This window comes from Beta vulgaris, chromosome 2 (assembly GCF_026745355.1).
Source record: "Beta vulgaris subsp. vulgaris cultivar EL10 chromosome 2, EL10.2, whole genome shotgun sequence".
NCBI lineage: Eukaryota > Viridiplantae > Streptophyta > Magnoliopsida > Caryophyllales > Amaranthaceae > Beta > Beta vulgaris.
Genome location: NC_079203.1, coordinates 32917474 through 32989562, shown reverse-complemented (window position 1 = coordinate 32989562; position 72089 = coordinate 32917474). Strand labels below are relative to the sequence as shown.

Here is a 72089-nt window from a genome sequence, read left to right as displayed (position 1 = left end):
ATTGAATGTTTATGTTTTAATGTTGACAATGTTAACATCTGTTAAATTGGGTTAATCTCCAATTCTTTATACAGCTTAGAGATTTGTTTCGAAGTTCGAGTTTTCTGCGGTGGTGGTGGTTTGTAGTGATGTTTCGAAGGTATAAGAGCGGAGTAAGGTTGTTCAGGGTTGCTGGTGCTGCTTGTACGGTCTGGTGGGGATTCAAAGATCTGGGTGGCGCTATGGCAGCGCTTGTTGTTCCGAAGTTTTGGTCTATAGTCTTTTTGTTGGCCTTCTTTTTGAATGCTTTAGTTGCTTTTTTATCTATTATACTACCTCCGTTTCTTTTTAATTGTTACACTTACACTTTTCACGCATGCCGATGCACTACTTTGAGCTTTTATATCTCTAATTTTGTATTTGTAAAAAATATAAAAACTACATATTAATAAAATACATACTAATACGAATCTAACAAGATCCCACATGACTATGTTTTTATTCACGCATAAATCACAAACGAGAGTCAAAGTGCAATTTGTAAATAGTGTAAAATGTCAAAGTGTAACAATTAAAAAGAAACGGAGGTAGTATAAGGGAAGGGGGAGCTATGGTGTCCCCGAATGAAGAGACTATGTTACCCCATTCCCATTCTAAATTACGCATTCACTTACAAATCAAAGGGGCTTTCAAACAAAAATACCAAAAATATAATTATAACAATCACTCACAAGTCAATTAAATTCATAAAATTGATAATTTACGTTATCCAAATCACTAAAATGAAGAAACTTTACAAAAACTTGAAAATTCACTTACAAACTACAACATATCAAAAAATTGACTTGAAATCAAAGTGTCCAATTTCTTTATAATTTATGAAGTATTGTACTTAATTCAAGAATTAACTAAAAAATTATAATATCAGAAATCATAAATAAATTCAATGAAATTTCTTTTTTGTTCATATAATTTAACTATGAAAAGTAAAAAAAAAAACAATAAAAATGGTGAGAGACTTAAGTGACAGAAACTAAACCAATCAAGTTTCGAAAAAAATTCAAGCACGCATCACGTGCAAAAAATTCTAGTATGTAAATATTTGATGGCAGATATGATTTTGTTACTTTCGGTTGATGAAATGCTTCCCCTTCTACATTATGAAAAGTTTCTCTCTTTTTGTTTTTCTTTCTTTTCTTCTTTTGGTGGTTGAAGGTTTGGCTATTGTAATCTTTTTAGCTCAATTTCTTTTTGTTGATTTCAAGTTTAAGTTTCTTTTTTGCGGTCGTTGTCGTCAAGGTAGTTATTGCTTATAACTAAAATAAAGTTATATCTCATACTTTTGTAAAGTTTGATCGATTTGACATTGTCAACTTATCACGAAATCAAGCTATAATGTCATAAATTCATATAGTAATAATAGAATTATCATGATAAATTTTTAAAGTGAGTATATCATAAAGTTGGGTAAAATTAGAGGTAAAAAACTGAGCCGACCCACGGGTGAACCCGCATACGACCCAGACCCAACTAGTTCCGAGTCGAGAGTGGTCGGTTGGAAAGCCGACCCATTCCGATCCAGCCTCCAGGTCCTCCACCTGTGTCCAGTTTAACCCGTGAAGATGGTTATCCAACCTGAATTGGGTCGACCTAGGTTGACTCGTGCCTAGTTGCACCCGTGAACAATGACCTAGACACAACCTGTTTCCAACCCAATGTGACTTAACCCAGTTAGCGGTGATCCAGTTGTGACCCAACCCAGCTATCACAGACCTAGTTGTGACCTAACCCAATTATGATCCAACCCAATTATGACCCAACCAGCTGTAACCTAACCCAATTACCATCCAACCCAACTAAACTCAACCTAACAACATTCCGACCCAATATAACCTGATCCAAAACCATTTTGACGTAACTTCACTAATGAGTAGTTCAACATATATTGTTTAATTTGTCATTTATATTTTTTGAATAGAAAATATTTGTCACTTTTTTTGGTCTTAGTAATTAATAAATATTATTTGTCAGGACATAATTAAGATCTCTATCATCTGTTAGGATGTAATTCATTCAACCACCTCATTCAAATTTGAAACCCTCAAAATTCAACCCCATACGCGTTTGTTAACAGTGGCGTCCACGGTCCACCGTACGATATTGTAACAATAATAACTTATGTCTTATACAATATGCAAGTGGTACTCTTTTTATACCCACCCATTCTGCCATTCATCATCATAAGTACAAAAACCAAGTGGTATTATTAAGTTTTGTTATTTTGGTATATATGACATAAAAAGTATGAAAGAATTTACCCAAAAAAAGTAAGTTTTAATGTCTATAAAAGAAATATCAAATATGTAATAAGTATTGGACATGTACTCTTTTTATCCCTCCAAATCTTCAGTTGCTTACTTAGACAATATAAATAAAATATCAATTGGACAAAAAAAAAGATAAAATAAAATCAGAATTGGACAAAAGAAGATAAACTAAAATCAGAATTGGACAAAAAATCCCAAAAAAATTCATTACATTCCAAGTTTCCAACATTCATTACATTATACTAAGTTAAATAAAAAGTCAAACTATTAATTAGATAGTTAGATTACCATAAACAAAAAATTCCATCAGTTTATTGTTTATATAGTTTAGCAAGCAAAAACTTAAATCTTTCACTTTCCACAAGCAGCAATTATGAACCCTACTCGAATCCTTTGTGGATGATCATACAACAGTGCTTTTCAGGGTCCAACTCCCCATTGATGTAAGTACTTATGGATATGTCATGATCATCCTCAATCAGATTGTAATCACATTCTTCTGCAAGCCCAAAACGAGTGAAAATCCCATCCTCACCCTCCACAAAAATCTCCTTAGTAATCCCATCATGTTCAACCATGTGAATGTCACCACCAACCTTCATTTCACCACCACCAGCAGCCTTTAACCGGACCTTCTGTTGACCACCACCCTTCCACTGACTCAGCACATGAGGACCCACACACAATCACCTTCTTAAACACACAAACATCCTTCTTTTTTCCCCCATTCTTCACTAACTTTATCAATAATCTTAACACCACCTCCTCTACATCTAAGTGATTTCCTACAACCAACTCCCTCATAAATCACCTTACTCTTTTCTTTATCCATTTTTGCAGTTGACGAACCTGAAATTACCAACTCAAAAGATCTAAATAAACAGAAACATTGAAACCAAAGAAACATTTTCAAATGAAACAAGGCAACCAACAAATAAATTATTTAAAACAATCTATAAATAAGGGTAAATGGTAGAAAACACCAAAAGAAAAAACTCCCAAAAATAAAACATAAAGTAGTTTATAACTGTCAACATTAAATTTACTTTAAAAATCAGTAATAGCTCTTAGGTTCACAAGTTAACCTCATCATGGAGCACTCGACTGTAATTGACAACACAACTTCACAACACAAGAAAGCTATCAAAAGTGACACGAGCATCCACAATTCTTTGTCTTTTGAACAATACCAAAACCAATGTTACCCATGAAGTGCATATCATGTCCAATACTCCAATAAAGGCAAAAGAAAGGTAGCTCCACATCGTGACACTTAGGGTAAAACATGTGTGTAAAGTAAAATGTAGCCAAAAACAAGTAAAATGTAGCCAAAAACAGTCGCAAACAACCAATCATCCTTTGCGCAAGAGAAATTTTATAAACCAAACCAAACAACCACATTTAGCCATCCCACCCTTTTCTTCCAGCCTCTACTCCCAACCAAATTTCATCATTACAAAGCATAATGAAATCAATTAAGTCGAGGGATAAGGTGGAAGACAAGAGAAAGAACAACTATGCCTCTCAGGTAAAAACTTCACCTCATCATCGAGCACTCGACTCTAATTCACAACACAACTTAACAACACAAAAAGCCAGCAAAAGTGACACTAGCATCAACAATACCAAAGCTAATCTTACCAATCAAGTACATATCATGTCAATCAAGCCATCAAAAGAAATGTAGAGATGCACCGTGACACTAAGGGCAAAACATGTGTGTAAAGTAAAATGTAGCCAAAAACAGCCGCAAACAAGTCAATAACCAATGATCTTTGCACAAGGGACATTTATTTATCAAGCAAAAGGATATAGAACAACTAAACTAAACCCAACAATTCTGTTTAGGGTTTGGATCTAGGGTTTGGGTATAGGGTTTGGGTCTAGGGTCTGGGTCTAGAGTTAGGGTTTGGGTCTACGTAGGGTTACGGTTTAGGGATAGGGATAGTATTTTAGGCTTTGGGTTAGGGTTTAGGGTTAAACCCTTATCTATGATGATTGATCCTAAACAGTAAACCCTAAACAAATCAAACCCAACCTAGAACACAAACAAACTCGACCCAAAACACAAACAAACCCCGAACACAAACAAACCCCAAAACACAACCAACCCAAAACAAAAAGAAACCCAGAAACAAACACAAATCCAGAAACAAATACAAACCAAAAACACAACACAAACCCAAAACACACCCATCAACCATTTTCAATAGGCCATAACAAAAACTATCAAACAACAATTGTATAGTTTAAGGAAGTGAATCATAATCAATATCAGTAGGCTCGGTATCTTTAACAACTTCAAGAGACTCCTCATCCTCAATCTTAGAATAACCAAAGATCCAATTTTGGCAAGTCACAAGAGCCTCAACATTTTTGGGCAGCAAACGCGTGTGATACTTTGTTAAAATCCCCCCCCCCATACTAAATGAATACTCGAAAGCCACAGATGTAAGGGATAGCCAACAGATCTCTAGCCATCCCATACAAAATAAGATAAACGCCCACATGAATTTTCCAATAGGCCAAAACATCAAAGTGGCCATCTTGATTAGCAGGAGCATGAGGGGCATTGAAATATGATTCAATATCATTTTCAATACCCCTACTAGCAGCAACATTGGCACCAAAACTCTAAAGACAGCAAATAAAATTGTATCACTAAACTATTAACAATCAGTAACTATAAAGTAATCAAATGAGTCAAATCTTACACAAAGTATCCAACCTTTCCAAGACTGGCCTTCTTATACGGACGGGCAGCGACCTTGCAAAACTTGGAGTGGATGAATAAGAACCCATAGTCATAAAAGATGTAGTGGTACATAGTTGGAGTTGTAAGTGAGAATAAAAAACTAGCATAGTGCATATACAACTCAGTAAAGGCATCAACAACCTCTTTAACCTTACGATTAAGATCTTGGGCCAAATAAACAGTAGCATACAACTCATGAACAAAGTTTTTTTTTTTGTAATGGGGATCAAGATAGCAATAGTAAGAATCAAAGAATAATTATCCCAATACTGGTTAAATTTTGCATACATAGGAGCAGCTATAAGATGAATAGAATCAGTCGGGTTTTCTTTAGCATAAAACAGAAGGCTTTCAATCAAAACTAAGTTCTCAACATATAGGTTGGCAGTGGGGTAATCAAAACTAGAAAAAAGATAAGTGATATCATAAAAAGGTCAAAAAAATCACAAACATTTTGGATAGTTTCTCATTCAGAATCAGTTTGAGAAACATCTAAACCATGCTCAAGTAAACAATATCTATCTACAACCTCTGTGACTTCCAACACCTACGGAGCATAATAAAAGTATAATTTCAACGAGTAACTATAACACCAATCAATGAACTAGAAAAACCAGTATTCACATGCTTAACACAATCATCAAACCTCTCTTTCCTAGTGTTTGAATAAGAAACACATGAAACAACTTGTTGCAACTTCAAAACATTTTTATCCATAACTTAAAACCAACTTGGACAATTAGATTCAATATATGGGCAGAACATCTAATATGAAAAAACTTAGCAGAACAAGCAGAACAAGACAACAAATATGTTCTATTCAAGTCCCTAACCATCTCTTGAATCATAACATCATTGGCAGTAGCATTACCACAAGTTAAAGAAAACACTTTATCTCTAATATTCCACTCATCAAACAAATCAAGAGTAAACTTACCCAACTCCTTACCATTGTGGGACCAGGAAAATGTCTAAAAAAAGAATTTTAGAACGCACACCCAAGAGTTATCAACATAATGAGCAGTCAAAACAGTAAAACTAACATATTAAGTGAAGACCACAAATCACAAGTACACCACATTTTTCCTTCTAAATTACCTATAGTGGTCTTTAATTGAGCTTTAAGAGCAACAAACTGATTAGTGCAATGCTTAAGCATAATATTCCTAGAAATATGATTCACATTAGGATTCAAGTAAGAAAGAAATTCCCTATGCTTATAATACTCAACCATCAACAATGGATATCCATGACACATAATAGCTTCAGCAAATATACGAAATAAATTTTTTTGATCATAATGCCCCCCAGGTTGAGCAACTTTTACTTTTAAGTAAGCGTCGCACTTCTCTAGATGTTTATTTTTGTTACTAGTACCTTGTGTTCCTTCAGCATGATAGGTCTTAGCATTACAATGCTTACATGTACAAAATATCTTACCATCTTCCATTTTAAACAAGGTAAAGTGCTACTAAACCTTGGTCGTACGCCTCCCAAACAGGACAGGGTCATGGGTTTGGGGAAAAGTGGTTTCCTACTCAACAGAAAGGGAATTGGACCCAATAATGGAGTCCAGTGTCAATTGATTAACTGAAAAAAAAATTACACACACTTAAAGTTTAAACAAGGAAGAGTAGGGCCTCTAGGGTTAGGGTTAGGGTTAGGGCAAGGTAGGGTAAGGGTCAAGGTCGGGTTTAGGGCGAATGTCATGTTTAGGGTTAGGTTGTTAGGGTTTAAGGTAATGGGTTTAGGGTTTATGGTTTAGTATTAGGGTTAGGGTTATGGTTAGGGTTAGGATTAGGACTAAGGTTAGGGTTAAGGGTTCGGTTTAAGGGTTAGGGTTGAACCCCTAACGCTAATCCTAAATGGTAACCCCTAAACATAAACCAAAACACAAATCCAGAAACATAAACCCTAGCTAAACACAAACCTAGAAACATAAACCCTAAACACAAACCCAAAACACAAAGCCAGAAACACAAACCCAGAACACAAACACAGAACATGTGCCTAGAACACAAACCCCGAAAACAAACCCATATAAAAACCATAAACACAAACCAAGATACAAATTTAAATACAACAAATGAAACCCTAAACCCAAGCCCAGACATAAAATCCTAACAGGAACCCAACCACAAAACCCCAACATAAACCTAGAAACTTAAACACAAATCACAAACATATAAACAAACAGCAACATGAACCTAAATAATTAAGATACATGACAAAAAGTCAAAAACTAATATAATACATTATACATGATAATTATATACAAGATAATAAAAGCGAACACATAATTGACTAATTTCAATCTTCAGATCGCAAAATAAAGATAATTACATAATTTCAGATCGCAAAATAAACATATATTAAAATCAGAAAAGTAGATAATTCATGCATAAAATTTTAAGCACAAACCGTAAAATTCCAGATCTCACATATGACAAAAAAAAAAAAAACAAAAAAAATGATAATCCAGCAGATATGCAAATTTGGACTAGCACATATATATCCCACAATCGCAATCAAGCAGATGGTCACCTAATTCTAGAAAAATGAAAATTAGAAGACTTACCTAGTTGTGACATAGCATTTTTAAATATTAAATCTAGGCTTTTTTGTTTTTTTCCCAGATCATCAATTTGTTTCCTTTTTTCTTTAGACCAACGCCTTTTTTGTTCGAATCCTTGCCTTTTTCCTCAGATCTTCACCACAAACCTTACATGTAGTGTTTTCTAACACTACAACTCGTAAATAAGATAAATCTGAAAAATAGCCTTTTCTTTAGATCTTAAGTTTTTTGAGAGAGAGTGCAAGAATTTCATGGAGAAAATGAGTGAGAAACTGAAATTTTTAGGGTTTTGATCGGAATAAAGGAGAGAAGGGTTGAGAATTTTAGGGTTTTTTTAGGGTTTGGATGGGAAAGATCGAGGACTAAGGACTGAGGACTGAGGACTGAGTGAGAATGAGAGGAGAGTAAAATCAGGAAGAGGCGAAGAAATGAGGGGGAGGGGGTTTTAAAAAGGGGTTTATATAGTAGGGAATTTAGAGGCGAAGACATTGAGAGTGAATAGCTGAGATTTTAGATTTATGATTTAAGAGATTAAAGAAATGAAGGGCTCAGATTTAATATTGGCTAATCAATAGTCTTAAACCATAATCCTTGATTTATTTTTTTGACCAATGAACATCACGAGTGACCAAGCACATGGATTTCAAAATATCAATTGTTGGATTTACTCTTTCTCAAATCAAATGATTAAGGTTAAGACAAGTTTAAGTATTATATTTTCTAATTTTTATATTTATAATTCTAGAATCTAGACAAGTAAGACAACTAATCCAGACTTCTAGTATTGATTTGTAAATTTGTTTAGTACTTAGTAATATTATAAATTAATAAAAAATATAAACTTTAGAAGTTTAATTAGTATTTTTAGTTGTAAACAAGTTGATTAGTGTAAAGATGATTATGAATGATGTGAAACTGTCATGCCAAAGTTGTAGTAGCGTAATGTCGTAATTACTGTAATACCGATACAACGATACGTATAGCAACTTAGCAAGTCATTGAGACAGATAATCAAATAGACTCGAGATTCCTAAGTCCTCTATTACTATCTTAGTAGTTACTAGTTAGTATCTTAGTATTTTTTAAGAACCACAACTGAAACATCAAGGATGAAAGTCGATCAATCTATTCTAATGATGCTTCTATTATTGTTAAAAATCGTGTAATAATATCGATGATCGAGCCCTATCTTGTATGATGATCAATCTTTTGATGGTTTTGATTAATGTCAAAGATAATCAATCTTATGATTATTTAATTTATGTGAACCTTAACATAATGAATGTCGATCAATGTTTCATCCTCTACTGATATACTGACATGATAACTTGGTATTAACTATGATCTAAGTACTTTCGTAGTTTCAATGTTTCATCCTCTATTGATATATTGATATGATTATGTATCATCTTCATATTCGATTAAGTGATTAACGATGATCATTGTTACTTGTTTAGTTGTTCCATGAACGATGAAAGTCGTACAATTTTATAATTACGAACTACGATGCTTTCATTGATGATTTAATGTCAACCTAATTCTTTAATTCTAACTCTTTTTGTTGCTATATAGTGACTCAATGAGACTTAAAAGTGAGTAAGTCACTAATTAACAATATGTTTAAGTTTAGCAGTCTATTGACTCTAATCAATAATCATTATGGGCTTATGCCTTAACGGCTTAATCCTTATGGTTGTTACTTGAATACTTATGCAATCATGAATAAGCATAAGTGAATAACTTGATGGACAATAGCCAATGGTGAATGGCCCAATAATATAACTATATAAAGTATAAGTCTTAGTTCAGTAACTTTTTAAATTAGTAATATAAGTATCAATGATTCAATGTATTATTACAAAAATCACAAAGACTCAATCACAATTCACAATTCACAATATCAATATATACCAGTATATCACAATATCACATGTTATAACTTATAAGCTATAACAATCTCGACCCAAGTCATTCCGAGAGTTGATTTCTTCCAACCCAAGTCATTCCGCCGCCGGTTTGAGACATTAGCTGACCCAAGGCCCAAGTCTTGTCGAGAGCCGATTTATTTCAACTCAATTCATTCCGAAAGCCAATTTCTTCTGACCTAAGTCATTCCGAAAGTCGATTTATTCCAACGGCCAAGTCATTTCGATATCGATTTCTTCGGACCCAAGTAATTCCGAAAGCCGATTTCTTCCCACCCAAGTAATTTCAAAAGTCGATTTCTTCCAACCCAAATAATTCCGAAAGCCGATTTTTTCGACTCAAGTCATTTCGAAAGCCGATTTCTTCTGACCTAAGTCATTATGAATCCCGATTTCATCCGAACCAAGATATTCCGAATATCGATTTATTTCGACCCAAGTTATTCGAAAGCCGATTTGGGCCAACTACATCTTATTCATTCAGACCCAAATTCACCCAACCCATATACCGGCCGACCCAATCTCAGCTGACCTAGTTCTGACCCAGTTTGGAGAGCCCCTCACACAGTTGAACCCGACCCAAGTTCACTCGACCCACCCAGTTCCGACCCATGGCACACTCTCACCCAGATTATTCCGACCCAGGTTGGGTCAACCCGAACCCACCCCGTGACTCATATTGATACCTCTAGGTAAAATATAAGTATGTTTTGGAATGTAAAATCAGTGAACTTGGCATATTTGAAAAATATCAAGAAATTAAGTTATATATGTCATAAATTCAAGTACTAATAAAAAATTATCATAATAAGATTTATATGTGAATTGGAGTACTATCATGATTTTAGATAATATGTGAATTCGGTTAGGGTACAGTTAATATAGTTTCACTTTAAATTTGTTTCAGTTCAGTTTCTGTTTGAATCAGTCCAGTTAAGTCAGTCAAATATTCGGTTCAGTTCAGTTCACTTGATCGATCAACTTTTCGATTTTTCACAGTTATTTTCAGTTCAAGTTTGTTTCAATTGAGTTGGAGTTCAGTTTTGGTATTTCATTTACAGTTAATTTCAATTTCAGTTGAGCATTTTTCAGTTGATTTTAGTTACAATTACTCCCAGTTCAGTTTAATTCAGTTCAAATTTCAAATTATTCAGTTGAATGAGCAGTTCATTAACCAAACTGACAGTTCTATTAAACACGTTTTTTCAATATATTTGTATAGATGTGATTTTACAAACGACCTACCTCTTAATTAGTTAATTCCAACTCCCACCTACCACCTTATGGATATATTAGGTAATGAGATGCCGGCCTAAAGCAAGCAAAAAATCAGTTTTTCCAAATTGCCTTTTGGGTAGCGTTTTGTAGTTTTGACATGGGTGAATCAGCTTCTACAAAGAATTTTCCTCATATAGCTATATGTCCAAGTGCAGGAATTGGACACTTAGTCCCATTCCTTCGTTTAGCTTCAATGCTATCGTCTTCCAAATGTAAAGTAACTCTTGTCACAATTCAACCAACACTTTCTATTGCAGAAACCAACCAAATCTCTACTTTCTTATCCTCTCACCCTCACGTTAACTCCCTTGATATTCCTCTTCAATGTCAACCACCTCTGATCTCCACCAATGCCAATAATGCCTCCACTACCACCTCCAAGGGTAGTGGTCCTGACCCATTTATGCTACGCTACGATGCCGTTTCTCGCTCCGCTCACCTCCTCACTCACCACCTCTCCACCCTATCTCCTCCCCCTTCCGCTGTCTTCTCAGACATCATGCTTGTTTCAGGCTTCAACCAAGCTCTCGCCGATCTCGGTATTCCTAACTATGTTCTTATCACCACCTCAACAAGGTTTTTCTCTCTCACTACCTACCTTCTTCTCGAAGGAGCAACTCAAGATAGCACTATGCCGAAACTCGAGCTTAATAATAGCTTAGATGAGGAAGTTGAAATTCCTCCTGGTTTAGCTACTGTCCCGAAATCGAGTATACCTCCGCCTTTCTTCAATCCAAACCACATTTTCACCAAGATGCTTGCATCCAACTCCCTGGCGCTTTATAAGGTGAACGGCATTGTCTTCAATAGCTTCAATTCTTTCGAACTCGAAACAATCTCCGCTCTTCAAGAACGCAAAGTCTTAAGCAATCTCCCCCCGATCTTCCCCATCGGGCCATTGAAGCCCTTTGTTAATGAAAAACAAGGTGTTTACCCTTACACAAAGTGGTTAGACGAGCAGCCGAATAAATCGGTGCTCTACATTTCGTTTGGGAGCAGGACTGCTATGAACCAGGAACAGATACAGGAGCTCGGAGTTGGATTGGAGAAAAGCGGGGTGCGATTCTTGTGGGTGATTAAGACTACTACAGTTGACAAAGACGAGAAGGTGGATAGTGTAGATGAATTGCTAGGAGAGGGTTTCCTTGACAGGACAAAAGAGAGAGGGCTCGTTGTTAAAGAGTGGGTTGATCAAGAAGTAATTCTTGACCATCCCGCGGTAGGAGGGTTCGTGACTCAGTGTGGGTGGAACTCGGTGATGGAGGCCGCGCAACGAGGAATGCCGGTTTTGGCATGGCCTCAGCACGGCGATCAGAAGGTGAATGCTTGGGTGATACAGAAAGCGGGGCTAGGAGTTTGGGAGAAGGAGTGGGGGTGGGTTGGACAAAAATTAGTTAAAGCTGAAGTGATTGCTGATAAGATTAAGGAGGTGATGAATAGTGAAGAGTTAAGAAGAACTGCTAGTAAAGTTGGCGAAGAAGCTGGTAAGACGTGGGATGCAAATAATGGTGGAAGCTCTAATCGTATGTTGAACAATTTGATTTCTAGTATTGAGTCCGCGACAAATTTGAAAAGTTAGTGAAACGTACTTTGTGAGTTGGTAACATGAAACATACTATTGTATTACTCTTTTCGTCCATTAAGCTTATGATTGTCGCTTGTTCATTGTCCCGCCAAAAACTTGATTTTATTAATAAAAGTGGGGTTCGTCTGCGGTTTGCCTGTTTGGTTTGATTTTTACATTTATATATATATTTTTAATTATGAATATCTCTATTTATGGTTTTGTAAAAATTATAAAAAGTCAATATTATGAACGTGTTAATGATGAATGACCAATGAGTAAAAAAATAGCATACCTCCCTTTCACTTTATATCTTGCCATGCTCAATATCTGATTTTTTTTATTCGGTAATTTACTGACCCAAGCAGGCTCAACTCTCATGAGTTAGCGGGGTAAGAAGGAGATCCCAATTTCCAACCTATAAGGAAACTTCCAGAGATTGGAAAATGGAGATTTATACCCAAAAGCATAAAACTACACAAACTGCCCAAATATGGGGTTGATGAGAATCGAACTCCCGACCATGAGGTTGGGAGGTGGAAGCTCCAACCATTGGGCACCCACATAATTCTCTATGAAACTCTATATATTATGTGATTATAGACATTTAGAGGTTTTCAATGATGAATGACCAATGAGTAAAAAAATAGCCTAAGATATAACATGTTCATGATACACTCGTGTATGATAAAATTCGTCAATAACTCCATCTTCAAGGTTCTTTTCTGGTGGTATTTTTACCCCGTGTTCCATTTTTCTCTCTCCTAAAACAAAAAATGCCAGCAAAAATCAGATCACTGAGCCAAAATTTTATTGAGGGGAGCAAAGAGAAATTCCTCTTGCGAAAAGGGTATTTTGAATTAGGGTTTTCGGTTTCCGACGGTAAAATGGAGCTCAATCATGGGAATAAAAAAATCCAGTTGTTATAGATAAATTTGCAATATAATCTAGCTAACGTTGGGTTTTATAGATGGATTTGTGATGGGATTTCGAGGTTATTTGAAGGCTTTAATGATTTTGGGATTAATTTATATGAAATGTGGCAATCAGACCTTTGGAAAGTCTTTGCAAATATTGTAGTTCGTTTCGGAAATGGGGGAAAGGGGTAGGGCGGTGGGTGGTTTTTTTGGGGGGATTGGTAGAGAGAAAGAGATTTAAATTTTTAAAAGAAATTTCAAAAAAATTTACACGTTTTAGAGGTTTTAAGTAAGGTTAATCTACTCTCGGAAGAGTTGGTTTAACTTTGTATTACTCCCTCCGTTCCAAAATATATCATCTTCATTTTGGGTATTCCAAAATATAGTTCCCATTTTCATATATACTTTCACTTCTTTTTTTTATAATTTGTCAAAAAAAATCGTTTCCAATCATTTATTTGCTTCTTCAACCAAAATGTTACAATTAATGTTTTTTTACCAATTATTCTTCATTCTCTCTCCTAAAATCATTTTTTTCATACAATATTTATTTAAGTAAAAAAAATCTTTATTATCCCTCTTGATTCTACTTGCATAAAATTTCATGAAAAAAGGGAAATACCGAACGGATAAATTGATTCTAGGACAAAGTCGACCAACGTATACTAAGGTGCGGGTTAGGTATGGGTCAGATCATTCGGCTCGGCCCCAATCGATTTTGGGTAAATATAAGTTGGGTTCTAAATAGGTTCGTGGAAAATCAAGTTGGATTCAGATGGACTTGGGTCGACTCAGGTCGTGTTCAGATGGACTTAGGTCCGCTCAAGGTGGATTCAGATGGAGTTGAATGATCCATTATATGTTTGAATCAGTTAGTTTTTATTCATTATCGATATCGATCGAAGTTTAGGTGGCACACGCATATTTGTGTGCGCGACAACACGAGAAATATAGAAATGAACAACTAAATAAAATTGACCAATGTTAACTATAATCATACTATTAAATATGTTCAGAGATATTATTATTAATAATTTTCTAATATCTTATATAAAATTATTTATAAGAACATGAACTAAAGTTATGAGTAAAACATACTTGATTCATAATGTCGGGTTACAATGGATGAGGTCTAAATAGGTTTTCTCAGGTCTACTTGTATTCGGGTTCACTTTCAAGTCACATGCAGATTGGATTGAGCTCTGCTATATTCGGATATAACTGGGTTAATTTCGAATCATAATGTATCAATTGGGCAACCTGATTATGTCGGATCGGGATCGCATGCGAATCGAATGTCGGTGGACCTGTGTGGATCGGGTCTGTTCACACCCCTCCGGGTTAAAGCAAAACAAGACCCACTACAGCGAATAGCGGTTTCATTAATTTTGAGATCGTGAACTTTGGACTGATCTGAAGCATCTTGTGGAGGTATTTCCCTTGCTCTTCTATCGACAGCTGTAGATTTCTTTAAATCTGCAAAATGAGTTGGCACAATCACACATCTATATGCCATTATACCAGCACCAACTTGTGTTTCATATGATTTTAAAAGTGCATTTATGCAAGCAGAGAGAAGGTAAATGAAAGTGGAGAGGGGTGAACATGGTAAGAACTAAGAAAACCACAAGTTCACCGCTACTTTAAGTGACGGTTTATGTTAGTAAACTGTTAGTTTTACTTCTTTAAGCAGAGTTATTAGATTTCGGGATTTGTAAGCAAAGTTTATTTTGATGGAGATGGGTAATTAGGTGATGTGCAAGAGCATAGAGGTCTGAAAACTCCATATATTCATTGCAAGATACAAAGTATCTTATTTGCAGTGGCGGATCCAGGAATTGAGCCACGTGGGTTCGGAATTGTTGGAACATAAATTCTAAATTACATTTTATTATCTAGAGTTATAGTTTTTAAAGAAAAGGAAACTTTCAACAATTGTACTTAACGAAACTTCCATTCTTGATTAGCAACTACTGCATATTGAAATCTAAATGACTAATAATGAACAACTAATCAACACGGCGACAACACTAAAAATCTCTTTGCATTTTGGGTGATATTGAGCTCTGTCATGAATTTTGTTTAGAAGTAATGTATAAAAATGTAGAAAATTAATATATGCACTTTTAGTTTAAAATGTACAGTTAAAAAATTATAAAAATATATAACATTAATTTTTTACATTTTAACACACTTCTCATTACATATCATATAAACATATAAGTAGCAAATCAAGTAATGAGCAAAATGAATTTTTGACTAACTTTACTTAGGGCCTCTCCCCGGCTTATTTTTAGTTCAGTTCAATTCAATTCAGCTCTGGACAATACTTTTACTCTCACATATCAGTATTCATTTCAGTTTTTATGTCGAAGAGAACAGATCCTTAGTGCATAATTAATTAAATTGCTTAAGCTAGAGAAAGAGGAAAAGATTTAAACCAAATTAAATTCATTATCTTCTCAAAACTCAATGTATTTCATCAAGTCTATACACATTATAATAGTTGTTTGTGAATAGGAAACTATCTTCAAATAACATTTTTAAACAATAGCAATTTTTTTTTTTTTTGATTGAGAAATTAAGTCAGCCCAAGGGCTAACCCCTACTAGGCTACTAGCCTTGTAGGAACTACCAGCACATTAGCTGGTAATGCATGCAAAGTATGCTAAGGAAATACTCCAGCATAATGCTGGGGGTAAGGATCGAACCCCTGACCTCAGAGATCAGAGGGAAGTGCTCTACCACATGAGCTAGCTCCTCATCCTTTCTAAACAATAGCAAATGATATATCTTAAATATCCTAACATAAAGAAAAAGAAGAGTGAGAAAAAAAAAACAGAAAGAAGAAGGCATTGAATAGCGAGGGGAAAAAAAGACACGGGACTAAAACATCCTCTACGGAATCGATCCCGCGACCACCTTGTTTGTCTTAAGCTAATCTTGCACGCACAGATTACCACTGAGCCACAATGGTATATTTGAAATAATATACGTGTTTTGTTTAATATAACTATTTTTAGTTTGCAGTTTCTTCATGTTTTTTACCCGGATCCGCGTGGGTTCAGTTGAACCCACTGATCCCACGCTGGATCCACAACTGCTTATTTGTACTACACTATGTCGGTATTTCAACCGACCTTATTATGTAGTTTTAGATTTTTCTTCTTTATTTGGAGTCTTCATTTATATTCTTAGGACATTTTAGGTTAGTGATACAATTACTAGGATGTGAAGGAATTATGTCCTCAAATTTATTAACATTACTAAATATAATATGGATCGTATTATGGAGATAATAAATTCATTAAATTGGATCGTCTATACATTTTGCTAGAGAATGCTATAAAATTTCGTGCTAGGAAATTATAAACTCGATGCCCAATTAAATGAATCATATTAGGTCACACATAATTATTTGGATCAACAAAAGAAAACCTAGTGGCCAGCCAAGAGGAGAGAATGGAAGGGGATTCCTTAAATATACTTAGATATTAATTAGTTAGGCAATCATGAGAAAAGATACAAGATCTCTTTTAATATTTTTCTCTCTCATATTCTTTCCAAAAGTCACATGTACTCTATTAAAGAAGAAGAAGAATTTCTTCCTTCCAATTAGCATTGGTCGAGTGTTGATCCGGATTGGTGGACCAATTAGAGGAATCACAATTGTGGTTCTTTCTCTGGATTATAATAAGCTTTGTGGTATTCACGCTTCAAAGGTTAATTCTAAACTACTATGTGATCCTTGATTGTATATGCCTGCGATCCTGTTTTAAGTGCATGTGAATTTGATTTATGAAATTTCGCTTATAGTACTTCAAAATCCTATATTGGTATCCATTTTACCTTCTTGCATATAGGTTTTGCTCATAAAGTTTAGTTTTTGTATGACTAATTTTAATTTGATTAAGGGAAAAAATTAAATTATGGATTGTTATATTTAATTGGAATAATTAAATAAAGATTTAATTTTATACTCATGGCCGAAAATGTAATTAATTCAACCTAAAATTATTTTTTCAAAATTTAATTAAGGGTGAACGAATTTTTTAAATTTAAAACCTAATTTTCGAAAATCAATTAAAATTTTAGATCTCAATTTTTTCGAAAATTTGGAGAGTTTAATTCATATTATTAATCTAATTTTCATGATTAAAATTATTTATGTATGAAATTTAATTCATGTAAAAGAAATTTTTATGTGAGTTAGAGATTAATTTATGTGAATAATACTAAAATAAAATAAAATAGAGATTTTATGAAAATTTCAAAAATTTAGGTCATATTATTAATCAGAATTTTTCATATTTAAATTGTTTACATATGAAAAATTAATTGATATAAAAGGAGTTTTATATGATTTTAGGTTAATTCATATGAATAGTCCTAAAATTAATTAAAATGAAGTTTTAACTAATTTCTTAGAATTAAGCATAAAGGAGTTTATGTTTAATTTAATTGTGATCACTAAATTATTTTACTAAAGGTTGTAATTTAATTTAATTCCACAAAAAATAAAATAAAAGGGGAGCAGCCACGACTGGATGGCGCAACCACCGGCTGGTGGGCCACGGTGGCTGCTCACGGGAATCATAACCATTGGGCTGCGGTGGCAGCTGCCCTGCTGCGGCAACAGCAGCGTGGCTTGCTAGCCACGTTTTGCTGCTGCCCAACAACATTATTCAAAAAAAGTATTTTTTTTTTCAGAAAAATCATTAAAATAGATTTTGAGAGTATTAAGCAGATTTTCAGTTAAATATTTCCATAATTTATTCTTTAATCTATTAAAATTAGTAGGCTAGATTTTATAGGATAGAATCTTTAGGTAATTATGAATTACTTAAATACTTTATCCTCTTGCTTTAATTAAGAATATTTGATATTTTAATTATTGGCAAGTATAATATGTGATATTATTTTGTGGCTTTTATATTTTGATATAAATGCTATGTATGACTAGTATGGCCCAAATTTTAGTTAGAAAATACGATCTGCGTATCGTGATGTATTCTTGTAATTTAAAATACGATATGCGTATCGTTAAGTATTTTTATAATTTATTAATTTAATTATTATTAAATTATTTTGATACTTATGTAATCCAAAGACGAGCTCATCAAGAGAAGGCACATGGCTAAGGTGGATGGAGATCCATGAAGAGTCCAAGAAAGAGCCAATGACGCTTAGTTCTTAGGATTAGGGGCCATACTAGATCATTCATTTTTGAATTTTATTATTCTTTAAAAATCTTATAAGTTTATTGTATGCTGTTTTTCGATGCGCTAGAGTTCACTAATTCACAACAACGTAATAAACTTAGGTCACGCAAATATTAAGTTTAGATTTTCCAAACATAAAGTACTTGTCAAACCCTTAATTAACAGTAATAGGTCATGTCCCCGCATGGCCTGGTATTATCATTAGTTAAATTGTAAAATTGTAAATTTTACAACTTAGTTTGGGTGTCCATAATAAAATTATCAAAAGCGTTTTGAATTTTAAAGCAAGAGATAGTTAAGCATGCGATGTTTATCAATGTAAACAAGAGTAACGTTAAGATAACACCTTCGTCTGCTTAGTGTTGCATGTTGGTTGGATCTTGTAAGTAACTTATTTAAATGGGATCTTAAATTGAGTAGGTGATCAACTTGGAAACCTTTTACATGTTTTAGGTTGTTTTATAAACATAAAAAATGAACTTTGTTTTCTTATTCTGTCTGTAGATACTATGTTAAATACCAACAACAACAACAACAACTCAGGTTTCAACATTCGTCCTTTCCTCGAAAAGGACAGGCTGAATGGTGAAAACCTCCTAAACTGGGAAAGGACCTTAAGACTCGTTCCGAGGTTTGAGGGTCGAGAGGACGTATTAGATACCCCACTTTCTGTTGTTACTCATGAATCAACTGAAGCAGACAAACGTCGTGTTAAATAGGCCAATGATAAGTCTTTACCAATCACGTGCCTGATGGTAGCAGCCATAGCCGAACCTCCAAAAGAGGTTCGAAACCAAGGATGCCTATACGATCATGCAAGAACCCACTACTATAAAAGGCGTGTTATGAAGATGCTTTTTGGCCCAATTGGCGACGCTTAAAAGCGTCGAGAAATTTGCTCTCGACGCTTCCAAAAAGCGTCGAGCAGAATCAGTCGGCATTTCGCGTCACCAAAAAGCGTCGCCATTGGCGTCGCTGAACAACGTCTCCCTTATCCATATAGCTGTCGCCACATTGGTTAGTGGGAGTGTCATCAATTAATGTATAGACACTTTAAAGTGTCTTAATTCAAGACGCTTTTTGTCGACTACAATTAGTCACGACGCCTTTTAGTGTTGAGAGAAACTTGGGTGGAAAACTATTCGTATATTTGTCATAAGTTCTTGACAAGGAAAAGCGTCTAGATTTTGTATGGACTGTTTTGGTAATTGTTTCCTAATTAAGTAACAAATAATAATATATAATAATACAGTAATATAATATATAGTAAGTTAGAAAATAAAGTCAACAATGAAACTTGAATATTACATAAAAATACTTCGAACAATGTATATATTATCATAAATCATAAATCATAATTACAATTAAAATCCCTACACACGTTCATCAATAATACTTCATAACTAATATGTTTCTAAAAATATCACACAATTAAAACACACTAAAAATGTAGTTGTAGCCTTACAAAGCTAACAAATACTAAGATCTAGCAAAACAATGATGGTAGCCAATTTGAAGCCTCACGTAATGTCCTCCTGTTCTTGATTTGTTAGACCTTTATTATTATTTTAGAGTACCTTCAAAAGATGAAAAATAAGACTAAAATTATAATTAGCACATGTAATATATCCCAAGAAATAGGTAACACGAGCAGAAAATAATTTAGACTAGAAAGACGAACACTATAAGGTTCATAATTTACAGAAGGTTGTTCAAATGTTTCCTCCAATAAAAGATGAATACAATCTTAAGGGGATAAAGAAGGTTCTTGTGAGAATGCTCCGTAAAGTCCTCATTTCCAAAGTTGTAAATATCCATGGATAGATAGAACATAATTATTAAAGAAAACAAGGAAATACGGGACCATATCTACTTTTGCGCAATGACAATCTCAATCAAATTACGAGGACCAACACATTTTTCTACATTATACAATGGGATTGGGTACCTCAATTCCGAATCAAAATTCAGAAACACATGTAAAGTCAAGTGTGGTTCAAGCTGTATTGGCTTTGTGTTTTGATGTAATTGGTTATTCCTTAACTGATCTTATCTATCGAATAAGTTCTATATATACTACATAACCAGAGGAGTGCACCAACTGTGGACAGATTCTCAAGGAAGAGCAGTCCTACACAACAAGCTCAACAAACACACGAGGAATCCACCAAACCATCCATGTGAAGCTACCATATTCAAACATGTCACTGTTTGGGGTCAGAGTCACATACCCTTGAAGCTTCTCTAGGGTTGAAGGCTTTGGAGCTCCTCTCAAAGTCCTCCAATTTTCTAGAAGTAAGCTACCTCCTATACTACCCATCTCCTCTATTTATAATAAGTTTCTGAAAATCTTAACACAACATTCTCAAATCTACCACTCTAGGAAGTATATTCATTTTGGCATACATATGAACCAACAAAGACCCCAATATTCTCAAATCTACCACAACATTCTCAAATCTACCCCTGTTCACAATTTCTATAAAACACAAATTATTTTACTGATTAAAACTAATTTCACTATTTAAATTTTGTTACTAACTGAGACTGACTTTTGCTGTTCCAAACTGAAAATTTTCCAGGATATCCTTTTTTAAAATGAACAGGGTTTAACAATTTCTCTAATCTAAGATGACTTCTATATCCTACTAAATGTTGTTTAATATGTGGTAAATATACAAGAACACAACTTCCCACTTGCAAAGGTGCAACATATCTTCAAATGTTATCACTAGAGTTGGAAATGAAAAAAAGAAGAGTTTATTGCTTAATTATTTTATGACCCCCTTATGATTATCCTATTTCACTGGCAATTGAAAAAAAGAAGAGTTTAGTGTGGTCAAAGTGGTCATTTAGTTGGGTTAGGTAACAAACTTTCTCTTTTAGCTTGTTTTAAATACATTTAACTAAAAATTTAGTTAAAAAAAGTAAAAGAAAGAGCATCTGCTGAACTTACTACTAGAATGGTAACCTCTAGGTGGTTTGCAGGTTGGAGGTGGGATAAAATCTGATAATGCGCTTACATTGAGGAGGGAGCCAGCCATGTCATTGTAACATCAGTAAGTATTTTCAGTTTGACGTAAACTTTATGCCCCTTTTGTTCATATACATATGTTTTGGCTTGAAAGAGTTGGTGCCAATGGCGGGGTGGAGATGGGGAAAAAAACTAGAAAGGTGTAATATGGAGCTGCCTAGTATTTGACGATGATAAGAATTGAATGACAGAAATGATCTGTTTACTCACTCTCTGGCAGCTATTGCTTTAGCATGGTTGTTATTGTAATTTTATACTTCCTCAAAAGTTGTGTTCGAGGGATAAGTGGCTAAATGTAAACCTGATGCCAAAAATTGCCAATAACTTATTCTAGATTAACTTAAAATATGAGTGGGGACACAAATATGTGCCTGCTTTACCACATGCTAAAAAAATTGTACTAAGTTTTAGAAGAGATTAATCCTATAGGGAAAGATGAGCACTGCTTTCAAGTTACTGCAAGCTTGTATGTGGAGCTTTCTGATGCTTTTGACTGTGTTCTTTTTGTGCATTCTACTACAAAGCAAAAGGACCATAATTTCAGGAAAAGTTCAGTTTAGCCATTCATTTGTCAACTGTCTGTTTTTTTTTTCTTATGAATCAGAGCAAATTTAAATACGTTATGGCTTGTGCCACCTTCTTGGCCATTACCCATAGCTACCAAAAGACAAAAAGAAGTCCATTACTTCTTTCACTGATGATTGCTCAGATCATCTCATAAAATTGACTATCTGCTCTATTAAAATTTGTAGGATGTATTACTTGCAGAATAAATAAAACATCAGCTTCTCTACACTAAATATTACTTTCACCCATCAAGTAATTAAGTTAGACAAACAAAAATGCATCAAATCGAGTTATAGAAATAAGAACAGACTGCAATGAAGTAAAGAAGTTGATTATCAGAGCAAGTTATCGGACAAGCTTAGACTGACATTGGCACAAATCTCTTCTCACCTGATATATCTTCCCAGTAGTAATGTTGTTGTCTCGTGTTAGTGTCACATCAAGGAAACGCTCGTAATTACCCAAGTCCAAGTCAACCTTTATGAATATACACGAGGGATATGTTAAAATTTCAAAATCCAAAACTCAAAGAAGAAAATATTTTCAACCAAAATTAGGCTAAATACAAGAATAAAGTGCATTCCTGGAATGCTGAAGTAAAAACTAAAAAGTATGTTATCATATTTGACTGATGGATCAAGCAGTAGGTAATATGCGTATGGGAGGCCATACAATTAAGACAGCAAAACAGACACACTATAATGCTAGTGACCTGATAACAAATACTAAAGCCAAAAGCATCAAGTCAATATAGTTCCCAATGTCCTGTAATTTAACAAACAGACAACTTGTGCTAACAGAGCAATGTCCTTTTGCTTCTAATAATCTTTCAAGAGCAGATTACACTTAGCTATTTATAGGTTAATTCTAATTTTGCAGTGGCGTTGGTACTGAATGAAGTTCATCCTTTGTTGATTTCATTATCTATTAGGCGTTAATGTTATAGAAAAAGGTCTGTTTGGTTGGAATTTACTTCTTTCATATTGCTTCCGATCCACTTGGGAAGTGACTCTAAGGCTTATTGTCACTATTCTTGATTGATGTGTTTCTGTAATAGTCTTCTGTCTATAATGTTTTAGATTTTATATGAATGCTGCAGGGTAGTTAGGCCAGGTGATATAGGATTTGTTTCCTTGAAGAAGTCTCCTCCTATGAAAACTTGGAAGGTTAGTTGTTGCTTCCCTCCTCCTATGATAGAACATAATTATTAAAGAAAACAAGGAAATATCAAATGCTAAAGAAACTACCGATCCCACTATCTAAGTTTACTATGATTCAAAATCATAGAATATTATCATGCTAAAAGCCATCAAATATAATCATCAGAACTCATGAAGTATGATAAATATCAATCTGAACTAAAATATTCTATAAAAAACCGAAGACAATATGAACTAAAAAACAAAACAAAAAAAAATAAAATTGATTAAAGTAATAGGATGAACATTAACATTAACGCCTAATAGATAATGAAATCAACAAAGGATGAACTTCATTCAGTACCAACGCCACTGCAAAATTAGAATTAACCATGGATAATGCCGACGAGTGAAAATCAACTACTCAAACACAAGAGAAAGATACTACCATTGAATTTGCAATTCAACAAATTACTAGGAATGAATGATTGACGCAGCAAAAAAATCGCCAACTACCCAAATCCAAAAAGCTTAACCAATAGTGTAAAATTTAGAACAAAAAACTAAAGTAGAAGACGACTAAACAAAACTAGACTAAAATCAATTAAAGCAAACGAACAAAAATACCAGAAATCTTGCAAGTGAATTGAATAGTGAAGAACTAAAGCAAACCATACCAAGTGTAGATCCGCCACTGTCACCGGTAGATCGACAAACCAAGTCTAAATTAAAAACTAAACCTAAAATTCTCCTTTTTCTTTGTCATGTAGGTCAAATGTATCAGAAATATGTTTTCTGTAGAGTATTATGTTTTAACGATCTGATTGTGTCCAACTCTGTTTCATCTTCATACACATAAAAATAGCATTTTTTTCCTTCATATTTCCATGAAAACTTTTATTAAGACCTATTGCCATAGAGATTATGATGAATTCAGAACACTATAGAATATGTTACTGTGCTCAATATTGCTTTGACAATTTTGTACTCTATACTGTGAAAACTGAAACATAAGCGACCAATAGAGTTAGTATACTGTTGATAGTAACATATATCTTTATCCCATAGATTATATGTGCAAAGTATCGCCACTTGGGATTAATAAAACCTAAAATATAACAAAAACCTATTGTAAATTCTAAAAAACAGATTGATGTTTACAAAATTGATCAAAAACAACATTTGGAGACGAATTACAGAAGGCACACATACCTGATGCAGAAGACGATGGCAAAAAAGAACAGTTTTATTGAAATTTCACAGAATTCCGTTGTTCAACTCAAATTCTCGCCGCTTTGCAATTTGTGAGCAAAATTCGATGACTTGGAACAAAAAAAAAGGAGCAATTGATTAGAAAATTGAGAAATTCGAAGAATTGGAACGAAAAAATCGGAGAAGAAGGCATATCCGATGAAGAAGACGGTTATGGCAAGCAATCGATGAGCGAATTGGGAAGAAGATGATTATAGGGTTTTCTCATTAACTACCAGCGCAGGTTTAGAGTATAGCTACAGTATCGCGTGCAGTTTTTAAGGAAAGTGGGGGGAATTTTTTATTTTTAATTATCATTTAATTCGCTCTAAAATTTTAATAATCATTTAATGAGGACGCTAAAAAACATTGGCAAGATTCTCGACGCTTTTAAGCGTCGAGATACTGCGGAATCAATTTGGTCCGCTCAACACTTATGCCGAGGCGTCGAGCACAAAGCGTCTAGAAGGTAAGGGTTTTCTAGTAGTTCCATGTTCAAAACTCAGGCCTGAGTTGAGCGGTATGAGACTAATAGGGAGATACTAGAATGTCACATGAAGCTGGGTCAAGCTGTTGGCCCCCATGTTTTCGCAATGATGGGTCTTCTTGAAAACCTGGAACGGCTTGGATTCCCTTATAGGGTTGAGTTGGTTACTGACATCATTCTCCACTCATTGCCTGTCAGTTTCAATCAGTTCATAATGACCTATAACATGAATGAGTCTGGAAAGACTTTGCAAGAGCTGCATGGGTTGTTGGTCAATGCTGAAAGGAACATCCCTAAGATTGAGCCAAAGAAAGAGGTTTTGATGGTTCAAAAGGGAAAGGGTTTCAAGAAGAAATGGGCAGGAAACAAGGACAAAGGCAAGCAAGTTGCAGTTGTTGCTGAAAAAAAAAGCGAACCGCCAAACCAAAGGTCACTTTAGAAAGCAAGTGCTTCCACTGTCACAAGATAGCTCACTGAAAGAGGAACTGCCCTGTATACTTGGAGGTAAAGAAGTCTAGGGCTTCAACTTCAGGTATATTTGTTATAGAAATCAATTTGACTTCTACCTCTTTATGGGTATTTGATACCGGTTGTGATTCTCACATAGTTAATGATGTGCATGGACTAAAAAGAAGTAGGAAGCTGGCAAAAGGCAAGCTAGAGATACGCGTTGAAAATGGAGCATGTACGTGTTGCTGCACTTGGCATAGGGAGCTATAGTCTGCATTTGCCATCCGACTTTATTTTAGAAATGAATAATTGTTATTTTGTTCCTTCAACAACTAAAAACATAATTTATGTTTCTGTTTTGGATTCTGAAGGGTTTTGTTTGAAATAAAGAACAAGTGTTGTTCCATTTCCTACAATAATATGTTCTATGCAAATGTTAAATTGATAAATGGGTTATATGTGCTTGATAGGTCATTACAAGGCTATAACATATATAGCAAAAAACAAAAAAACAAATGATTCCAACCTAACCTACATTTGGCATTGTCGAATGAGTCATATAAACCAAAAGCGTATCCAAAAGTTACAAAAGGATGGTATTCTTCCATGATTTGATTTCGAATCATTTGATGTATGTGAATCATGCTTAATGGGTAAGATGACAAAATCACCATCTACTGGAAAAGGTGAAAGGGACAACAATCTCTTAGGACTCATACATATAGATGTGTGTGGTCCTATGAGCACAAAGACAAGGGGAGGGTTTAATTACTTCATTACCTTCACTAATGATTTGAGTAGATATGGATATGTCTACTTAATGAAACATAAGTCGAAATATTTTGATGGATTTAAAGAGTTCCAAAGTGAAGTACAAAATCAACTTGGTAAGACAATAAAAGCAAACACCAAACTTCGACGAAACATTCACTCATTCGCTAGCTTCACCATTCGACGGAACAAACTTCGAACCATTTCTTTTTCTCACTCCTTTGAACCACTTTGTCGCTCAATGATGAAGGAAGAGGGGTTAGAGGGAACGAAGAGGGCTTCGTGAGCAGTCGAGCGACAGCAGCCTCGCGAGCGACGACTGTCAGTCGTGTATTTCCGGCGAAGAAAGAGGAGAGAGGCAGTGTATCTCGAGGTTGTTGCCTTCCCGTGTATTTTCGGCGAAGGAAGAGGAGAGGGTGAAGGAGGGTGAAGGAGAAAGGGAGCAGTAGGAGATCTGCGAAAATGAGAGAGGAAGGAGTAGGAGTGAGAGAGAGAGGCGCGTGAGAGGGAGGGGGCACGTTATATTATTTTAGATATAGGTCCTTGTAACATATAAGACTACGATTCAACTAAAAAAATATTAAGCCTTTATATTACCGTGCTTGTATATACAAACCGCAGTAATAGAATAAGATATTAATATTTTAATCTATTGTTGTGGTTCCATGAAGAAACCGCAATAGATCTGGTCAAACCGGTCAAATAATTTTGAAAATCTCCCATCAGTATCTATTGCTGAGGTTTTCACCCAGAACCGCAGCAAATAGGTTGATTTTTTATTTTTCTTTTTTTTTTTACGTGGTTTATTATTGTGTATGGGTAAAATCGCAACAATTCAGCCGCAACAATAAACAATTATTCTACTAGTGAATGGAGCCATCTATATTGTACTTGACTTTGTAGACCCATTTGAGGCCAATAATATCCTTTTCTTCAGGTTTGTCAACTAGCTCCATGTGTTGTTCTTCTCGATCATTTTGATCTCTTCATTCATGGCTTCAACCTATTTATCTTCTCGTGCTGCTTCTTAAAATATTGTGGCTTGCTGGTGAAGAAAGCCATGATAGCTTTATTGCACAGAAAATCTTTTTTAAGTAGTTTGGTGTTCGTCGATCTCGTTGTGACTGCTGCACTGCTAGAGTTGGACCATGAGAGGTACACTGTGTTGTTGGACTCGCCGATCTCGAGGATGTCATTGTCGGTAATGATGGACTAGATGATGGTTGCATTGCTGGATGAGTCGGACCTTCATCTTCACTTGGACTCAGTGGAAGAAAATCTCCTCCACGTGGTTGAGATTCCTTTTATGTCCACGTCTATTGAGCTTGTTCATCAAAGTTGGCATCTGCAAAACAATTTTTTTTAGTTTTTTTCATAGATTAGATCTTCACGACATTCTCAAATACGACATTAGTTACGCAATTCGTTACTGAAGATAAAAGCATGTGTAATGTTCTCAAAATATGTGTGGTGTTAGACATTCAAATTATTGTTTCATCCAAGTATACTTGAAATTCAAATTAAAACTGCATCAGAAATGGTTGGGAAAAAATTATCAAATTTATTAAAAATAACTTTGAGTTTGTGTCAGATATTAAAAAAATAGAGACAAAATCCTTCAACTCCAATTGTTTTTGTGCCCAAATATTAAAACGAATTTCAGAAAAAATACTTCAACCCATATATTAAAATCAATAATTTGAGCCCATAATCGAATTTCAGCCCATCAAACTCTATATTCTATATACCTTATCGATGATGTGAATAGCAGAGCCATGACCGCCAAAGTCAGCTCCAATGATGACGAGATCGTATTCGAAAGTCTCATGATAGTGAACTCGGCGATTCGGGACTCGCTAATAACTCACTGAGATACTTACTTCTTCTCTTCGAAGTCCACAAAAGTTGAAAAGAAGATGATAAAAAGGTGAGAGAAAGTGAGGACCTCATTAATTTGGGGGAAATTGAGAAGAGAGAAAGTGAGAACTCATTGAGAAACCAAGATATCGAGTGTGTGTTTGATTTGGGGGAAATTGAGGAAGATGGTGAAAAAGAGAGATAGAAAAAGAATTGCATGAAATTGTGAGATTTGGGTTTGGGAATTGTCGAAGTAGCTATGAATCGAAAAGAGAGAAAAAGAGTTGCGTTATTTCTGTCTTTTTTGTCATGGTCCACGGGGATTTTAGAGCTTTGCTCAATTTCTCATCAAAGAAAGCGTTAAATTAGTGAAAATTATTATGCTACATGATAGTTGGTTGACTTAGACTTAGCTTACTACTATAAGTTGGTTCTACAATCTTTTATTGTTTTATATATTTCTCCATTTATGCACGCTTATAAAATTATTTAGTAATGTAAACCATCTAAAGGCAACAATACCAACCTTTATCATAGAGATTTTTTTGGTTATGATTATGGTATCTAAGTTAAGTGTTGAGAACTCCATAAAAATTGCAAATGAATAAATTATCAAGGAAAAAAGGTTGTGATGAACAAAGGTGATTGAGGTTTTTTATTTCTTTATATTTTTGTAGTGTTTCCTGTATTTGGACCTCGCTTTTTCTATTATTAATTACTCCCTTTGTTTCCTAAAGATCTTCCCTCATTCCGTTTAAGTGCGTTTCCAAAACATCTTCCCTGTTTTACTTTATTCCTTATTTGGAATTTTTTTTCCCTTTTTACCCTCTCATGTCCCTATCATATGGTCCACCATTACATTATTAATTCAATTTTACTCCTTTTCTAGTGCTTGAGTGCAACGGTTATGGGGTGGGAGTGGTTGTGGCATGATGCTAGCTTTGGTGAGTGAACCCTTTTGTGACATGTTGGTTGAATGGGAAAAGAGGATGCAAAATTGAAACAAAAAGCTGCAATGCTTGCTTCGAGTATTTAGGCTCACCGCAACTTCAACGTTTTCAAAGGCAAAGAGACACCTCCAATGGTACTGCTGGAGCGTGTTGAGCGATTGGTGAAGGATCACACCTTGTATACTAAGCGTGTCTATGTGGTAATGGTGCCACGTAAACAGAGAAGCCCAATGCAATGGTTTGCACCACCTCCTGGTGTGGTCAAGCTGAAGTTGGACGCTTCTCTAGCCTCTGAAAGTTGGGCAGGATTGGGGGTAGTCGCACGAAATGATCGAGGGGATGTGTTGTTTGCGGCAACAAGAAGAGTTCGGGCTTCGTGTCCACCATAAATTGCGAAGAGTATGGCCCTTTTATTTGCTATAAAGCTTCCACGCATATATAGCCACAAGGATGTCATTTTGGAATCGGATACTCAAGTTTTGGTGAATCGTCTGTCCAAAGCTGTGATTTATTTTTCAGATTTTGATACTGTTTAAGCGGATATTTTGTTACTTCCGTCGGATTTTAATTAAGTTGTCTGGTCACATGTTAGAAGAGATGGAAATTGTGTAGCCCATTATCTTTAAATTAGTGCCTTTTGGTATTTAACAAGTATGGGAAAATGATTGCCCTCAAGAGGTTTCCCCCTATGTACTCTCGGACTTTTTGTCCCTTGATTAATGCACTAATTAGCTTTTCCTCTCAATGTTTTTTTTAATTTTATTTTATTTTTAATTTCTAGATTTCCCATTCAAATAAGGGTCATTTGTTTATCTATTCAGTAAAAATATCAGACTTGAATTTTTAAAAAGAGTTGTGATGAATTCTGAAAATTTATTGGTGCTTGCGTTGGGACAACATTAGTTGTCATTCATGCTACCAAATGTTGCAAGGTTTCTGGCTTGGAGGTGAATAGGCACAAATCTGAAGTTTATTATGCTGGAATGTCTCATGTGGAAATCAAGAGGGTAATTGATGTGAGTGGGTTTACTTGTGACTCCTTACCTTAAGTATCTAGGAATACCCATTTATACTTCTAAGCTGAAAGCAAGGAATTGTTAGGGGCTGATTGCAAAGATGGTGTGTAGAATTAGAACTTGGAGCTCAATAAATCTCTCTTTCACTGCTCGTGCATAACTGGTTAATAGTGTGTTAATGACCATTCATGTTTATTGGGGGTAAATTTTCATTATCCTCAAGTCTGTTTTGAAGGAGGTTAACACAATTTGCAGGTGCTATCTTTGGTCTGGTACTCATAATGATATTAAACCAATGTTTGTTGCCTGGGCTAATATTTGTAGAACAAAAGACATATGAGGTTTGGGCTTCAGAGACATTGAGCTATGGAACCTTGCTGCTATTTGTAAACTTGCTTGGCATGTTGCGCATGAAAAAAGAAAATCTCTGGGTGAAATGGGTCAACAATGTTTATATTCAAGTGTCAAATTGGGGCTTCTATGAAGCTCTTAATACTACCAGTTAAGCATAGAGATATGTTTGCGGAGCTAAATATTAAATGAATTTGAAAGTGCAAGGTACTTAGTGGCTGCAAGAAGTGAATTTTAGCATTAAGAAGCTGTATAAAAGCATTTATGTGAGTAATGTTAAAGTTCAGTGGAGCAGGTATGTTTGGAATAGACATTATATTCCCAAACGTCGCTTTGTTATGTGGTTGGTACTCCAAGACGGCTTGAAGACCAAAAAGAGGATGATGCAGATTGGTGTATGTACTGATGCAAGATGTTATCTTTGTATGCAGCATGATGAAGATAGCAGGCACTTATTTTTGACTGTATATCTAACAGCAGGTGCATTCAAGCAATTAAGTGCTTGGTTGGTATCATATGGTAGGGAAGGAGCTTAATGCAGTTTTGCAGATGGCTAAACAATAGATACAAGGGCTCTGGTTTCAGGAGGAATGTGGTTATTGCTGCTGTGATGGCTACTGTGCATGTACATGATTTGGAGAAACATAAATCTAGCGTTTTGGGAAGGTAAAGTGCATACTATAGAGTAATTTTGGTTCTTCTAAAAATTAATGGAGCGTTAATGCGATTCTTCTTCTACCCCTTTTCTGGGTTTTTAATTATTCATACTTTTTCTACTCCTTTTTTTTGGGTTTTAAATTATTCATAAGAAATCTCAGTAAAATCAATCGTTTTTCATCGGTTTTTAATTTCAATATTTGTTTTGAAAAATTAGTGTAATTTTAATTTTAGTTTGATTTTTGTGTCAGTTGTTATTGTATTCAAAATTTATTTATATGTTATAATGTCTTTTTTGTTACAAACATGTACTGATTTTTTTAAATAATTATTTCACAATTTATACCATACAATAGAGACTTAAATTATTCATGTAATTCGAATATAATAGTTAGTTTTTTTGCAACTAATTTGAAATAACTTGCCAGATGAAAAAGAATTATGTACCTTTTTTAGAAGTTCGCATATCGCCAATGGACAAACGTGAATATTCCCATCGAAATCGTATATTTTTCTTAGTTTGTAATTTGTATTGGCATTGTAGTGTATATGCAAATTTTTTAGTATGTCATTGTAAATGGTTCTTGGGAACGGAGTATGTAATTGTTAATGGGTTTATAGTTTGTAATTGAATTTTCTTGTTTATGTAAATTTTCTCATTTCAGTTATTTGTATAACGTGAATTATGGAATTCTAATGATTTTAGTTGACTTGTGATAGATTGTTATAATTGTAATTTTTGACAGTTTTTTGAAGTCTCGTTTTGGTTGAAATTGGTTTTGTAATTTAGAAAGAGAAGGGGTAAAACTGTATATTCAAATGGGGACACCATAGCTCCCCCCTTCCCTTATATAATAAAGATTAAGTATACTGTAAAGCATAGGATTATACAAATCAGTGTGAAAGTTAAAGATAGTGATAGATAGATGTTAGATTGAGAGGTTGTAAAGGTTAGTTGTGGTGAGTTCTGATTGTGTTTACTTTAAGTGTATGGTTGTTTTTGATTTTATGTTATTCTCAATTACCAAAAAAAAAAATTTGTTGTCATACATCAAGTTTAGATAGCCACTCAAATATGTCCTATTTTTCATATTCATAACATTGGAGTATAATACAATAACTTAGAAGAGGGGAGAGATAAAAAAAAAAAAAGATAAAAGAGGACTCCTTGTGCTAAATGAGAAAAAGAGAGAGTATATATTTCATCTATTATAAAATAAGTGAAATAGTGCTCTTAAAAATCTCCCACATAAAAAAAAAAAGTGTCGCGTAAAAGAGAGAAGTGTTGTTGTGAGTAACATCCAACTCTCTAATATGGAAAGCATTCAAGTAAAAAACTGAGATCCTAAAACTTTGCTTTTTGTCGTGAAATATATAATATTGGAAAGCTAGTGCAATTCACGCTTCAAATATACCATTATTTATTATTGATTCGCATTAATTACTCCCTCTGTCCTATAATATATACTTCATTTTGGTGGGTCAAATATTAAAAATTTTAACCAAATATTCTCATTATTATATACAAAAAAAACCTACTCACTAATGATTTTGTTAGATTCGTCTCAACGTGTACTTTTATAATATCAACTTTTCATATTTTTTATTAATACAAATAGAATATATTAAAGATCAAAATTACGTTTTGGAGACCGTGTAAAAAAAATAAACACTATATTATAAGACGGAGGAAGTAGTATATATGTATGAGATCCTAAATGTTCAATGTTTGGTGTTACACTAACAGTTTCCATAATTTCCCTAATATCATCAAGTCCCTACCATTTCACCATCGTTCGTAAAATTATGGATCCCCTACCTAAAGTCACCAACTACCTTATCCACGCAACTGTCTTTTTTTTTTTTTTTTTTTTTTTGACAAAGCACGCAACTGTTATTGCACCAATATTTCTCTCGTTTGTAAATGGCTCCAATAATGACATACTTCCTCTGTTTCTAAATAAGTGCAACACTTCTTGTTTTCACGTTTGCCAATGCATTATTTTAACCGTTAATATATTCAATTATCAATAAGTAAAAATTATAAAAAGTTGATATTAAAAAAATTCACATTCAGACGAATCTAACAAGATCCCACATGACTATGTTTTTCCTAAAATTTAAATCACCAAAGCTAATTAAAGTTTAAACTGTGAATAGTAAACACTATGCAAATGTTGCACTTATTTTGAAACGGAGGAAGTATATGCCAACCCTCTCCTTAGTCCTTACCACCTTATATTATTATTCTGGATGTTTGGTCTATAACTACCTTACTTGTATTCTTTTTCGCGAGAAATTACCTTATATATAAAGTTTTGTACAAAACTACCTTTGTTATGTTATTGTTTGTTGACACCTACTTAAAAACTTTTTCCGCTGTTTGACTGTAATTTTCTGATGAGTAAAGCTCGCATGCAGGTCATGTGACTTGCTATTTTCCTTATTTTATTTCCCCTTCTATATTATTCCCACCTTTCTATCTTGTACAAAACCATGAGCATATCCTTAATTAGGTAAGGAGAGAGAGTGTTAGTTTAAAAAAGGGAGGGGAAAATAGAAGGGAGAATAAAATAAGGAAAATAACAAATCATGTGACCTTATATGAGTTTTACTTGTCGGAAAACTACAGTCAAACGTCGAAAATTTTTATCTAGGTAGTGGTCAACTAATAATAACGTAACAAAGATAATTTTGTACAAAACTTTGTAAATAAAGTAGTTTCTTGCAAAAAAAAATTAAGCAAAGTAGTTATGGACAAAAAATTCCTTAATAATATAAGGTGAGTAAGGAGAGGGTTGGCATATGTGTCATTATTGGAGCCATTTGCAAAGTATGGCACGAGAGAAATAATGTTGCAATAACAGTTGCGTCTTGCGTGGATAAGGTAGTTGGTGACTTTAGGTAGGACATCCATAATTTTATGAAAAAAAACGTAACAAATGTAGTTCTGTACAAAATTTTATAAATAAGATAGTTTCTCGCAAAAATAAGTGTAGGTAAGGTAGTTATGAATAAAAAAAATCCTATTATTAACTCAAAATAACTACTAGCTTGAATTTGAATGGTCAGCCACTGCTTAAACTTACTTCATTATGCTTTAAGAGTCGTAGGCACACTCTGCACTCATACGTATTATATATAGAAACGGTCGAATTTGATCTGATATTTTACAAATTCTATATCCCACCCACCTCTATTCAGACTTCATTTAGATCGGATTTGTCCGATTTTACTAAGGCTTTATCTCCTCTAGCATTCGGATCGAATTTTATTATTTTTAGATCCCAATTAGATATTTTTTTTATTAGATTAAATCAGAATAGTTTCAAACTACTTTCTTCGTTTTATTTTAAATGCAATAAAGAGGTACTATTTATGAGATATAAAATATTCATTTGGTGAATTTAAAACGAAACGGATGAAGTAATACATAATCGCCCTTCTTCCTAAATCACATTTAATGAGGTAAGACTCTTATAGCGACCCATCAATCAACGATAGCTGTCTAGTTGGTTTCGTTGATACTATTTGTGATAGATGACATCTAGCAAGCCAACTTGCGGGAAAAGAACCGCATCGAGGAGAACAGGCGATCATGAACGAGCCAGCCGAGGAAGAGAGAGACAACCTGGATGAACAGTACCATCGCACATAATCCTATGGTGCGAAAATTTCCATATTTAATGAGGTAAGACTCTTAAAACGACCCATCAATCATCAATGTGACTGTGAGGCTGGTTACCTTTCCCAAAAGGCTAGCAAGTAGCATATCTAATCGTAAACTGATGCAATTTGGAAAGGTTCATTTGGCAACTAAGATTATATTGACAGATGTATATACATACTGGAAGGGAGATAATATACATGCATATCGAAGATGTATGGAGAGTAGCTAAATAAATGCACTTATAAACTGGAGAAAATATAAAGAGGAAACTGGGGTGGCTTTCTGGCCATATGAAGTGAAAGATGGGAAGGGTAAAGACATCAGGGAGATAAGAAGTCTAACTATGCGAAACATTAGATGTGAGAGATACTTCAGTTTTGGTACCAAGAAATGGCTCGGTTTCTTTTAAACTAGCATTTTTTGCACGCGATGCGTGCTTGAATTTTTTTCAAGATAGAAACTCGATTTTTTTTCACGTATGTAAAAGTATGAATTTGAACATTAGAGATACAAAGTATAATTGTTTTTAGTTACAAAATTTAATTGCTTTAGTCTGTGTCACTTAAGTCTCTCACCAGTCTTTTTTTTTATATACTTTTCAAAGTTAAATTCTATGTTTATCTATGATTTCTAATATTATAATTTTTTAGTTGATTTTTGAATTAAGTACAATACTTCATATATTGTGAAGAAAGTGGACACTTGGATTTCAAGTCAAATTTTTGTGAGTATGTATTGACGTTGTAATGTATTGGTTGTAGTTTGTAAGTTAATTTTTTGGTTTTTGTAAAGTGTACTCATTTGAGTGATTTACATAATGTAAATTATGCAAACCTATGATTTTAGTTGGCTTGTGAGTGATTGTTATAATTTTATTTCCAGTATTTTTATTTGAATCTCCCTTTGGTTTGTAAGTGAATTTGTAATTTAGAAAGGAAAAAGGGGTAAAATAGTCTCTTCATTCGGGGACACCATAGCTCCCCCTTCCTCTATATAATAGAGATAAATTAGAGATGATGATTTTTGAGAACAATGATTTGTAAGTGAATTTGTTGAATGTTATTGTATGTATTGACGTCCTAGTATATTAGTTTTAGTTTGTAAGTTAAATTTTTTGTCTTAGTAAAGTTTCCCGATCATTTTCGTGATTTTTGTGATTTTTTGTGATTTTCTCAATTTTATAAGTGATTTGTAAAGTTTCCTGATATAAGTGATTTTTGACTGATGTTGAAATTTAATTTTCGGTGGCTTTGTTAGAACCCCCATTTTAGTATTGACACTCCTTTTGTAATTTAGAAAGGGAAGGGGGGGTAAAATAAGCATTTCAAAAGAGGACACCATTGCTCCCCCCTTCCCTTATGTAATAGAGATCTACGTCGTATGACTTCTACACTTGCTAACATAGATATTTCACCATAAATATTTAATTACGTACATACAAGTAAAGATAACAAAAGTTTGATATATGAAAAATGTAGGTCGAGATGACAGATGAATTTAACAAGGTATCGTATCACATGGCTACATATTTCTGTGCGTATAAATAATGATAGTAAAAACAGAATAGTGCCAAGTTACACAACGATGTATAGACTAAAAGAAACGATTGGAATAGTAAACTTCTATATAATGAACAAGTTGTGGTTATTAAAAATAAACCAGATGACAAATTATAATAAATAGGGTTACCAACTCTTAGGTGCTTAGGACCACCTAAATATATGTGTTCATTTACTTTCTCTGTTCAATAATATAGTGATTGTTTATCACTTTTAAGATCAAATTTTAAAATTTTTGTCCAAATATTCTCATAAATATATATACATAAATATACTCATGTAGGATTTTGTTTGGTTCGCCTCAATGTATACTTTCATAATATAATTTTTTTATATTTTTATCACATAAGAAATTGGATATATTGAAATTTAAAGGTGTGTATTGGAGATCGTGCAAAAAGAAAACAAGCAATATATTACAGGTTAGAGTAGTACTTATGTAAAATGGCTTCGTATTGTAATAAAGAGGGGACAAGAAATTTCTTAAGGATAATGATTGTGGAGCACAGTGCATATTTAAGTGAAAGGATATCTACATACTACCTCTGTATTTATTTAGTTGTCTTTGAATTTGTTTTATTTCTTCAATCACTCTGAAAAGGTGTTGGAAGGATGGACATATAATACAAGGGTGAGTTTGAGGGAGAGGCTTTAATAAGCATTGTTAGTCCCCCAAGGGAGATGATACTGCATTTTCCATGTTGCAAGCTTCTTCCTCATACAATCTAGGATCGGCTCCTAGATGATGATTCAAGAAATGTTGCCACCAATTGGGAGTCCAAGATATATGAATGGAAGTAATCCAATTTTACACAGTAAAGAGCTTACCGGTTGTTATAACAATGAATTTTCCAAAAAATCGATGAGATTATGCATTCACAAAATCGCTCTTCCTAAATCCTAATAGCTAATTATTTAGAACTGTAAGTTTAGGTAAACGAACCCTATAACATGATTGTTGTTGAAAGTAATTAATCTTTTTAGGCTGTGTTTTCTTTAGCGAATTTTTTCTTAACTTAATTTGTTTTTGATTAACTTAACTTGTTTTTGTTGAACTTATTTTTATTGAACTAATTTTTGCTGAACTTTAACCTTTTTTTAAATTATACAAAACAATTTTTTTTACTGATCGAACTTGCAACTTATTTTTGCTGAAATTATCTTTTTCTTTTTTCATAATTTGGTTTATTTTATTATTTTGAAATGGAAATATTACAAGTAAGATCAAGACCATCTTTCCAACACCGAATACAACATGCCATATCTAAAACGAAAATTAGAGCAAGAGATTAAATTCAAGCAATGAATTCGTCCATTTGGTGAGGTGTTGAAAGTATAATCCACATGTGTCCCACATTGGAAGAATTGAAAGTATATGACTAATATATAAGCTAATGGGTTACTCCACCTATCACCATATGGTTTTAGGATGGAACCCCATTGGGCTTGTATGTGGTCATACTCTTCTCTTGTGTGGGCATGTGCTGAGCCCACGGAGATTTGTCATGGTATCAGAGCCGACGATCCCGACCCAAGGTATGTGGCCCATTGAATGCAAGGTGGAAGGTTTGATCTGTTTGGAGCACGTTGCCCAACAGAATTGTGTCCCAAGTAGGGGCTTGTTGACCTTATGTTGGAAGCCCAAGTAGGGCCAACGAGGTGTATGTGACCTATCCAATTGCAAGTTTAAAGGTGGCACACATGTGAGGAGGAGTGTTGAGAGTATAATCCACATGTGTCCCACATTGGAAGAATTGAAAGTATATGACTAATATATAAGCTAATGTGTTACTCCACCTATCACCATATGGTTTTAGGATGGAACCCCATTGGGCTTGTATGTGGTCATACTCTTCTCTTGTGTGGCTTGTGCTGAGCCCACCGAGATTTGTCATAAGGCCTTGCTTGGCAAGCGAGTCGCCACAACAATCAACTCTCGTCTTTTGTAGGATATATCAATACCAAGCCCACATTTCTTAGGAGCACCTAATGAATTTCATGATGAAACTCAAAATTCCAAGGGCCACTGCATCTCCATTACGGCATTTGACAGCATTAATCAAATCTGATTGCACTATGAGTCTAAATTGAGAAAAGCGACTAAGCATCAAAGAGATTTTAATTGCCTCATAGATGCCTAGGATCAACATGATATATTTCTATAAAGGGAACTAGGCCTGAAAAAACGCAAATGAGTTTTCCATGGTGATCTCTAAGTTCACCCCAATGGCCGACTTGGATTCACTAAATTTTAATGATACATCCACGTTCCATTGAAGATATGATACATGAGCAAGAGACCATAGTAGCAAAGGCATGGGTGCATGATTATCAATTGAGCTTGGAGAAGTCGACTTCTAATTAAGGCATTATGGATGTGTGATGACTTCATTAGGGCCATAAGGAAACATTTCGCTCCATCCCTTAATCGACAAGCACACACGCATTAGAACAAGGCCTTGGAGCTGATATATAGAGGATGAGATATTTTCAAAGCAATGACTATTTTGCTTCTTTCAAAGGGTCTACATAAAAATAAAGAAGCTTGCAACCCAAATCTTCTTAGAAAAAGCTCCACATTTCGAAATTGCCAATGATCAAAGCCTTCATGTAGAGAGGATGGAAAAGAATAATACAGGTTCCAAACGTTGATCCGTCAATTCCAAAGTTGCCATGACATTGAACAATGTAGGAACTTATGATGGGAAGTATCTTGAGAATAGTTTTAGAAATACATAAAGAGCATTTGATGAATCGATGATTGCAAGACATACTAGTTTGTCTTTCCTGTTAACCTTCCCTAAGAGGCAAGCCATGCAATAATCTCAATCCTATAAGGCACCAATTCATGGGAAATACCAAGAACTACATCATGTGGGCGTTGCAATTGCGATTTAGCGAGTTCATAACAGAAGAATTTAACTTAGAACTAACCCTTTTGATGGGGCATCCAAAAGAAAGAATCTGAATCATTAGGGGAGCCAGACGTTTTAAGAATTTCAAGTAAATTCCATGCTACCAGAGCCAAATGTTTTTTCCCCGCAACACATCTCGAAAAGAATTGCCTTTGAATTTGTTTTATTTCTTCAATCACTCCCAAGGGAGTTGGAAATATGGACATATAATACAAGGGTAAGCATGAGGGAGAGGCCTTAATAAACATTGCTTGTCCCCCAAGAGAGAGGAGACTGCATTTTCCATGTTGCATGCTCCATCCTCATACAATCTAGGATAAGTCCATAGATGATGATTCAAGAAATGTTTCCTCCAAGTAGAAAGCCAGGATATGTGAATGGAAGTTGTATGGGTGATACATAAGTTTGCTAACGGAGACTTATGAGGGCCGACAGCAAACTATGAGGACGTGAACTCATAAAGACAAAACGCATACCCTCTGCCCATAGGCCGAGTGTAACACCCCCAAATTTCTCCACTTTAAAAACTTATACTTTCGTAAAATACTTGGAGAAACTTAAGGGTATTACCACCAAATATAAATATATTTTGGCAATACTATAACTTGATACACAAAATATGCAGCGGAAACTTCTAACTTTATTTATAAAAAATAATATTATTATCCAAAAACCACAATACTAATATGAAAAGTCTAAAGACTACTAAAATAGTGATCTAATTCTAATGATCCCAAAAGGTTCCTCCCATGCATCATGAATCATCAATAACCTGCAAACTACTCTCCTAAGGAAAGTAGGGCAAAGCCAAAACAAATAGGAAATACGAGTCAGTTGAAATACTGAGTACAATTACGTGCAAGACTTGTAAACTTGTAAATATATAATTCACATACTTTCATAAACATGCTTTATTTCACAATTCTAGTGATAACAAAAGATAAGATCAATCCATTATTAAAATTCACGTTAACACCAAAGAATATATCTCCTTTAATAATTCCATTAAAAGTGGAAAATAATAATATAAGAACTTAACTTAAACCCCTTTCCTTGATCCGCGGATCCTAAGTGTGCACACCCCCAAGCTAGTATACCTTTATGAATACAAAGACATTGGAGTAACCTTAATGCCAACTAGTGGACTTGGAAGAACCCTTCTTGAACAAAGCCAAGGGGTAATTGTAATAAGAATAATGTAGGGGTAAACCTTTCCTTTAATTCAAATAAAGAATTATGATAAACAAACTTAATTATAGGGAATTAAAAAAAGATAATTTAAACTTTTAAAACTAAAACTCATGCTAATATTTTTGAGTTACTCAAAGCCACTGATTTGCAAAAGTGGATTCCTTCATAAAAAAAATGGATTATACATGCAAACTATTTTTTTTATTTACTTTTCTAAAACAAACAAAACAATATTTGGTTGGTTTAGCATATCTACGAGTCACAAAAAAAGAAAATACAAGCTTTAATTTTATCTAGCCTAAATATAAGAAGTTTGATTAAACCAATTGCATATACCAATTCATATAATTTATACTAAAACACACATAACTAATGTATACATAATAATTAAAGATCAAGCCACGTAAACGTACCTTGATAATTCACGAAAAAGAAAATCAACTAGTAAGGGAATGTTCACGAACGAAATCCTCCTATTAATTATAAACTAGTTCTAATCAAAACGATGAACAATATATGAACTCTAAAAGAAAATTATGCTAACTAACTAATTATAGACATGATTCATGCTCAAACAATTAAAACATGTTTTTATAAAACTCAAAAAGATCAAAAACTAGGAATTAAAAAACTTTTAAAAAAATAGAGTACTTACAAAACCTCCCGCTAAAACTCCTCGGTGAAAAACTAAAACTACTCAAAGAGACCACTCACTTTAGGGAAAACTTTATAAGGAACTCTCAATATTTTTTTGTGAAGAGAAAGTGAAGGATTAGAGGGGTATTTATAGTGTAAACTAGGGTAGAAAAGAGGTAAAACTTTCCTAAATTATTAAAATTAGGGCAAAAGAATTTTAAAAAATTTTGCAACATCCTACAAAGCTGCCGTGCAGCAGCTGTAGAATGCAGCAAAAATTTTTTTTTTGTTTTTTTATAAAAACTCTTCCCTTTAAAAATTCTTTCCTAAAATCAATTTTGTTTGATTTTAAAGAGATTGTTAAATCTTCCCAAATCAATTAAAATCCCATACTTTCTAACTCAATATAAATCTCATAAAAATCTGATTTTATAAGATTTAACAAAATATTTTAAATATTTAAAGTTTTCGGTTTTATTTAAAAGAATCGATTTTTTCAAAACAACACTTAAAAAAATCCGAAAATTACATACTAAAATGTATAATCTAATTTTTTACCCAAAAATGAATTTTGGATTTTATAAAATTATTTATCAAATATTTGTTTAAATAACTAATTAAATAAATAAGATAATGACAAGAGCAACTATGTTAAAAATTACTAAAATAACCTTTAAAATTCAAACTATATTTCCCTCCAAATGACTCCCTCCAATGTGATTTTAAAATAGTTTGAAATGAGTTTTGAAGATAATTTTTTTTTTAAAATAATCTCAATAAATGCCTTAAAATACGGGGTAAAGAGCGCGAAACTCTATCGCATTCTACCCCCCTTTAAAAGGGAGTTACGCCCCCGTAACTCTACTAACCTTAATGAACAACTCTGGGTACTTTCTACGCATTTCGTCCTCAGCCTCCCAAGTCGCTTCCTCGGTTTTGTGATTGGACCAAAGAACTTTCAATAACTTTACATCCTTGTTTCTAGTACTACGCACTTTGCTATCTAGGATCTTAATCGGTCTTTCCTCATAGGTTAAGGTCTCATCCAATTCGATAGATTCAGGTTGCAACACATGAGAAGAATCTGCAATATACTTCCTCAATTATGACACATGAAAGACATTATGTACCTTGCTTAACTCATTAGGTAATTCTAAACGATAAGCCACCTTGCCAACCCTAGTCAAAATTTTATAGGGTCCAATGTATTTTGGGCTTAGCTTGCCTCTCTTTCCAAACCTCATTACCCCTTTTGTCGGAGAAACTTTGAGTAAGACGCTTTCTCCAACCTCGTACTCCTCATCGCTCCTCTTCAAATCGGCATAGCTTTTCTGTCGATCTTGGGCGGCTCGTATCTTTTCCTGAATTAACCTGACTTGCTTCACGGTGTCCTCGACAAACTCTGGCCCAAGTACAATCGTTTCACTTATATCATTCCAACATATCGGGCTTCGACATTTTCGACCATACAAAGCTTCAAACGGTGCCATTCCAATACTTGCATGATGACTGTTGTTGTAGGAGAATTCAATCAAATCCAAGTAATCTTCCCATGATCCTTGATACTCCATTACACAAGATCTTAACATGTCTTCCAATGTCTGAATAGTTCTCTCAGTTTGCCCATCAGTAGCTGGGTGAAAAGCGGTACTCATCAGTAGCTTGGTCCCCATTGCTTTCTGCACACTTTGCCAAAAGTTCGATAAGAACCTAGAATCTCGATCGGAGATGATGTCCTTTGCTACTCCATGATACTTCACTACAAAATTCACATAGGCTATAGCCAATTGTACCATCGACCAAGTATTCTTTATTGGTATAAAAACTGCGGTCTTAGTCAAACGGTCCACTACCACCCAAATAGTATCATTTCCTTTCTTACTTTTGGGCAAGGCTCCCACAAAATCCATTTAGATAGAGTCCCATTTCTAGCTAGGCACTTCCAAAGGTTGGACCATCCCTTGAGGTCTCTTATGTTCAATCTTTACCTTTTGACAAGTAAGACACTTAGCCACAAATTCAGCAACTTCTTTCTTCATGTTTGACCACCAAAAAGTCTTCTTCAAATCCTTATACAACTTATCTCCCCCTGGATGCATTGAGTATGGTGAGTTGTGAGCTTCCTCCATCAATTTCTGCTTAAGATCCCCTTGATTCTGAGGCACACACCATCTTCCTTTGAATCTCACACTGCCATCATCAAATATTTTGAAGTCTAGTGCTTGGCCCTCTTGAATTTTCTTCTTAATTTTCTCCAATTTATCATCCCCACCTTGACTTTCCCTGATCTCATCAAGAAAAGAAGGTTGGATCGCTATGGCACCTAGTAGTTCTTCTACGCTTCCTAGCTCCATGACTTCCAAGTTCATCTTCTGAAACTCCATACATAACTGATCTGGCAATATTATTGCATGAATCGAATGACTAGTCTTCCTACTCAAAGCATCAGCCACAACGTTAGCCTTCCCTTCATGATACTGGATATCCAAGTCATAATCCTTAATGAGTTCTAACCATCTCCTTTGCCTCATGTTCAACTCCTTTTGAGTAAATATGTACTTCAAGCTCTTATGATCTGTATAAATCTTACAAGTTACTCCATATAAGTAGTGTCTCCAAATCTTCAAGGCGAACACAATGGCAGCTAATTCTAAATCATGAGTTGGATAATTCACCTCATAAGGTTTCAATTGCCTCGAAGCATAAGCAATCACCTTTCGATTTTGCATCAGTACACACCCTAAGCCATATTTCGATGCATCACTATAAACCTCATATTGTTGACCTTCATCTGGCAATGCTAAAACTGGTGCTGAAGTTAACCTGTTCTTCAAGTTCTGAAATGCCTCCTCACACTCTGAACTCCAAATAAATTTACACTCCTTTTTCATCAAGTTAGTCATAGGCCTTGAAATCGTAGAGAAGTCCATCACAAATCTTCGATAATATCCGGCCAACCCTAAGAAACTCCTTATATCAGATACACTCTTCGGAGTAGGCCATTCAGTAATAGCTCGCATCTTAGCGGGATCAACTGAAACACCCTCTTTCGAGATCACATGGCCCAAAAATGCAACTTCCTCCAACCAAAACTCACATTTAGAAAGCTTAGCATATAACTGATGCTCTCTCAACTTTGACAAAACTTGTCTTAAATGCTCCTCATGTGCCTCGCTATTCTTAGAGTAAACCAGAAAGTCGTCGATGAAAACAACAACAAATTTATCCAAGAACATTCTGAAAGTTCTATGCATCAAATCCATGAAAACTTCAGGTGCATTAGTCAAACCAAAAGGCATCACCGTGAACTCATAATGTCCATAGCGAGTCCTAAAGACTGTCCTTGCGATATCATTCTCCTCAATCCTTAATTGATGATAACCAGACCTCAGGTCTATTTTAGAAAAGATTCCAGCCCCCTTGAGTTGGTCAAACAGATCATCTATTCTCGGAAGTGGGTATTTGTTCTTGATAGTTACACTATTTAGTTCCCGATAGTCAATGCATAGCCTCAAACTCCCATCTTTCTTTTTCACAAACAGTACTGGTGCACCCCATGGTGAAGAGCTTGGCCTGATGTAGCCTTTCTCCAACAGCTCATCCAGTTGGACTTTTAGTTCCTTCATTTCTGCAGGTGCCATTCAGTATGGGGCCTTAGAGATTGGTCCTGTTCCGGGCACTAAGTCTATGGTGAAATCAAGATCTCTCACTGGCGGCATTCCTGGAATTTCGTCAGAAAAAACATCTGGAAACTCACTCACCACTGGCACCTTGCTAGGTTCAACCTCTTCCATTATTTCTTGGACACTACACATAAACAATGGGTACCCTTTCTTTATACAAGACTGTAGTTGCAAGGCAGAAATTATCCGTAGGCCCTTTTGTTTCCCTTCCCTCCTGTAAGTCACCCTAACCTTGTTTGGTCCGGTTAAAATTACTTTTTGAGCCTCACAATTGATATGACCCTTATATTTTCCAAGCCAATCCATCCCAAGGATGACATCTAGGTCTTTCATCTCATACTCAATCAAGTCAGACGGGAATTCTATTCCTGCTATAAGTAGAGGTACCTGCCTATACAACTTAGAACAATGCAATTCTTCTCCTGATGGTAATGCAAAACTGACAGAAATGTATTCTGGACTGACTAGTCCTAGACGTTCACCTAGGGTCCTAGTCATGAATGAATGTGATGCTATTGAATCAAATAGAACTTTAACAGGCATAGAATTAACAGAAAAAGTACCAGCTATCACATCAGATGTGGCCTCGGCCTCACGACCATTTATTGCAAAGATGCGCCCCTTGGTCTGACTATTTCCATTCCTTTTTATTGGCTTAGCACTCCCAGATTGTTGAGTAGGATTTGACGGGTTAGAAGCTATGGTCTTGTTATCCTGGGCAGGAATAGGTGGTTTTCCTTCAGATTTCCAGTAACATTCATACTCACGATGACCTAGCTTTTGGCAATACCTACAAATCACTGGCTTCCCTTCACAATCTTTTCCTGGGTGGTTCTTATTACACTTCTTACAATGGAACACCCTTTTGGGCCTCTCTCCGCCTGATTGATTCCTTGAAGTCTCATCATTGGTCCTAGCCCCAAGGTTTCTTCCATCTCTTCTTTCGCTTCCTCCCTTAAACTTTTTCTCATTCCCCTGGTTTGGGTAGTTGCCATTCCCTTTCCTCTTTTCTCCTGAAGATTTTCCCTCTAGTTCCTTCCCTCTAATCCCATACAAGTGGGCAGCTCTCCCATAAACCTCATCAAGGGTGCTAAAGGTGGCTCCTCCGAGCTTTCCTTGCAAAGATAGGGTCAAGCCTTGCTCAAATCTTTGAGCCTTAAGAGCCTCAGTGGGTACTACTTCAGGTGCAAATCTCATTAGCTCTATGAACTTACTGTAGTATTCTGAAATGGACATGGCCCCCATCCTAAGGTTAATGAACTCCATACTTTTCTGCTTTCTTAAGTGTGCTGGGTAAAACTTGGTTCTTAAGGCTTCTTTCAACTCGGTCCACCCAAAATTGCGCTCAATCGTCAAATCATTTTTCCTTTGGCTCCACCAAAGATCTGCTTCCTCCTTCAGATAATACACTGCGTTATTCAGCTTAAGCTCTTCTGGGCAGTTGATGGCATCAAAAAGCTTGTCAAATTCCCTAATCCAGTTTTCAAGACTAGCTGGGTCCTCTTTCCCATTGTAGTAAGGGGGTTTTGAAGCAGACACCCTCTTAAATACTTCTCCAAATGCATCTAATTCATTGGACTTCGGGGGTGGGGCATTTGCAGCTTGGGATAAGGCAGCTGCTTAAGCCATACATCAAAAAATTTGAAGGTAAATGGGCAGCGGCTTAAGCCATACTTTGAAGGATTCAAGCAAGTTGGAGCCGAGGATGTTCCTCTCGGTGACCCGGATTATGGTTAGGCCATATGGTTGTAAGTCGTGTCGACGACGGTAAATAAATGAGCTTGTTGTATATAGTGTAAAAAAATTAGTTTCGTCTGGTTTTTGGAAGATATTATGCTTTTGGTTTTTCGTTTTGCAGGAAATAGAAGAAAAGCTCGTCGCTTGTGAAGTTGTGCGTGAAATGTGGATGCGTGAATTGGTTATTGATGTTTGCAAAAAAAAATCAAAGAAGGAAAAGAGAAAAAAGAAAAAAACTGAAGACCCTCGCGAGCCGCAATGCACATCGCAGGTCGAAACTGTGCAGGTCGCGACTTGCGATGACCCCAAGTCGCGACTCGCGACACTGATCGCGACTCGCGACAGAAGTCTGTTTTTCTTTACTAGCAGCTCACTTAAACCCTCTTTTTCTCCCTTAACCCCATTCATTCGAGCCCCCTCCTTCCTCTATCACTCTCTCACTCTCAAAACTCACTCAAACTCCTCTTTTCATCTCCCACACTCCAATCTTCACCTCCAATCTATTCTCCTCTTTCTCTCTCAACACAAATTCTACACTTTCTACTCTCCTTCACATCATAATCACTCCAAAATTTCTGAAAATTCACACCTTCTACCAAACCCTAAAATTTGGGGGTTTTTTGATTTTGAGCACCACCATCCAAATTGAAGCTTGGAGGATCATTCTACATGCTTAAGGAAGCTATTCACAAGTTCTAATCATCCTACACAACACTACTTGACCTAGATTTTGGTATAACATTCTCTTTTCTACTTCTCTTATATTTTGCTTGAAATATCTCATTCTTGCTTAATTGTAGAGTTGTAGTTTGATTGAGTCATTGTTTGTAGTGATTGATTGGAATTGTTGAGTTGTTTGGCGTTGTTGGTGTGATAGTTGAACTCATTTGGGAATTGGTGGTTGGTTATTGTTGTGTGGAGGGTGTTTGGAGTGTAAGAGTGTCATTGTTGGTGTTCTTGTGTTTAACCCCTACTGTTGATAGTTCTCCTGAGTTGAAAGAACCATGAGCAAAAGAAGCCGAACTGAATCCGTCCCCCACATTAACTCCCGTGGCCTTAAGAAGCTTAGTGACCATGCTAAGAGACGTTGGGACCGCCTTGATTTACCGGGGAGGACAATACAAGAAACTAAGTTCGCGGACTATCCTACCCTCGAAAAATTGGAGTTAGCTAGCTCAGTTGAATATCTTCTTAACAAAGTTGGCCTCAAAGACTTTCTATGGAAGAGAGCCCGCACTTATGAAAGGTATAATAATAACCTCATAAAGTTACTACATTAACTTGTCAACTACTGACAATTATTTAAGCCTAACATGAAGATCCTATTCATAATAAATCATAGGTAAGACTCCCTCCCTCCAAATTCTCTTTCATAGGCGGCCGACGACAGGGTGAGTACTCAGGTATCGGTGGCACTTCTTTAAGAGGGTTGGATCGTGTCTTTGAAGTGTTATCTTTAGCAGTTGTAGGTGTATATTCTGGACTTGTAGAGCGAACATATGATGGTATAATATGATGAGATGATGAGGCTTCAGACATAAGCGAATCAGCTAACAGAACTTCTATGGTAGCATTAGATGTAGACTCTAAGTTCCTTTCCCATGTCTTCTCTGCATAGTATAAGTCTCCCACAAATGTCAACATATCAGCTATCCATACCCCTTCATGCACGTGTTCATGCTTATTCCACTCATTTTCATTCAATAGTACATCCTCATATTTCCTAAAAAGATTTTCATACTTTGGAATTCTAGGTAAGTGAATAAGAGTTAGAAGAATTTTCCAAGGGTCAGTCCTCATTTCTCTTCTTCCTTGTGAAACTAAGAACTTGCATAAAGATGAATTCCTTGAATAAAGAATGCTATAGTGTGATAATGCCTCTTAAAATAGGCGGCATCATAGTAAGTATCCCTTACAAACTCAAGCATCTGAAATTTAAAATTTAACAAGTAAGCATTTAATTTGCAAATAGTTAACCAAATAAAGTTGCATAACGCAATTTCTTTCTCCTTTTTCCACAAAAGAATAGTCCTAAAAATAATAATGCAACTTGAAAAAATCGGCCTACTATTTAGGTACTCAAAAAAAAAAATCAAAGTCTATCATCTTATTCTACTTATGCACATAAAATGCTAAAACTTTTCTTGCCAAAATTATTTTTACAACCTTTTGTTTTTCCAAATATATTTTATAATGAGTACTTGATTCATGACAAAGAATAGTCGGGCCAATGAATTTCCCAGGAAAGGGTTGGTTACACGCAACGTTGGTGAGAGCCCAAGCCTTTCCTTGCCAGAAGCATTGACAACCCAACTTATCCAAATCAATCGTTTTTCCTCAAATAATAAAATAGATTTTTATGCATAAATAATATAAATATGAAAAGAATGCGAAACTCTCTAACCTATATGCCCATCCTTAAGTCTACCCATTAATTTTAGATTCCAGTTTCATATCCCTAGGCTTTTTATACTGATACCACTTTGTAACACCCCCAAATTTCTCCACTTTAAAAACTTATACTTTCGTAAAATACTTGGAGAAACTTAAGGGTATTACCACCAAATATAAATATATTTTGGCAATATTAACTTGATACACAAAATATTCAGGGAAACTTCTAACTTTATTTATAAAAATAATATTATTATCCAAAAACCACAATACTAATATGAAAAGTCTAAAGACTACTAAAATAGTGATCTAATTCTAATGATCCCAAAAGGTTCCTCCCATGCATCATGAATCATCAATAGACCTGCAAACTACTCTCCTAAGGAAAGTAGGGCAAAGCCAAAACAAATAGGAAATACGAGTCAGTTGAAATACTGAGTACAATTACGTGCAAGACTTGTAAACTTGTAAATATATAATTCACATACTTTCATAAACATGCTTTATTTCACAATTCTAGTGATAACAAAAGATAAGATCAATCCATTATTAAATTCACGTTAACACCAAAGAATATATCTCCTTTAATAATTCCATTAAAAGTGGAAAATAATAATATAAGAACTTAACTTAAACCCCTTTCCTTGATCCGCGGATCCTAAGTGTGCACACCCCCAAGCTAGTATACCTTTATGAATACAAAGACATTGGAGTAACCTTAATGCCAACTAGTGGACTTGGAAGAACCCTTCTTGAAAAAGCCAAGGGTAATTGTAATAAGAATAATGTAGGGGTAAACCTTTCCTTTAATTCAAATAAAGAATTATGATAAACAAACTTAATTATAGGGAATTAAAAAAGATAATTTAAACTTTTAAAACTAAAACTCATGCTAATATTTTTGAGTTACTCAAAGCCACTGATTTGCAAAAGTGGATTCCTTCATAAAAAAAAATGGATTATACATGCAAACTATTTTTTTATTTACTTTTCTAAAACAAACAAAACAATATTTGGTTGGTTTAGCATATCTACGAGCAGCAAAAACAGAAAAATACAAGCTTTAATTTTATCTAGCCTAAATAATAAGAAAGGTTTGATTAAACCAATTGCATATACCAATTCATATAATTTATACTAAAACACACATAACTAATGTATACATAATAATTAAAGATCAAGCCACGTAAACGTACCTTGATAATTCACGAAATAAGAAAATCAACTAGTAAGAATTTCACGAACGAAATCCTCCTATTAATTATAAACTAGTTCTAATCAAAACGATGAACAATATATGAACTCTAAAAGAAAATTATGCTAACTAACTAATTATAGACATGATTCATGCTCAAACAATTAAAACATGTTTTTATAAAAACTCAAAAAGATCAAAACTAGGAATTAAAACAACTTTTAAAAAATAGAGTACTTGCAAACCTCCCGCTAAAACTTCTCGGTGAAAAACTAAAACTACTCAAAGATACCACTCACTTTAGGGAAAACTTTATAAGGAACTCTCAATATTTTTTTGTGAAGAGAAAGTGAAGGATTAGAGGGGTATTTATAGTGTAAACTAGGGTAGAAAAGAGGTAAAACTTTCCTAAATTATTAAAATTAGGGCAAAAGAACTTTAAAAATTTTGCAACATCCTACAAAGCTGCCGTGCAACAGTTGTAGAATGAAGCAAAAATATTTTTTTGTTTTTTTTGTTTTTTTTATAAAAACTCTTCCCTTTAAAAATTCTTTCCTAAAATCAATTTTGTTTGATTTTATAGAGATTGTTAAATCTTACCAAATCAATTAAAATCCCACACTTTCTAACTCAATATAAATCTCATAAAAATCTGATTTTATAAGTTTAACAAAATATTTTAAATATTTAAAGTTTTCGGTTTTATTTAAAAGAAATCGATTTTTTTCAAAACAACACTTAAAAAAAATCCGAAAATTACATACTAAAATGTATAATCTAATTTTATTACCCAAAAATGAATTTTGGATTTTATAAAATTATTTATCAAATATTTGTTTAAATAACTATTAAATAAATAAGATAATGACAAGAGCAACTACTGTTAAAAATTACTAAAATAACCTTTAAAATTCAAACTATATTTACCTCCAAATGATTTCCTCCAATGTGATTTTAAAATAGTTTGAAATTAGTTTTGAAGATATATATATATATATATTTTTAAATAATCTCAATAAATGCCTAAAAATACGGGGTATTACACCGAGACTGCCGTCACGGCCGCAGAAGAAGAGAAAGTAAAGGGAATCTTCCCTCTACAGATTAATCACAGCAGTATGAGTGTCACAAGATTACGCACCCTGTCAGGTGAATAGTACGCCTATAAATAGCCAATCAATACTATTCCTGCAGGTACATTCTCTCATACTATAAATAACTTATCTCTCTCTCTGCTTTCTCTCTCTAAATCCTCTTGGGCATTAGTTGACTTGAGCGTCGGAGGGGGTTTTCTCGCAACACCCCCGAGGGTAGCTCACGTTTGTTATCTTTGCAAATCATCCCTCACGAACAGTCATTTCATTGTCGGACAATCCTAAAGTCCGACACCGTTTTCGATACCGAAACAACTGGCGCTAGAAGGAGGGGAGACCTCTCACCCTTTTAAGGTATCAGTCATGGAGGATGCAAACAATGCTAGCCATGGTCAGCCTAAGCCCGAGCTTGGTCAGACTTCCTCACAGCCAGTTATTACTGGAGCATTGGGAAACCCACAGTTCCATTACCGGACACCAGGGAATGAGGAGCGAACCCCAAATAGCAATGTACCATTCAATCTGGCTCAGTTAAGTCAATTCTCTCCCGTACAATTGCAAACCGTAGCGTCATTCATCCAGATGCTAACAGGTAATCCTCAACAAAACACTCCTCCCCAACAATCTGGTGGAACCCGTAAGCGACCACTGGCTACGGCCGGTAGGAACGCGGACGGTACCCCGCTCCGAAAGATGCAATCCTTGGGTAAGGAGGGGCGTGAGATGGAGAGAAAGATAGATCGATCTGACTACGAGGAAGAGATTCTAGAGACGGAGGAGCTATACCACTCTAAAGAAGAAACGAGGGTTACTCCCAAGCTCTCTCCCTTTACTTCGGAGATATTAAATCACCCTATGATGAGGATCAAGATGCCGTCCTCCAAGTACGATGGCACTTCGGATCCAGACGATCATGTTGCAGCCTATGAGGGGTACATGTTCCTTTATACTCAGGTGGATGTCATCTTGTGCAAAGTTTTCCCATCAACTCTGACGGGAATAGCTCAGACGTGGTTTAAAAGCCTCAAACCAGGTAGCATCTCTAGTTTCTCTCAGCTATCGTCTATGTTTAGTACGCATTTTGTAAGTAATAGGCGCCGTGAGCGCACTACGGGAGAATTGCTCCCAATCAAGCAAGGTGTCAATGAGTGTTTGAGGGATTATATCAGCCGTTTCAATGTCGAGGCGGTCTCGATACCTCGACTGCAGCAGGACGTGACCGTTTTGGTTCTAATGACAAAACTTAAGGAGGGATCACCCTTCCGGAACTATTTGGGCCGAAAATCCTATACGTCTTTGGGTCCCGTCCTTGGCAAGGCCAATGATTATATAAGAGGAGAAGAGTTTGATAAAGCCATAAGCAGCCGAGAGTCAGAAAAGAAGGAGGATAAGCAGAAAAAGGAGAAAGGTCGCGAAGTGGACCGGGGCCGAGATGAAAGAAAGCAAGAATCAAACTGGTCAAAAGAGGAAATGATCGGGAAAGGGAAAACGAGAAGTATGACCGCGATCGCAGAGATTGTGAAAAAAGCAGCCGAGAGGGGGGTGAACGCAAGGAAAGATTTGATACGTACACTCAACTTACCACCTCAAGAAGCCAGATTTTTCTAATGAACAAAGATAGTGACAAGTGGCAGCGTCCAAGGCAGATGTTCCATAAGAACCCTGACAAGAGTAAGTGGTGTGATTTTCACGGAGATCACGGCCATCTAACTGAAGATTGCCGGCACTTGAAAGATAACCTGGAGGACTCGATAAGAAGAGGTTACTTCAGTCAGTATAAAGCTCAGACCAAAGAGGGAGATTTGGTAAAGCCAACAAATCGAAATGTTCAGTCTCGGATCAACGAGATTCATGTTATTAGCGGAGGTCCCATCCATGGAGGAAGTATTAATGGTGCGAAGGCGAGCTTGAAGGAATTCAGGCATCATGTCAACTTCAATGCAAGTCTGGCATGGAAGAATCCGCCAGCAATGCCAGCGATGTCATTTACGCTTGAGGATGCTAAACATGTCGTTTATCCTCATGACGACCCATTGGTAGTAACCCTGAAAATCTCAAATTGCCTGGTTCACCGAATTTTAGTGGACGGAGGCAGCTCTACAAACATTCTATACTTGTCAACATTCGAAAAGCTCATGATTGGCCGGGAGTATTTGAAGCCGGTCAGATATCCGGTCAGCGGATTCATGGGGGCATCAGTGGTGCCAGAAGGATTGATTTTCCGGCCTCCTAGTGCGCATTGGGGAAAATGATACAGCCAGAGATGTCATGGTTGAGTTCCTAGTGGTGGATGTTCCGCGAGCATATAACGCCATCATAGGGCGTCCCTTCATTCATGACGTCCAAGGTGTCGTCTCGACTTACCATCTGACAATGCTGTATGTTTCCAATGGCGGATCAACATCAAGGTTAAAGGCTAACCAGGAGATGGCAAGGTCATGTTATTAGACAACACTAAAGCAGCATGCCAGGAAATTCTCAGTAGAGAACCATGACCCGCCATCAAGGAAGTAGAGGAGGGCCCAGAGGAGAGCCCAAGCTGAAGGAAACGAGGATAACAAAGCAGAGGAGATAGATACTGTCCGGAAGGGTAAGGCAGTACCACTAGAAGAGTTGGAGTCCCGGCCAGAGGATGAGCCGAGACCAAAACCAGACGGTGAAACCAGACAAGTGCTAGCAGATGATTCTGCTAGATCGGTCGCTGTCGGGATGGACATGGACCCAGAGGTCAGGGTCAACCTGGTGACTCTCCTAAGAGAAAATGCTGACATATTCGCATTCTCGGCGGATGAGATGCCGGGAATAGAGCCGACCGTGATTTGAGATGGCAATATCCAGTGGATATCCAGTAACCCGCTCCACCCTGTTTAAATAAAAGAGTGAACACCCGAAATATACGGATGAAGAGCGGGTGACGGGTGAACCGGGTGACGGATTCGGGTAGGATTCGGGTGATAATTTCTCACCCACCACCCGATCCACCACCCGATCCACCACCCGACCCATTATCCATCCGTTTATTTTTTATTATAATAAATTTTAAATTAAAATTAAATACTAAATATAAAAACAAAAAACCCTAAACCTAAATTCTAAACCTCTGTCATCCGTTTCTCATTCTTTCCCACAATTGAGAATACCCAGTCTGCCAAGTCCCCCAACAAGGCAACAACCCAAACACTCCAGACTCGCCGGATTCACTCGCCGGATTCACTCGCCAGAATAGGGGTTAGTATTCCTAATTTCGTTCACTACAAGATATATATCGACAATTCGACATTGATTTATGCTGCGCAAATATGTTTGTGTTCTTATTGATTGTGGTTAGTTGCTAATTGCTAATTGCTATTCTTTCTATGATTGTTTATTGTTCATGTACTGTAAATCTGTAATTGCTATTCTTTGTAGGATTGTTTATTGTTTATGTACTGCATTGGTGTGAAGGAATATATGATATATATCTATGTTTGAATGGCACTAACTTTCGAGTTCGTAGACTGATATATTTCCTTCTTTGCTTAGCTAATATGAGACCAAATTTGTTTAACAATGTTCGATTCGCTTTCATTAGCTTATGTCTTGTGATTTTCTCTTGGGTGATACATAAACATCTCCCTTCTTTGCTTAGCTAATATGAGACCAGATTTTGTTCGAATATTTATTGTGACAAACTAATTTGACAAAACTCCTACTTCTTTCGCACCCCTTTTGTTTTCTCTTTCTTTGTTAGCCATCTGTGAGTTTTCTTGCGTCACCTTACATATATATAATCATATACTTACCATGAATTAAGCTATGTTTGTATGTGAGTTTTCTTGCGCCATCTATGATGTTTGTGTTTGGTGTGACAATACATCTCTATTAGAACCTCAATGTGTGCTGATTTTCTATTATGCTAATGTTTTACTAATCATCTCTGTATGTCTGTATTGTTTATTTGCTTCAATATTGTAGAAAATTCATTATGGACACAGATGATGATTTTGGATATGGGTCTTCAATTCCTCGGACAACTCCTTCTCAACATATTACATCTCCATCTACTTCTCCTACCCCACCTCCTACCAATCTGCCATCTTCTTCCCATCGCCCACCCCTTCATCCAACTCACTCTAAATTTAAGAAACAAACTACCCAACAACAAGCTTTTGAAACTAAAGGAGAACCAAGTGAAATATTGTCTACTAGTACTAGAAAAGGAAGAAGACTCACATCACCGGTATGGGATCATTTTGAGAGGATTGATGTCAACGGTGAAAAGAAAGCAAAGTGTTTACATTGTGATAAGTTAATGTCTGCCAATGGATCCAATGGGACTTCTCATGTAACGCCCCGACTACTAATTCACTGTTTAAGATTATCTAATTAGCAGCGGAATACCTATTTAGTCGAGGCATTACTGCCGCACCTTCAGTTAGGAAGGTGCAATGCTACAATCTTATAACATATTTAACATTAAGAGATATAATAGTGATAACTTAAACATCTTATATATATATATATATATTATTAATATATATATATATATATATAATATATATATATATATATATATTATATATATATTATTATATATATATATATTATTATATATATATTAAAGTAGACAACGTTACGTTACTAGACATAACAACGATAACTTATATTAAAGCATATGGTCTTACATTCTAGTTAAATTAACCTTACAAGATAGTAGCACTATTACTAGATGATTTAATAAGGTGGTAATCCTTGCCACTACGCAGTACCATCGTCCCTAGCAGTACCTAAAACATAAATACAAAACGTTATGAGCCGAGGCTCAGTAACAAACTACCCTAGCAACGTAAATTCATTTCAACTCATTTTATTTACAAAACAGGGAGAAAGAATAATTCAAACATTTACGTAAACAATATTCATTCAGTTCACTTTGATAGTCCATGATTCCATTTTATCAGTTTTTACTCTGGTTGATGTACATCAGTCAGTGCTGGGACCTCTCCCAGTATGTGTATGCACCACTGTGCAAGAGCCTTGGCCCCGGGCATTACCCTACACCAGTAAACAGTAGTGGGCCAGTGCCCCAGTAAGCAGTAGCGGGCTAGTGCCCCGGTAAACAGTACGGTACGTGCACGACCTTCAGTCAGTCAGTAGGTACAACCAACCAATTCTTCCACTTTACTTTATCATGTTACGTTTCTTTTATTTTAACAGTGATCAGTGTGTTTCAGTAACTCAGTAACTTCCATTAATATTTCATAACAATATCATTTCAGTAATCAGTATGCTTCTGTAACTCAGTATCTTTCAATCATATAAATCTCAGGATACGTAATCAAAACATGTAATAATATTCCCGCAACTCAAAAACACACGTGTTCATAAATCATCATCTTATAAAAACACATTTCAAAGGAATTGCGGGTACCAGCAGTAGTTGCTACCTTGATTGCAGAATGATAATAATAATCCTCTTCTTATGTCTGTGATATCGTCCTTACTGAGCTCCGAGGAACGAGTTCTTTTATGTTTCAAAACGAGTATTTTATAAGTTAGAAATTAATATAAGTGCTCCTTAAGTATGATTCTTAGTTTATAGTATTGTTTATATAAGTTATAAAGTCTAACTTATTTAGTGATTACGTAATATATTGAAATAGTTTATCCAATAGATATTACTTAAAAATTGCATTAAAAGTATTATTCTTCAATTAGTCATATCATAAGCTTATAATTTAATAGTTGCATTCATATAAGTGAGCTACTTATTAAAATTACAAGTAATATATTATTATACTTTTAGACTAATTCAAGGGTATATGCTATAACTTAAATAATCTAAAGCTTGATAACATAAATTTTATACTACTATAATAATATTTGCTAAACTTAGGTGAACTATTATTGGTGAGTAATTTTCTTAATTAGTTATAAGCTTGTACTAATCTTATTGTTATCACTTGGCTAAACTTTTTAGAAGTACAGATATGTTTAACTCAATTAAGAATTTGTAAACTAAACTATAAAGTCAACCCATAAAACATAAAAAGGGGAATTTAGTATTACATACACCAGACACACACACGCAGGAGCGAGAGAAAGAATGTGGGTCAGCGACGGAGGCCTGCTGGTGGCGTCAGTTCGCGGCGGCGACGGCGACGGGTGAGGCAATAGTGACGGGCAGAAAGGTCAGGGGCTGATGTGCGGTGGTGTCGCGGAGGAGAGAGAGAGAGACGAGTGTGCAGGGGGGGGGGGGGGGATCGAAGGAGACGAAGGTGCGGCGAGAGAGGAGGGCGACGGTCGGCGGTTGGTCGGCTGGGTGTGGGTTCGCCAAAGGTGGTCGGAAAGTGGGGAGGTGGTGGCTGTGTGGTGGTTGTGGTGGTGGCCGAAAATAGAAGAACAGAGGAGTTGTAATTCTGTTTTCACTTTCTTTTAGTTGATTTAATTTTTATGAATTGTTGTTGATTTGTGAGAAAAATTTCAAACTCAATCTCCCTATTTATAGAGGAATTGCTATCTGACAAGATGAATTTCAGAATTTAAAAATTCACCAAACCATGAGCATCCATGGATTTTCAAGAAAAACAAGAAGCTTAACCACTGTTTTTTAGTGGATTTCAGTGGGTTTAATGAGTTTGTGAGGAAAAAGTATAATTATAAAATGTTTGCTGGTTTTGTAAAACAAGGGAAGAAGAAGAATTCCATGGCTTGAGAGTTTGTTTCACGCCATGACAAAGGAGGAAATGATTTTCCTCTTTTTCTTTTATTTCTTATTTACTGATGTTTGGTTGGATGGGCTCATTTTATGAGTTGGAGTTTCTTTTGCTAATTTTATTACTCACCTTATGTAATACATCCAACCTCTAAATTAGTTACAAGGTCAACTAAAGACTTCAGTAATTTTATTTATGAACTTCATTAAAATTACTAAATAAAGTTACTTAACTTGAAAATTTTTATTTACTAAAAATTGATTCACTTTTCGTTTATTAATTAAGATTAGTTATTATTTAAATAAACTTAGAACTTGGGGATATTACATCCTTCCCCTCTTAGAAAAAGTTTCGTCCTCGAAACTAGAGCTCAGTTAGAACCTCTATCATTGATAACATATTCATTCATATAAAAATTCAATCCATATGATATATGCGAAATAAGCAATGTCATAAATCATTTCGTCAAATAAACATTCAGATATGCAGTATCATATAATTTCAATTAAAGCATTCATTACAAAAGATCATATCACCCTAAGAGAAAAGGTGGGGTATTTCTTCTCATTTGTTCTCTACTTCCCAAGTGCTTCAATAGAGTCAGTGGTTAGCCCATAGAACTTTCACCATTTGGATCACCTTACTTCTCAGTTGCTTTTCTCTTCGGTCAAGTATTTCAATTGGTTTCTCCTCATAGGTCAAGTCATTTCGTAGCTGTAAAGGCTCGTGTCTAATAATGTGGCTCGGATCTGGGACATATTTGCGCAACATCGACACATGGAATACATTATGGACCTTGTCCAGGTCAGTCGGTAATGCTAACCGATATGCTACCTCATTAACCCGTTCTAAGATCTCATATGGTCCAATATACCTTGGACTGAGCTTCCCTGATTGGCCAAATCTCATGATTCCTTTCGTGGGTGATATCTTCAAGAATACGTGATCTCCTACCATAAACTCCAATGGTCTTCTCCGTCGATCTGCATAACTCTTTTGTCTACTCTGAGCTGCTTTCATTCTTGATTGTATCAATCGGATCTTATCTGTGGTTTCCTGAATCAATTCTGGACCTATGACACGTGCTTCATCAATATCGCTCCAGCACAAGGGCGTGCGACATTTCCTTCCATAAAGTGCTTCATAGGGAGCCATCCCAATAGTGGCTTGATAGCTGTTATTATACGAAAACTCCACCATAGGTAAGAATTTCTCCCAAGTTCCTTGAAAAACAAAACACAAGCTCTAAGCATATCTTCCACAATCTGATTTGTCCTTTCTGTCTGTCCGTCTGTTGTCGGATGAAAAGCAGTACTAAAGTTAAGCCTTGTTCCAAGCTTTCTGTAACTCTTTCCAGAATTTCGCTTGAAATCTTGAATCACGATCAAGAAACAATCGAGCTAGGCACTCCATGTAATCTTACTATCGTGTTCATGTATAATTCAGCCAATCGATCCAAACTCCAGTTACTCTTCACAGCTAGGAAATGTGCCGACTTTGTCAACCGATCCACAATAACCCAAATGGAATTCATTCCCTTGGTTGAATAGGCAAACCCAGAATGAAATCCATCGATATGGAATCCCATTTCCACTCGGCACATCCAAAGGCTGCAACAAACCAGCTGGCCTCTGGTGTTCTATTTAATCCTCTGGCATGTTAAGCATTTAGCCACAAAGTCTGCTACTTCCTGTTTCATATTGCTCCACCAGTACACCTGCCTTAAATCCTTGTACAACTTATTTCCTCCAGGATGAATTGAATATGGTGCATTGTGAGACTCAGTCAAAATCCTTTTCTTCAAATTTTCATCATTTGGAACACATAATCTCCCTTGAAACCTCAAAGTTCCATCTTCTTGGATCACAAAACCAGGTGACTTCCCATTCTTCACATCCACCTTTATTCGTTCCAATTGTGAATCCTTTCCCTGAGCTCCCTTTATTTCATCCATTAAGCACGGCCTTACCTCCATTGTATTCAAACAAGCACCCTTTTTCCTTTGAATGAGTTCTACCTCCATCTTCATCAAATCATCATGAATGGCTCGAGGAATAGACAGGATTGTTTTCAAGTAGATTTACGACTCAGGGCATCAGCAACTACATTAGCTTTTCCAGGATGATATTGAATATCAAGATCATAGTCTTTCAGGAGTTCTAGCCACCTACGTTGCCTCATGTTGAGCTCTTTTTGGGTGAAGAATATTTCAAGCTTTTTGATCAGTGAAAATTTGACACGAGGCTCCATCAAATAATGTCTCCAAATTTTGAGGGAAAGACAACAACAGTAAGTTCTAGGTCGTGGGTGGGATAATTTTGTTCATGTGTTTTGAGTTGGCGAGAGGCATATGCTATCACTTTATTCCCATTTTGCATTAAGACACAACCTAACCCGTGTTTGGAGGCATCACTATAGATAACAAATCCCTCGGTTCCAGATGGAAGGGTAAGAACAGGGGCAGTGGTGAGTCTTCTTTTAAGTTCTTGGAAGGCAGTCTCACACTCCTCAGTCCACTTATATTTGACATTCTTCCTCACAAGTTTGGTTAGGTAAGGCAATTCTAGAGAAATCTTGCACAAATCTCTGTAATAGCCAGCTAATCCCATGAAACTCCGAACTTCAGGAACATTAGTTGGTCTAGGCCACTCCACTATTGCTTTTATTTTCTCGGGATCCACAGAACACCTTCTTCAGAATAATATGACCCAAAAATGATATTCCTTGAGCCGAATTCACACTTTGACAGCTTAGCATATAATTGATTTTCCACTAACATCTCCATTACTTTCCTCAAATGCTCCTTATGTTCTCCATGTTCTTAGATTACACTAAAATATCATCAATGAAAACAACCACAAACTTGTCTAGGTATGGCTTGAAGACACGGTTCATTAAGTCCATAAATACAGATGGTGCATTGGTTAACCCAAAAGGCATAACAACAAACTCATAATGACCATATCGGGTTCTAAAGGCAGTTTTTGGAATATCCTCAGGCTTGATACGAAGTTGATGGTAACCAGACCTCAAATCTATTTTCGAAAAGACTTTTGCACCTCGAAGTTGATCGAACAAATCATCTATGCGGGGTAATGGGTACTTATTTTAATGGTGATCTTGTCTAATTCCCGATAATCAATGCATAACCTTAAACTTCCATCCTTTTTCTTCACAAATAAAACTGGGGCTCCCAAGGTGACACACGTGTCGAATATATCCCTTTTCAAGTAACTCATCTAATTGTTTCTTCAATTCTTGTAACTCCGTTGGGGCCATCCTATAGGGTCCTTGGAAATGGGCTGATCCTGGGATTATCTCGATGCTAAATCTAATTCTCTTCGTGGGGCATACCAGTATCTCATCGGGAAACACATTTGGGTATTCACAAACCACAGGTATATCAGCTATGGAAGGTTTAGGGAATTTAAATCTATGACACTACAAGGTACCCAAAATAGTCAAACTCAGGCATCTTTTGAGCTCTCAACCCATAAACAATTTGGATTTGAGGTTTTGTCACAAATTTTGGTATGAAATTCTACGCCCATCAGGTGCTTTAAGGTCACATTGTAACACAATTGATGTCAGCCTCATATTAGTCAACCAATTCATCCCCAAAATCACATCAAACTCAGATAACTCAAATTCTACAAGGTCAACTAGAAACTATTTCCCCAACACAATTGGACAATTCCTATACATGACTCTACATCTCACAGTTTTACCAGTAGGTAGGGCAACATTTAGAGAGGAAAAGTCACATGATGGTTGCAAGTTCAGGCTTTTGGCAAACAATGGGGAAATGAAAGAATGTGAAGCTCCAGAATCAAATAAAACATGGACAGGCAAAGAACGGATAGAGAAGGTACCGGTAATAACAGTGTCATCATTCAGCCTCATCTTGCCTCATGACATAGATTCTTCCGGTCGGTGCTTGTCGTGGTGGATTACGATATGCTCCAGCTGTATTGTTGTTTCGGTTGCGATTAGTACCAGCTGAAGACGTTCCTCCAATGCTATTATTTGCTCCCGATAGCTTAGGACAATCCCTGACATAATTCACGACTCCCACATCTATAGCAAGCATTTGAGCCAACACGACATTCACTCTCTGAATGATTCCTTCTTCACACTTGGCACACTCCTGAGGTTTGTTCACAGTGCCTGAAGTTACTCTGACTCGTTACCTCCATGATAACCTTGACCCTATAATAATTGACCACTATCATTTCTCCTGAAATTTTGGCTCCCTTGATTAGGCCTTTTTGCCCCTCCTTGATTATCATTTCCCATCATTCCTCCTTTAAAGTTACTATTATGAGATTCTCGGAGCAATACTACGCGTTCCACATTAACAACAACATCAACCATATCCTGGTATGAAGTGAACCTTTGAGATGCCAACCTATCATGATATTTGAGCTGAAGACCTCGCTCAAAACGGTTCATCCTTGACTGCTCATAGTTACCAGCTCAGGTGCGAATCTTAAAAGCTCCATGAACTTATTAGCATATTCCAAAACACTCATTGTACCTTGCTGTAATTGAAGGAATTCATCTTCTTTCTGCTTCCTAAGTGAGGGAGGATAAAATTTATCTCGCATCAAATCTTGAAGTTTGCTCCATCCAAAACCAGGTTCATTTTTCTTTCTTTTAGCAATCTTCCACCATAAGCTTGCTTGGCCCGTGAGATAAAATACAGCAAAGTCTACCCTCCATTTCTCAGGGCATTGCAAGGTTTCAAACGGATGGTCAATGCGATTAATCCAATCTTTAAACGCCACTGGATCAGGCTTACCATCATATGAAGGTGGGTTAAGAGATGAGAACTTTTTGAACATCGCAGCGCTCTCATTTTCATTGGTAACTACCTTCCTCCGGGATTCTTGGATTAACTCAACTAACATAGTGATCATATTTTCTAACCTTTCCATCCTTTCTGCATTTCTGTCTAAAGGTTCATAATCATCATCCTGGTCATCCTCTATATGCACATCCTCCACGTGCACATTTCAGCACCGTTTGTAACATCGTTGTTGACATCAACGGTCGACATTCTACATGTCAAATTACATTAGTTGAAATAAAATATAAAATATTCCCATTTCCCGATCCTACGCTCACACTCATTATAAATATTTTTAGTTTCAATTTACTTAATTTATTTAACCATAATTCCTTATTTTATCTATAATTTAACAAGTACCTTTAATCTTCTTTATAACTTAATATTTTTATTTAACGTAAAAGCCATGGGGTTAAACGTTATGGTTCAGAACCGTTTGCTCTGATACCACTCTGTAACGCCCCGACTACTAATTCAATGTTTAAGATTATCTAATTAGCAGCGGAATACCTATTTAGTCGAGGCATTACTGCCGCACCTTCGGTTAGGAAGGTGCAAGGCTACAATCTTATAACATATTTAACATTAAGAGATATAATAGTGATAACTTAAACATCTTATATATATATATATATATATTAAAGTAGACAACGTTACGTTACTAGACATAACAACGATAACTTATATTAAAGCATATGGTCTTACATTCTAGTTAAATTAACCTTACAAATTAGTAGCACTATTACTAGATGATTTAATAAGGTGGTAATCCTTGCCACTACGCAATACCATCGTCCCCAACAGTACCTAAAACATAAATACAAAACGTTATGAGCCGAGGCTCAGTCAAACTACCCTAGCAACGTAAATTCATTTAAACTCATTTTATTTACAAAACAGGGGAAAGAATAATTCAAACATTTACGAAACAATATTCATTCAATTCACTTTATAGTCCATGATTCCATTTTATCAGTTTTTACTCTGGTTGATGTAATCAGTCAGGTTGGACGTCTCCAGTATGTGTATGCACCACTGTGCAAGAGCCTTGGCCCCGGGCATTACCCTACACCAGAAACAGTAGTGGGCCAGTGCCCCAGTAAGCAGTAGCGGGCCAGTGCCCCAGTAAACAGTACGGTACGTGCACGACCTTCAGTCAGTCAGTAGGTACAACCAACTAATTCTTCCACTTTACTTTATCATGTTACGTTTCTTTTATTTTAACAGTGATCAGTGTATTTCAGTAACTCAGTAACTTCTATTAATATTTCATAACAATATCATTTCAGTAATCAGTATGCTTCTGTAACTCAGTATCTTTCAATCATATAAATCTTAGGATACGTAATCAAATCATGTAATAATATTCCCGCAACTCAAAAACACACGTGTTCATAAATCATCATCTTATAAAAACGCATTTCAAAGGAATTGCGAGTACCAGCAGTAGTTGTTACCTTGATTGCAGAATGATAATAATAATCCTCTTCTTATGTCCGTGATATCGTCCTTACTGAGCTCCGAGGAACGAGTTCTTTTAAGTTTCAAAACGAGTATTTTATAAGTTAGAAATTAATATAAGTGCTCCTTAAGTATGATTCTTAGTTTATAGTATTGTTATATAATTATAAGTCTAACTTATTTAGTGATTACGTAATATATTAAATAGTTTATCCAATAGATATTACTTAAAAATTGCATTAAAGTATTATTCTTCAATATATCATTCATAAAGCTTTAATTTAATAGTTGCATTCATATAAGTGAGCTACTTATTAAAATTACAAGTAATATATTATTATAACTTTTAGACTAATTCAAGGGTATATGCTATAACTTAAATAATCTAAAGTTTAACATAAATTTTATACTACTATAATAATATTTCTAAACTTAGGTGAACTATTATTGGTGATATTTTCTTAATTAGTTATAAGCTTGTACTAATCTTACTGTTATCACTTGGCTAACTTTTAGAAGTACAGATATGTTTAACTCAATTAAGAATTTGTAAACAAACTATAAAGTCAACCCATAAAACACAAAAGGGGAATTTAGTATTACCTACACCAGACACACACACGCAGGAGCGAGAGAAAGAATGTGGGTCAGCGATGGAGGCCTGCTGGTGGGGTGAGTTCGCGGCGGCGACGGCGACGGGCGAGGCAATAGTGACGGGCAGAAAGGTAAGACTGATGTGCGGTGGTGTCGCGGAGGAGAGAGAGAGAGACGAGTGTGCAGGGGGGGGGTCGAAGGAGCGAAGTGCGGCAGAGAGAGGGCGACGGTCGGCGGTTGGTCGGCTGGTGTGGGTTCACCAAAGGTTGTCGGAAAGTGGGGAGGTGGTGTGTGGTGTTGTTGTGGCCGAAAATAGAAGAACAGAGATTGTAATTGTTTTCACTTTCTTTTAGTTGATTTGATTTTTATGAATTGTTGTTGATTTGTGAGGAAAATTTCAAACTCAATCTCCCTATTTATAGAGGAATTGCTATCTCACAAGATGAATTTCAGAATTTAAAAATTCACCAAACCATGAGCATCTATGGATTTTCAAGAAAAACAAGAAGCTTAACCACTGTTTTTGAGTGGATTTCAGTATGAGTTTGTGAGGAAAAAAGTATAATTATAAAATTTTGCTGTTTTGTAAAACAAGGGAAGAAGAAGAATTCCATGTTGAGAGTTTTGGTTTTGCACGCCATTGACAGGGAAGATATTTTCCTCTTTTTCTTTTATTTCTATTTACTATGTTTGGTTGGAATTGAGCTCATTTTATGAGTTGGAGTTTCTTTTGGTAATTTTATTACTCACCTTATGTAATACATCCAACCTCCAAATTACTTACAAGGTTAACTAAAGACTTTAGTAATTTAATTTATGAACTTCATTAAAATTACTAAATAAAGTAACTTAACTTGAAAATTTTTATTTACTAAAAATTGATTCACTTTTAGTTTAGATTATATTATAAATTATTATAATTACATAAAATTAGAACTTGGGGATATTACATCTCATCTGAGAGACCATATGGTCAAAAGGTGTATTAGAAAGCATCAAAAGGTTGACATACGCCAAAAGTTTTTGAGTGTTAGTAAGAGAGCCGATGGGACAACAAGTGTGGAGAATACCAATTTTAGTCAGGAGATATCAAGGAAGGAGCTAGCAAATATGGTGATTGTGCATGATATCCATTAGCTATGGTTGACCATATTGGTTTTAGGAGTTTGTGAATAGCTTGAATCCTAGTTTTAAAATCATCTCTAGAAACACCTTAAGATTTGATATTATGAAAATGTTTTCCAGTGAGAAAGCGGGTCTAAAGAAGGTTTTGGAAGATAATGAGTCAAGAATTGCAATCACTACCGACATGTGGACTGCTTCAAATCAAAAGAGAGGCTATATGGCTGTTACCGCTCATTACATTGACCAATTTTGGGTGTTGCGCAACAAAACGTTAAGGTAATAATTGTATTTTTTTTATATGGTGCTACTGCTTGCTTCCTCTGTGCTTCGCCTGCTGCTCTGCCTACTTGCTTCTGCTTCTGCTTGTTGTTTGCTACTGCTTACTACTGCTTTGCTTCTGCCTGCTGCTACCTTCTGCCTACTGCTGCTTCTGCCTACTGCTTGCTTCTACCTGCTGCTATACATGCTGCTACTACTACCTGCTGCTTCTGCCTACTGCTGCTACTACTGCTTGCTTCTATACATGCTGCTACTACTGCCTGCTGCTTCTGCCTGATGCTATGCCTGCCTATTTTTTTAATTCTGCCTGCTAATACCTTCCCCCTACCCCTTGACTTATTTTGCTATTTTTGCTTCTCCTTATGTGAATTATGATTATATTTCTGTTTTTTATAATGCAATGTAGGTTTGCTTACGTGCCTTGCCCACATACAAAAGATACACTTGCACAAGTTTTATTAGACACATTGAATGTGTATAACATTGCGGAAAAGATTTCTTGTGTTGTTGATAATTGTAGTACAAACGATGCAATGTTGGATGTTTTAAAACCAAGATTTGGTGAAGAATCTCTTATCTTAAAGGGTAGATTCTTGCATATGAGGTGTAGTGCACATATATTGAATTTGATTGTGCAAGATGGGTTGGATGTGATTGGTGGTGGGATTGAGAGAGTACGTGATTGTGTCTCTTTTTGGGTAGCTACTCCAAAAAGAACTGAGATATTTGAAAATAAAGTCAAATCTGTGAAAGGTGAAGAAGCTAGAAAGTTACCACTTGATTGTAAAACAAGGTGGAATTCTACCTTTTTAATGCCTCAAAGTGTTTTACCTTACAAAGATGTGTTTGCTAGTATTAAGTGTCAAACCCCTCGTTTAAAATTTACACTTCCTACCCAAAAAGATTGGGAGTTGGCTTCATTAGTTTGTGAAAAATTGAAAAAATTTCACAAATTGACCGAGTTATTTTCCGGTAGAAGATACCCAACTTCCAACTTATTTTTCCGCCAAGTTTGTGAAATTAAAATTGCTTTGACTTCTTGGTTAGAAAGTGATACCGAAATCATTAGAGATATGGCAAGAAAAATGATTGAAAAGTACGATAAGTATTGGGCCATTATTAATGAAGTTTTAGCCATAGCCGCCATCTTAGATCCAAGGAACAAATTGGAATGTGTTGAGTTTTATTTCAATGAGATCTATGGTAGTATGGCTGATTTTGAGATTGAGAGGGTGAAAAACACTTTGTATGACCTTCTGTATGAGTATCAAGAAAAAGGTATATCAAACGAGAGGTATTTCCCTACTCAAGGTGGTGTGTTTGGAAATCGTTCTACATCATCTTTTGATAGTTTTGGAGGTGATGATGGTGAGGAGAATGATGATAAGTGGAGTAGAGTAAAAAAAACAAAAAGGAGGAAGGTGAATGTGAAGTCCGAGTTGGACCATTTTTTGGAGGAGGATGCCTTGCCGGAGAATGGTAATTTTGATATTTTAAAATATTGGAATATTGAGCTCAAGTATCCGACATTGCAAAGGATTGCCAAGGATATCCTAGCTGTTCCGGCTTCGACTGTTGCATCGAAAAGTGCTTTTAGCATGGGTGGTAGAGTTGTGAGTCCTCACCGTTCTAGGCTTGCTTCAAGTACGGTGGAAGCGTTACCGTGCATGCAAAATTGGATTTTAGGCGATTATTCAGGTTATATATATTTTTCCATTCCGTTTATAAACTTATTTGATTATGATTGATTGATAACTTGTTTTTTATTACTTTGATTGTAATTTGTAGGGGCTTCGGTTGATAATAGTGAAGATTGTTCTACAATCTTAGAAGATCGTGATACGGTGGATGTTGAGACTAATGTGGGGAATAATTTTGGGGGTGAAGTTGTTGATTTAGATTCGGTAATATTTTTCACACTTTAACTTTGTTATTACAAATTTCATGATTATACTTTGATCCTTATTTTTTTTTTTCAAACTTGCTTGACAGGGAGACGAAGATGAGATGGATTTGATGTGACGAAGATGTTGTTGTCTTCGTGTTGCTGCTGCTGTCCTGCTGCTATGGTGTTGAGCTGCTGCTGCCGCTATGGTGCGTGTTGAGCTGATGCTGCCATGATTCTGCTATGCTGCTGCCATGATTTTACTATGCTGCTGCCATGTTATTGTTGTTCAAACTTTGTTAAAAACATGTATTTATGATTTAGACTTTGAAGTATTGTTGTCGTTTTGTCGAGAATTATTAACTTCCTAGAATTATATAAATGGATTTTGTTGAAGTATTGTTGCCTTTTTGTCGAGATTTCACCCGTTAATCACCCGATCCATCTGTTTAACCCGGTTACAAATGGATGGATGGATTCGGGTGGAGATGGATGCGGGTGATGGATGGATCGAGTGGAGTGGGTGGATGCGAGTGATGGATGCGGGTGAAAGCTCCACCCGCCCCGAACCCGATCCATTTACATCTCTAGCCGTGATGGTTCATCGTCTAAAACGTCGATAGTGCAGTCCGACCAGTAAAGCAGAAGAAGAGGGCTTTTTGAGCCGAGAAGAGTTAAGCCATCAAAGAGGAAGTAGAAAAATTGATAGCAGCGAATTTCATCGAGCCTTGTGATTATCCAAAATGGCTGGCAAATGTAGTGATGGTGAAAAAGGCTAATGGCCAATGGCGCATGTGAGTGGACTTCACAAATATGAATAGGGCATGCCCAAAAGATTGCTACCCTTTTCCAAGGATAGACCAGCTAGTAGACTCCACTAGCGGGCATGCTTTACTAAGCTTCATGGATGCATTCTCAGGGTAGCATCAGATCAGTCTGTTAAAAGAAGACCGGAAGAAAACGACATTTATTACAGATGGAGGTGTGTACAATTACAAGGCAATGCCGTTTGGCTTGAGAAACGCTGGCGCGACCTATCAAAAGTTGGTCGACAAAGTCTTTACAGACTAGAAAGGTCGCAATATAGAAGTATACGTGGATGATTCTATTGTGAAAAGTAAAACTGACCGGGAGCACTTGGCAGACATGGAAGAAACATTCAGTACATTAAGCGAATACAACATGAAGTTAAACCCAAAAAAGTGTGTCTTTGGCGTAAGAGCAGGAAAATTCTTGGGGTTTATGGTGAGTAAAAGAGGTATTGATGCGAACCCGGACAAAGTTCAGGCAATTCTGAATCTCCCCGAGCCGAAAGGAGTTAAAGACATCTAGAGATTGACGGGAAGGATGGCTGCTTTGACAAGATTCATCTCAAAATCAGTTGATGAGGCCCTCCCATTTTTCGCGCTGCTAAGAGGGAACAAGAAGTTTGAATGGGGAGAGGAGTAGAGTAAGGCTTTCTCGGTCGTCAAAGAACACCTCGCAAAACTGCCAACAATATCGAGGCTTGAAGTTGGAGATACATTGCAGTTATATATCTCGGCCTCTCCTAAGACCGTGGCGGCAGTACTGATAACAGAGAAGGAGAAGCAGAAGCATCCAATATACTTTATTAGTCACATCCTTAACGGCCCTGAGAACCGCTACCAGTTGATTGAAAAGATGGCGCTAGCGGTCATTATAGCGGTCAGGAAGCTCAGGCCCTATTTCGACTGCCATCCAATACAAGTGTTAACGAATCAGCCGCTGGAAAAAGCACTACAAAGGATGGATACTTCCGGGCTTTTGCTGAAATGGGCCGTTGAGTTGTCCGAATATGATATCCAATACAAGCCGCGAACGACCATAAAAGCCCAGGCATTGGCAGATTTCATAACTAAATCATATGAAGAGGATGAGATGAAAGAAAAAGAGTCATGGCTGTTGGAAGTCGATGGGTCTTTGGCCGCGAGTGGAGCAGGGGCCGGGATTGTGATCACCAGTCCAGAAGGAAATATCTTTGAATACGCGATTAAGTTTGCATTCCCAGCCTCAAACAATGAATCAGAATATGAGGCAGCCATTGCCGGACTAAGAATGTGCGTCGCAGTAGGAGCCAAGAACGTCCTCTTGAAAACGGATTCGCAGCTAGTTAGCGGCCAACTCAGAGGAGAGTTTGAAGTCGGAGAGGCCAACATGGTCAAATATGTAGAGAAGGCAAAAAAGGTAATAGCCCTACTTGAGCAATTTGAGGTAGAGGCAATCCCTAGGGCCTAGAATATGAAGGCGGACGCATTATCCAAGCTTGCCAGTTCGGACTCTGTCCATATTAAGGGGATGGTGGTTATTGATATACTTAAAGAAAAGAGCATCACCCAGAGGGTGGCCGTGATAAATAGTAATGATCAGCAAGGAGAATGGTTCGCAGAACTGGTGGAATATAAGCGGACGAGAGCGCTCCCGCCATGTCTGCTAAGAGGCTGCAAAAGCAGGCTAATTGGTACGTGATATACTAGAATGAGCTGTACAAAAAGTCGTTCAGTTTGCCGTTATTAAAATGTGCAACAGCCGCTGAAGCCATGAAGATAATGGAAGAAATCCACGAGGGAATTTGTGGGAATCACATTGGAGGAAAAGCATTGGCTTTAAAGGCACTCAGAGCTGGATTCTATTGGCCTAGTATGCTAGCAGACGCACAAAGCTACGTGAAAAAATGTGATAAGTGCCAAAAATTCGCCCCTGTGATAAATAGGCCCGCAAACGACTTGCAGCGGATCCTATGTCCGATACCATTCACGCAATGGGGGATGGATATCTTGGGACCATTCACAACTGCGACAGGTGGCAGGCGGTTCCTTATTGTGGGAATTGACTATTTTACAAAGTGGAAAGAGGCGGAGCCGACAGCGAAGATAAAGGGAAATCAGATAAAAAAGTTCATATGGCAGAATATCATGACCAGATTTGGCATCCCGGCTGCAATCGTGTTCGACCACGGGGTTCAATTTGATTGTCGGCCCATCCAAGCTTTTCTCAAGGATTTTAGGGTCAAGTTTGCCTATTCAGCAGTATGCCACCCATAGAGTAACGGTCAAGCAGAAGCCGCTAATAAACAAATCCTGAATGCTCTAAAGAAGAAACTGGACGAGTTCAAAGGAAAATGGGTTGAGATGGTGCCGGCCGTTTTATGGGCAAATAGAACGACGGAGAAAGAGTCCACAGGGGAAAGCCCTTTCAGATTAGCCTTCGGAGCAGAAGCGGTATTGCCGGTGGAAGTAGGGCTGCCCACTTACGGATAAAACATCAGATCCTAGAGAAGAATGATCAGGCATTAAGGGAGGACCTGGACTTCTTGCCTGAGATAAGACTAAAGGCAGAGCTGAGAGCAGCAGTGTACAAGGATCGAATCAGCAAAGCATATAACAAGAAGGTCATGGAAAGACCGTTAGCGGAAGGCGAGCTGGTCCTGAGGAGAACGGCCGCTACCGGAAAGGCACATGCTGAGGGAAAGTTGACTGCTAATTGGGAAGTTCCGTACATCATTGCTCGAAAGATAGGTCCTGGTTCCTTCATCCTCAAGACTATGGCCGGAAAAGAGCTTAAAAACTGCTCGAATGCTGATGTCCTTAAAAAGTATTACGTGTAGGCAAGAATGATGTAATGGGCCAAGAGCCGTTGATTGAATTACATAAATAATATACTCTGCCAGCGTTCTAATACACTCTCTCTTAATGGTACGCGTTTTTCACGTTTTCGTTTAACAGCCATATAACAGGCAAGATAATTGTTAACAACCATATAACAGGCAAGATAATTGTTAACAGCCATATGACAGGCAAGATAATTGTTAACAGTCATATGACAGGCAAGATAATCGTTAACGACCACGTAACAGGCGAAGTAAACGTTAACAGCCACATAACAGGCGAAATAAAGGTTAGCCAAATGACAGGCAAGATAATCGTTAACGGCCACATAACAGGCGAAATAAACGTTAACAACCATATAACAAGCAAGATAATCGTTAACGGCCACATAACAAGCGAAATAAACGTTAACAGCCATATAACATGCAA

At 36.1% G+C, this 72089-nt stretch overlaps 4 protein-coding genes and 3 long non-coding RNA genes across 8 annotated transcripts in view; 3 read left to right on the top strand and 4 right to left on the bottom strand.

Moving 5' to 3' along the window:
- The window catches only part of LOC130590609 (uncharacterized), a 1964-nt gene extending 1633 nt beyond the window's left edge, over positions 1–331 (top strand). The window contains exon 2 of the long non-coding RNA XR_008968456.1: positions 1–331. This exon is cut by the window's left edge and continues 168 nt beyond it. This is a non-coding gene — a long non-coding RNA (uncharacterized LOC130590609).
- Positions 332–10855: 10524 nt separating this feature from the next.
- On the top strand, positions 10856–12609 carry LOC104886914 (UDP-glycosyltransferase 708C1). The gene has a single exon (XM_010671454.4). The coding sequence runs from the start codon at positions 10937–10939 to the stop codon at positions 12416–12418; it is 1482 nt and encodes a 493-aa protein (XP_010669756.2). The 5' UTR covers positions 10856–10936; the 3' UTR covers positions 12419–12609.
- Positions 12610–22404: 9795 nt separating this feature from the next.
- Positions 22405–42533, bottom strand: LOC125494812 (uncharacterized). Its single transcript, XM_048638635.2, has 4 exons — positions 42269–42533; positions 41913–42127; positions 22534–22620; positions 22405–22452 (listed from the first exon to the last, which is right to left on the bottom strand). Exons 1-4 carry the CDS (start codon positions 42531–42533, stop codon positions 22405–22407), a joined length of 615 nt encoding a protein of 204 aa, XP_048494592.2.
- Positions 42534–44684: 2151 nt separating this feature from the next.
- LOC130590495 (uncharacterized) lies at positions 44685–45992 on the bottom strand. Its single transcript, XM_057392955.1, has one exon. The coding sequence runs from the start codon at positions 45990–45992 to the stop codon at positions 44685–44687; it is 1308 nt and encodes a 435-aa protein (XP_057248938.1).
- Positions 45993–51509: 5517 nt separating this feature from the next.
- Positions 51510–52754, top strand: LOC125494811 (uncharacterized). The gene has a single exon (XM_048638634.1). It carries the CDS (start codon positions 51510–51512, stop codon positions 52752–52754), a length of 1245 nt encoding a protein of 414 aa, XP_048494591.1.
- A 3008-nt stretch (positions 52755–55762) lies between these two features.
- Positions 55763–57779, bottom strand: LOC130590368 (uncharacterized). Its single transcript, XR_008968062.1, has 3 exons — positions 57195–57779; positions 56573–56649; positions 55763–55912 (listed from the first exon to the last, which is right to left on the bottom strand). It is a non-coding gene; the product is annotated as an uncharacterized LOC130590368 (long non-coding RNA).
- Positions 57780–62138: 4359 nt separating this feature from the next.
- On the bottom strand, positions 62139–64942 carry LOC125491547 (uncharacterized). 2 transcript variants are annotated; one of them, XR_008968064.1, is made up of 3 exons: positions 64755–64942; positions 64148–64224; positions 62139–62901 (listed from the first exon to the last, which is right to left on the bottom strand). It is a non-coding gene; the product is annotated as an uncharacterized LOC125491547 (long non-coding RNA). The 2 variants fall into 2 exon arrangements; XR_008968063.1 differs by lacking the exon at positions 62139–62901 and adding an exon at positions 63289–63497.
- Positions 64943–72089: the final 7147 nt, after the last annotated feature.

Coding starts and splice junctions, on each gene's coding strand:
- LOC104886914 (XM_010671454.4), top strand. CDS start 10,937: ATGGGTGAATCAGCTTCTACAAAGAATTTTCCTCATATAGCTATATGT.
- LOC125494812 (XM_048638635.2), bottom strand. CDS start 42,533: ATGGCACCGTTTGAAGCTTTGTATGGTCGAAAATGTCGAAGCCCGATA. Junction 42,128..42,268: donor AATGAGGTTTGGAAAGAGAG/GCAAGCTAAGCC, acceptor AGTATATTGCAG/ATTCTTCTCATGTGTTGCAA. Junction 22,621..41,912: donor ACCCAGAGTTGTTCATTAAG/GTTAGTAGAGTT, acceptor ATATTCATAAAG/GTTGACTTGGACTTGGGTAA.
- LOC130590495 (XM_057392955.1), bottom strand. CDS start 45,992: ATGGAGTTCATTAACCTTAGGATGGGGGCCATGTCCATTTCAGAATAC.
- LOC125494811 (XM_048638634.1), top strand. CDS start 51,510: ATGGAGGATGCAAACAATGCTAGCCATGGTCAGCCTAAGCCCGAGCTT.